This window comes from Cucurbita maxima, unplaced genomic scaffold (genome assembly GCF_002738345.1).
Source record: "Cucurbita maxima cultivar Rimu unplaced genomic scaffold, Cmax_1.0 Cma_Scf00073, whole genome shotgun sequence".
NCBI lineage: Eukaryota > Viridiplantae > Streptophyta > Magnoliopsida > Cucurbitales > Cucurbitaceae > Cucurbita > Cucurbita maxima.
The window spans coordinates 383,528-455,616 of NW_019272089.1; the positions used below are offsets into that span (position 1 = coordinate 383,528).

The 72,089-nt window shown below is 37.4% G+C and overlaps 1 non-coding gene and 2 pseudogenes across 1 annotated transcript; all 3 read left to right on the forward strand.

Annotated features, from left to right (window-relative positions):
* Positions 1-3,516: 3,516 nt before the first annotated feature.
* Positions 3,517-12,613, forward strand: LOC111472454 (annotated as a pseudogene).
* Positions 12,614-41,878: 29,265 nt separating this feature from the next.
* On the forward strand, positions 41,879-41,950 carry TRNAM-CAU. Its single transcript has one exon. It is a non-coding gene; the product is annotated as a tRNA-Met (tRNA).
* An 18,474-nt stretch (positions 41,951-60,424) lies between these two features.
* The window catches only part of LOC111472455, a 12,864-nt pseudogene continuing 1,199 nt past the window's right edge, over positions 60,425-72,089 (forward strand).

Genomic DNA, 72,089 nt, shown 5'->3' on the forward strand with positions numbered 1-72,089 from the left:
AGCAACAGTTAAATATATTAATCTGCCAACCAACCATCTGTATTTACTTGGATCATTCAACTTTTCTCCTTTTGTTGAAGAAAGTTTCAGATTTTGCTCCATAGGAAATTTTTCTGGACATGCTCATGTAAGACTTGTGTCTTGAAGAATGTCTATAGCTTACTTTCTTTGAGAGATAAAGATTCCTTTTCTAGACCTAGAAAATTCAATACCTAGAAAATATTTCAAATTCCCTAAATCTTGGATAAGGAATTTCTTGAGTAAACTAGTCTTAAGATGTTGAATTTCTTTAAGATCATTGCCTGTCAACAAAATATCATCAACATAGATAAGAGCTGTAGTGAAAAAAGTACCTTTACTCTTGGTAAATAAAGAGTAATCTTCTTTGGACTGAGTGTAGCCTGCATTTTGTACAGTGGTAGAGAATATGGAGAACCAATTGCAAGAAGCCTGTTTTAAACCATAAAGAGATTTATGGAGCCAACATACTGTATTCTCCCCTTGTCGGCGAATACCTGGTGGTAAAGACATATAGACTTCCTTGATTAGATTACCATGGAGAAAGACATTTTGAACATCTAATTGATGAGTGAACCATTTTCGAGCAGCGGCAATAGTGAGTAAGCAACAAAATGTAGTAAGTTTCGCTGTAGGAGAAAATGTCTCTGTGTAATCAACACCTTCAACCTGAGTGTATCCCTTTGCTACCAGTCGAGCTTTATAACGTTCAACAGAACCATCAGAGTTGTGTTTCATCATTCATAGCCTATTACAATAATGGGTTGCTAGCTTCCATAATGGGTTGCCAACGGCCTCATCATAGGTTTTAGGTTTTGTCTAGGCTGTAATAAGAGCTAGAAAAGCACGTTGTATAGGAGAAAAACCAGAAAATGAAAGGTAATGATGAAGCGGATACCTGGTGCCAGTGTTGGGACTTTAGCTAGAGGTTAAATGATTGGCTCCAGAAGACATCTCATAATCATTATAATAAGCTGGAGGTTGTTTGGTATGGGTAGAACGTCGGAGTGAAACTGATGTATCAGGTGGTATAAGATTAGATTTAGTGGGTGAATCTAGTGAATCTGGAACTAATGAAATTGGAGAAGGAATAGAAGGCGGAGGAGACAACAAGGGAATAGAAGGATCATAATGGATGTTTGAGTAGGGTGGATCATGAAATGGTAAAATGTGAGTTGAAGAAGCTAATGTCAAAGTCTGTGAAGCTTATGAAAAAGGAAAATCATCTTCACAAAATTTAACATCATGACTGATAAATAATTGTTTAGATTGCATGTCATGCAACTCGTAACCTTTGTGACCACAAGGATATCCTATGAAAACACAAGGAATTGCCCGAGATTCAAATTTTTGCTTAGGATATACTACAGTTGCATAACACTTGCAACAAAAAACTTTAAGATAGTGAAAGGTAGGTGGTCGTTTGAAGAGTGCTTCAAAGGGTGTCTTGTTAGATAACAATGGTGATGGTGTTCTATTTATAAGATAAACAGTAGTTAAAATGCATTCTCCCCAAAAATTAAGTGGAACCTGTGACTAAAAATGAAGAGACCTAACTACATTTAGGCTATGACGATGCTTACGTTCTACGACTTCATTTTGTTGTGAAGTATAGGCACAAGTGCACTGAAATTCAATGCCACAAGAAGTAAAAAATAGTTGCAAAGATAGAAACTCAGTCCCATTGTCTGATTTAACTATCTTAATACGTAGTATGAAATTGAGTTGGAACTAATTTAACAAAGTTTACTAACCAGTACAACAAAGTTTACTAACGAATGGTGTATTTCTTATGTAACGGCCCAATAAATAAATAAATAAATAAACAAATAAAAAAATATTATAAACAAAAATTATTATTATGTAAAAAATAATAATAATAATAATAATAAATTAATAAATAAGTAAATAAAAACAATTATTCCCTCGTTCCTCTCCACTAACTATAGTCACTTTCCCAATAATCTCTCTTCAGACCTCTCAGTTTTTGTAGAATGAAACAGAAATGAAAAATGACAGATTTTGAGAAAACAGAAATGCCTCACATCAAATTGATAGGAGATGAGTTTATAGAGATGATCAAGATTTACATGGGAGAGATTTGAGGTTTATCGGTAAGTTATATCTCAGATCTCCTTTTCTTTCCTCCAATTATTTATTTTTTTAGCAATTTACCTGTTAGAATGATAGTCATGATCTAAGGAAAAAAATTAGAATCGATTAATTCACATAAGGAGGGAGATCATGCCTACTAACCTTACAACTCACATATCTTGTCAAGGCGAGGTGAACTTAAGTCAAGCTGCAGGCTGTCACGGTCATGCTTGTCCAAGGCGTGTTGCCTACAGTTGCATGTCAGATGTCCCAATCATGCTTGTTCAGGACGTGTTGTCCACAGTCGCATGCCCGTTCCAAACCCCTTTACTTACTTTCAAGTTAGATAGGCATTTACTACTATTGTTGGGTTAGTACAGGGGGTGTATGACTTGTCAACAAAATCATGTCTACACTCGTCAGAGCTAAAATGCCTCAAAATGTACCCATTTCTTTGCTCACGATGTCTAAAACACTTTCTTCCAAACATGGCCAAGACTCGATCAAACGTCCTAACTATATATGACTTATGATTTTCATAGAGATGAGTTGTTCACTGGGTTAGAATAAGTGTCGCCCAAGTGCTATCCCACCGCCACAATAGTGCAATTGTGATAAGTGGTATCAAAGCCAAGTTGGCTCCTTGAATCATAGGACACAAACATGTCTGCTGCAAAAGAACTGGGCAAGTCTCAGACTAATCAATTGGTAGAGATCGAAAATTAGTTACTCTACCTAAGTGCTGATGAAATGGGGCTTTTAAAATCTCACATGAATTTTATTTTCGCTAAAGCCCATAGGATCAACGAGCTGGCAGGTCGCCTTGAGAAACTAATGTCCATGTATTAATGGTTAGGGTCAAGGCCCCAAAAGACGATGCCACAACTTCTAGTGCCTCAAGCGTGGGGATAACTCGACGGGCTTTGTTACTTGGATGGAAGAACATATCGAAGCGATCATTCAGATTGTCTAAAAAATATCTAAAATTTTGAGAGTAGCCTTTGGAGTGATTAGGGATGAAGTGGCCGATTTGAGCGCTAGACAAGTCCTCACCATGAGAGAAGTAGAGAATCAAATCCAAGTTTAAGTTGTAGTCCAATTCAACTAGATAGAGGTTCCGGAGCCGAAGCCTTTTTATGGGGTTCGAGATGCCAAGGCTCTAGAGAATTTTATCTTTGACCTCGAACAATACTTTCAAGCCAAAAATGTCATAGTGTAAGAAGTGAACGTCACATTGGCAAGAATTCATTTAGCCGATGATGCAAAGTTTTGGTGGAGATCCAAGTACATCACATTATGTACTGTGGACACTTGGGAGAGTTTAATACAAGAACTCTCTCTTAGTTCTTCCTAGAGAGTGTTGAGATAATCACAAAATAAAGTTTGATTTGATTACCTTGCAGAATGGATCCATCCTATGGGTGGACATTGATCTTTTGGGTAGTTAGTGAAGCAAGCACGTACACCACAACCTTAGGTGACTACGTGGCCTATGGGATGGATTCGTCAGGTACCTTACATGGATGATGAGCAGACTAGCAATCACCATGTTGTCCCCACCTATTAGAGAGAGTTCTTTAAGTTAGCACCTCAACATCGGACACTGGTTATCACTACGTATGCTCTTAAGTCTGTGAACAACAAGAGCCTTCCACCTAGAGCCTAGAGTAAAACCTGTGGCCATGTGTGTAAGGATTGGGACTCAATGACTTTAAAAAGATGAGCAAAATATTCACAAAATAAAACAAACATAATTTAAAATATACTATACGGCATAACTTATTAAGATACAACTTAACAATTAAAATACAAAATAAGGAACGAACACAAAACATTTAAAACAAGAAGGTGTGGAGGACGACAAGTGAAGCTTATGTATGGCACCTGCTCCAAAGTCCACTCTCAACCTTGACCAGCTCCTTGTTTAATCGTATCCATAGGATGCCACACTCCTTTTCTTGCTCTGAACGACACGCGGGCCCATTCTCGATGGCATGACCAAGCGAGTTATGATGGCCGAAAACATCCCAAGACTTGGGATGGCGTCAAGACATATGGACCCTGTTGATGGAGATCGAGATGGCTAGATGAGATGCAACGTTGTATTGAGAGACCTTGGCCCGAGCAGAGCCCAGGTCGAGCTGAATGTCTTGGCCTAGCGTAGAGGCAAGTCGGATGTGTCGCAGACGATTGAACATGCACGCGCAGGCGGCATGCGTGGTTGAAAAAGCTTGAATTCCGCACAAGAGATGTTTGATTAGCGAAGACAAACCTCGCCTAAGGTCCGACGAAGCTACAAAGTCTGGGCAAAAAATAGATATGGGGTTTAATTCCCCTCAAGGCTAGTTGTGAGCGTGTCGGGATCACGACACCGTACGGTAAAAAATGTAGGACCGTGACAGTTGATATCAAAGTCACACTTTGTGCGTCTAGTTGGGCAAGACATTCAAGAGAAATGAACCTAAGAGTTGATCGAAGACCTTGCAAGTGTGTTAAGAGTGCCAAAGTGGACAGGACAGTTGTCGATTAGAATTATAATAAGTTAGGGGTTTAAGCCAAGACTACCCGAAGTTCTGTCGTGTGTCGACACCTCAATATGGGGAGATCTACCCGTCAAGCAAAACTAAGCTCACTTGACGAGAGCTTGTAGTTCCTAAGTGGACAAGACAGATAAAACAGAAAGCGTCATGACAGTGCCTTCCAAAGAACCATTCACATCAGAGGAATAATGTCAGTGGTTGCAAGAAAAGAAGCCGAGAGTCGAGAAAAGACAAGCGTCAGTCAAGTGCAAAAGTTGTATACAATGTAAGTCCTTATGGGGGGATGACCTTGCTGCAAAGAGGCAGCCGAGTTCAAGCGGGGGAGAGCAACATCAATAAGTCTCTCACCCCGTAAAAGTGCTAGGACATACGAGCACACGTGTATTTCTTGAGCCACCACCTCAAGGTGGATGACTCCACAAAAGATGTCAAGACCAATATCCGCTCGAAAAGTAAGCATCAAGCTAGAAGTTCAAGTACAACAATAGCCACACGAAGGTGGCAAAGTACAAAGAGTTGGCCGAAAGACAGCGCCAACAACTGAAGAGACTGTCAAAAAGTTTTGACTTTGCTCAATAGAAGAAGTGGTTGCGACAAAAGAGTGTTTCGGCAAGGCTTGCGAGCCCCACCCCGAGGGGTGCACTAGTTTGTGTAATTTCGAGGACACATACATTGAGGCCAAGGTGGCCACAATAGGCCAAAGTGCCCCTTTTAAGTCCATAGCCGTCTTGTGAGTGTCTGCAGAGAGGGTCAGCCTCACCCACAGCTGTGGCAAACATTGAATAGCCACGTCTACGTTGTGAGTCTCGGTGGCCGAGTCGAAGATGGGCGAACAACAGAAATAGGTCCGAAGGGGGATAGTCGTAGATAGTGGTACCAAGTCAAAGTTGAGGCAAGTTCACCCAACAACTGACCAACTCAAGAGTCATTATGTGGTGCAACACGACAAAAGAGAAGTCAGAAGCATCGACTCGAACTTGTCCCCAAGTTGGCGGAAGATGTTAGCAAGAATTTCACAATTTTATACTTTTTGGAAACACAACCAATTCCAGTGAGTCGAGTAGTCAATAGTCAGAGAGTTCGGATCGTCATTGGGACGATGCCGAGATTGAGTGGGGGAGAATTTCACAATCAGCAGAGCGAATGTGCCTCGAGAAATTCATCGAGGACTATGACTAAATTAAGTAGTAGAGAATGTCACAATCCGCAATATCTTTTAGCGTTCGATTCCTTCATATTCGAGGAATACGTGTCGCGTAAGTAGGCGGTTTGTGCATTTGGACGAGGAATGAACATGTGTCATATGGTGAGAGGGTCGCGTATCAGCCAACCAATGAGGTTACGCATTCTAGGTAGTCTAACTCGCATTTGACTCTAGTCCGCATCCAACTTAGCAACCCGCATGCGACCTAGTCTAAGACCTGTAACCCGAGCCAATAGTTATGCCAAACCGGTTTAGTCGCGTCACTTCTGGAGCACCATGTGTCGAGCGATAGGCACAATTATGCTATCTAGACGCATGTTGCTAGTCATGCGTATAGGCGTGTGTATTCTACACCATTGCCTGCATGAAGGTGCGTGAGTTCCTCCTTTTTGGCTCGTTTGTCTATTTTTTCGTTTTGATTTCAATACTTACCTTAATTTTACTTGTATTCGGACCTACCAAAGAAATTTATGAAATTTTGGAGCTCCTAACACACAAAAAAAAAACTAGCTTAGGAAGTCACATGGTAGTCATGTAAGTAACCACATGAATTTTAGAAAGTAATACTTGTAGGAATTGTTTGGTAACACATGCTTGTTAGAAAAACAAAACCTAGGTGGATAAATTCAGGACGATTGGATAAGCATGAGATTAGTCACCCTTGTTACTGACATAACTTAAACAATCTTTGCATGATGCAATGGACTCTTCTTCTATTATTGATACATAGGTGAAGCAAAAGATGAGAATTTGTATCTATGGCCTTTTGGTTCTCGATGGATACTATCACCCCGTAGAACATATGTGGGCCATATGCATGATTTACCATACAATAACTCAAGGTGATTGAATGGGTGATTCTCCATGTAGAGTATAAGTAGAAGAAACAGAATAAGATGTTGTGAGCGTCAGTTTTCGTACACAATGACCTAGGATGGAATGCCTCTAGTAGTCTGAGCACATTAGAATCGTTAGAGTCGATCAAAGAGTGTAGCCCTAATGCTCCCGACCGAACCAGACTCAAAGAGATGGAACCGAGTTTCCCAGGTACCTCTCATGGGTGATGAGCATGCTAGCACTCACCATGTTGTCCCCACCTATTAGAGAGAGTTCTGTGAGGTATCACCTAAACATTGGACACCGGTTACCGCTGTGTATTCTCCCAAGTTTATGAACAACAAGAGATCTCCACCTAGAGCCTAGAGTAAAACTCATGATTACAAACTAGGTCGAGGATGCGATGAGAGCCTACAAATAGGTTGCTTACTGGTTATATTTATTTACTCACCCCTTTCCCCTCTTATTTTGTAGGTGTTCCCAAGCTATTGTTCTATTTTTCTAGTCTTTGTATTACATTTTATAATTATATCCCAAATCCATGTCCCCATTTGTAATAAATTTAAACAAGGTTGTCTTTTAGTTGTATTTAATTTTATAATTTTATTGTGGTATTGTTGGACTAATTTTAATTTTAGTTTTACTTCATTTTATTATTTTATTTTATTTTTATTTATTTTCGCTTTTATTTTTTAGTCTTGATTTGGGTTTCGATGACTCAAAATTCAAGTTGTGACACCTTGAAATTTTCATGCCGTGGAGAATATTAAATTATAAATAAAATAATTGTTAAATAATTAATTACAAGACTTTAGGACATAAACCCTAATGAAGGGAGTAGACTTGAAGCTAGAGGATGTGACTATGAATCCTCCCAAAGAGAGGTAGATATCCATGACAAAAACTTCATAACCAAAAAAAACTACAAACATGGGCCCTAGTTTGCTTCATATGCAAGGTGCCCTATTTAGAATCTGAATACCCACAAAGGCTGGCTCCACATGCCTTCCAAGCCAAAGCGTCAAAAACCCATGCAATGAGGACCTTGAAGTACTATTTGCTTTGCGAAAGAGAGTGGGAGAGACAAAAGAGCCAATAGAATGAGGTTTTATGTACATTGAGGTCTTGGTTAACCATAGATCGACCAAGAGGAGAATGATCAATTCTAGAGTAATCCACAACTTCATGATAGAGACCAAAGAAAAACGCTTGAACACTCTCTAGCATGAAGACACTGGAACGATGAAACTGTCAATTTCGTAATTTTGTAGCCTTATCTATCTCAAAAGTTGCAAAGAGAATTTCAATCAAGATGAATGATTTCAATGCCGTGTTAGGGATAGATATTTTTTCTTAAAGGCAAGGTCATTTCCATGCCACAAACAAAATGCTTAGTGGTTATGAGGTCAAACAACACGATCATTCAGATCCATGCCTGATAACCAAAAGGGTGAAGATGATATTGATGTTATAATTGAGACTCAATCTTACCCATGATAAATCCACATTCATCATCATTCCCATTATTGAAGAGGAGGCCTCGAGTGAGTAAATTCAAATAGAAACCTTGTAGTCACTAAAGGAAAACATCACAACATAAGGCTTCCCCACCTAGAGTGATAGATTTAAAATTGATTTAGTATTAGAAATGAGATTGTCTATTACAAATATGTGTCATATGTCTCAACTGGAGCTAGCTAAAATTCATAAATAGTTAAATGACTTGTTGAATGTCGAATTTGTTAGTGATCACTCGAATACTGGGGAGAAGTCCAAGCGAATACCTCCACCAAAAGGTGGAGACAAATCTCCAAAGGAACTAGTGTCTAATTAAAAAAAAAAAAAAAAAAACATCCAAACGAATGAAGAAAATAACGAGTCGGAAACACAAGTTTCAAAAAGTTTGGAAGTGAAGACAAAGTTCTAATCATGCTGAGATACGATCAACTTCGATTCCAAAGCAATAAGAATAAGTAGTTGATGCGAAAAGACCAGTCAAAGTCATGTAGAAGGTATGGAAGGCATCATGTAGGAACCGATTGCTCCCATGGATGAGAACTAGTTATGTTATCCACGTCATAAACTTGAAACATATCCCAATCAAGAAAACACCAAAAACAATGCGGCAACACGACCTCCTACCATGATGAAGAATCTCATTACAAAGAAAGTAGAAGAGAGTATGGTTGAATGATACGACACATTAACCGATCAAGAAAAGACTTATAAAATTTCTTATATCACAATGCTGAGATCGGTTGGAAACGCTTCGAGAGAGCTAAAGTCAGCCTCATTCTACATTGCTTAGTTCGTGAAGAGTTAGTTGATAAAGACGTCAACCAATTGATTGGAGGAGAATATCACAAGCATGCTTGTCAAAGGTCTATTACCTATAGTCGCATTCTAGATGTCACTGTCATGTTTGTCCAAGGCGTGTTGTCTGTGGTCTCATGCTCGTTCCAAACCCCTTTTACTTGTTTTCACAGAGTTAGGTCTTTATCATTTCTATTATGTCAATTCGAAGGTGTATGACCGTTCACCAAAATCATATTTATACCTACCAGGATCAAAATGCCTCAAAATGTACTATAGGGGGATGTGACAAGTTTTCAATTCTTCCTATCCAGGCTATATGTAAGTCCTAATAGTTGCTTAAGACGCCCAATCTTTCTATTCATAAGATATCTCTCTCTCAACCCTCACTTATTTTACATTTTCATCGATCTCTCTCTCCCTCCATCCCTGGTAGATTTGCGGGCTCTACACCAATTAGATTTTAGTTCATTAATTTAAAAGGATCTAAGTCTAGTTTACAAACTTTCAACTACTTCTAGTGTGGTTCAATGATTTTTACAAAAATAAAAGTGATAAAAGGAAAGAACCTATCATAGTGATAATTGGGTTCAATTTAATCAAAGGAGAAAAGAGATGTCTATCATAGTGATACAAATCTATCATTAAGCGAGCATTAAAAAAAAAAAGTCTATAAATGATAAAAAAGAATTGTTGATAGATATAAAAACAACATATTATTTATAGACTTTAAGACTTCCAAAAATGTAACATTTGTAAATTATTTCTTTGTGTGATGCATTTGTAAATTTATTGGATAGTTACAAATACGACAAATAATTCTGTCTCTCATTATTTGTGACATCTTTGCAAATAAAAAGTCACCAACATTCTATTACATCACTAACAATGACATGATAAAAAAGACTGAAAAATAAATAATAGCGTTTTGTCGATTCTATCTCTTTATTATTTTTATTATAATATAGAATCCGTATCTAAAAATATGAACACCTAAAAGTATTAGGAACTTTTATTATTATAGTAGGACGTTGAGAAGCCAATGAAACACATAATGTTACATTGCATAATTCTTCAGGTGACCCAAACAATTAATTAAACATCCATAATCAGTTGGAAAAATTAGGGTTTTTTTTAGTTAAAATCTTCCTATCCCTTTTCAAGTTAAAACAAAAATTATATTGACAAATAAACTTTTTTTTTATTTAATAATTTTAAAAATGAGAGATCAATCATTAAAATGACAATTAGTGTCTTATCTTATATAATAGATTTAAATTTAAAAATTAAATTTACATACATAACATGTCTAATTAAAAATGGTTAAACCATATAAAAACAATAATGGTTAAACATAACAATAATAAAATAGTACACGAGACAGATAAGTTAAAATTAGAGTTAGAAGGGTAAGCATTAACCTATAAATATCACTTCACACCTCTTCTATTATCCTATCACTTGCTTCCTTTTTCTCTCTCTCATGCTTATCATGAACACTTGTATCATTAAGTTTTCTTTGTCTCTTCTTCTAATCTTACATGTTTTTCTTTCCCTTCTACTTTTGTTTTTTAACCATGCCTCAGCTGCTAAATTAACATTCAATATTGTTACTTTCGGAGCTAAGCGCGATGAAAAGACCGATGCCTCGCCTGTGCTTCAAATGGCATGAGCTAAGGCCTGTGACTCATCTGAACCAGCCACTATTTACGTTCCCGGGAGTATATTCTTCGTTCGAAGTGTGAGATTTAATGGGCCTAGTAAGAACAATGCTATTACTGTTCTCATTGATGGAACTCTTGTGGCTTCCTCAAACATTCAAGTTTTAGCTAATTCTAGTTCTTGGATTTTGTTTAATCACATAAATGGGTTTTCCATTACTGGCGGTATTATTGATGGGCAAGGAACTCTCTTGTGGAATTGTAAACACTCAGGGAAGAATTGCCCCATTGGAGCTCGGGTATGCAGAATTTGAGTTGGCTCCATATAAAAAAATTTGAAATTTTTTCTTTAACTCAAAGTTGAATGAAATGACCAGATTAATTACAATATTATTTTAAATTTTTACTAATTCTGGCTTTTGATTGTTTTGAATTGATAGGGTCTTCAAATAAATGATGGAAAGAATGTGAACATCAATGGATTATCTTCAATTAACAGCCAATTGTTCAGCATTGTAATGAATCGGTGCCAAAACGTGCATATGACAAGAGTGAATGTCTTGGCTGCATGCGATAGTCCAAACACTGATGGCATCCATGTGCGACAATCATCAGATGTGACCATCCTCAACTCAAACATTAGAAACGGTGACGACTGCATCTCCATCGGTCCAGGCACATCCAACATGTGGATCGAAAGTATTACATGTGGACCTGGACATGGAATCATGTAACTAGAGATAGATTAGGATGAACATGTTTAGAAATGTTTTTTAAAGGGTTTAAATAAATTTGTCACATTAATATTGAGAAGATAATCTAATCCTTAAATTAAATTTGAATGGTTAAAATATATTCTAAAGTTATTTTGAACCTGAGAAAAATGATTTAAATTATTTTAAAATTATTTTGGATAAAAATAGTTATATCATATATTAGGTTAGAGTGAGGAAATTAAAGGTTAGAAAACATTTGATATTTTGTTGAATGTGTTTGTAGCATTGGGAGCTTAGGGATGGAGGCTGAGGAGGATGGAGTGCATAACGTTACAGTGAAATCATCTACATTCACAAGGACTCGGAATGGAGTAAGGATTAAGTCTTGGGGAAGACCAAGCAATGGATTCGCTACCAACGTTCATTTTCAACACATTATTATGGATAATGTGAAAAACCCAATCATAATTGATCAAAATTATTGTCCACATCTCAAAGACTGTCCTGGTCAAGTATATTTCCTCATTAATCTCATACATTGTTAATTTTTTTCTAATTATATTTAAACTTAAATTTGATGAATACAATTTAAATTTTAAATTTTATAAATAATTGATTTATTTTATCTTTAATGGTTTGAAATTTGTTTGTGTTTAAGATGGGTGTTAAATTATTAGTATTATTTTTTGGTACATTAAATTACTTTTATAGGTAATAATTTAGGGATGCTATTACTTTTGATGTCTTAAAGTGGTATGAAGCTTTTATGATTTTATTTTTTAATTTATCCAAAATATCTAATATCATTGGAGATAATTGCTCTAACTTATAATATACTATCTAGAAAATCTAAGACTATGCTTGATTTATATCTTATTATTTAATTCCTAATTTATATTTGGTTTTAGAATATAGTTTCATTGTTCTTCTTTATTTTAATAGGATTCTGAAGTTAAAGTTAGCGAAGTAACATACAAAGACATCAAGGGAACTTCAGCCACTGAAATAGCTATTGATTGTAGTCCAACAAATCATTGCACTAGATTAAGCTTGATAGACATAAAGCTAACTTACGAGAATCACATCACTAAAGCTTCATGTAAAAATGCTGAAGGAACTACCTTTGGTGTGGTTGAACCTTCTAGTTGTTTAGCATCGGCAAACTTTTATCCATATACTATAGATAATCTTAAACATGATCCTCTTGTATGTCAATCACATGTGGGATAATATTAAACTTTAAATAAAATAATCAAAGTTATTATTAAAATTAAACAATTAATTACGAGGCTTTAGGGCATAAATCTTAACACTCTCGACCACCTAGATATTCTGACATTTTCTCCATTGTTTATGTTACCCTAGTTTATTTGAGATGCCTAGATCATAAAATTGTAGCATCATGGTATCTACTTATTCCAACACTTTTTCTTAGCATGCCTTTCCTTATAAGGAAGTTGAGCAGAGTCGGTCTCAGTCAAGGCTCTACCTGCTCTACCATTTCGTATAGTACCACTTCAGGTTTTAGGATCCATAATCTATCATCCTGCAATAGACTCCAAGTTATTAGGTATTGTAACCAATTGTATCCTAATTAGTTTAAAAGACGGTAATTGACATATGCATATAATTTACATAAGGAGTGAGATCACGCCTACTAACCTTACAACTTACATACCTTGTCAAGCCGAGGTGAGCTTAAGTCAAGCTGCAGGCAGTCACGGTCATGCTTGTCCAAGGCGTATTGCCTACGGTCGCGTGTCAGATGTCCCAATCATGCTTGTTCATGACGTGTCTGTCCACAACCGCATGCCCATTCCAAACTCCTTTACTTACTTTCAAGTTAGATAGGCATTTACTGTTATTGTTGTGTTAGTACCGGGGTGTATGACCTGTCAACAAAATCATGTCTACACCCGTCAGGGCTAAAATGCCTCAAAATGTACTATAAGATATGTGACTAGTCATCAATTCTTACTATTCAGGTTATATGCTATCAAAGTTGTGGTTGTTGCTTATTTTCTTTTAGCCTATACTATTGTTTTTTTTTAAAAAAAAAAGATAAAAAAAAAGATCAATGCATTTCCTTCCTCACGATTTCTAAAACACTTTCTTTCAAACATGGCCAAGGTTCAATCAAACGTCTGAATTGTATTTGACTTGTGATTTTCATATGAATGACTTGTTCACCGGGTTACAATAAGTGTTGCATAATCGCTATCCCGCTGCCACAATAGTGCGATTGTGATAAGTAGTATCAAAGCGAAGTTGGCTCCTTAAATCGTAGGACACAAATATGTCAGCTGCAAAAGAACTGGGCAAGTCCCAGACTAATCAATTGGTAGAGATGAAAAATTAGTTACTCTACCTAACTGAAATTCCGGATGAATTGGGGCTTTTAAAAGTTCGCATAAATTTTATTTTCACTAAAGCTGGTAGGTTGCCTTGAGAAACTAATGTCCATGTATTAATGGTTAGGGTCAAGGCCCCAAAAGTCAATGCCACAAGTGCTAGTGGCTCAAGTGGGGATAGCTCGATGGGCTCTATTGCTTGGATGGAAGAACATATCAAGGGCTTAGACAATACTCAACAAGCGATCGTTCAGATTGTCTAAAAATATCTAAAATTTTGAGAGTAGCTTTTGAAGTGGTTAGAGATGAAGTGGCGGATTTGTGCACTAGACAAGTCCTCACCATGAGAGAAGTGGAGAATCAAACCCCAGTTTAAGTTGTAGTCCAATTCAACTAGATAAAGGTTCCGTACCCAAGCCTTTTTATGGGGTTCGAGATGTCAAGGCTCTAGAGAACTTTATCTTTGACCTCAAATAGAACTTTCAAGCCAAAAATGTCGTAGCATAAGAAGTGAAAATTACATTGGCAAAAATTCATCTAGTCGATGATGCAAAGTTTTGGTGGAGATCCAAGTACATCAACATTCAAGATGGTTGATGTATTGTGGACACTTGGGAGAGCTTAATGCAAGAACTCTTCTCTTAGTTCTTCCTAGAGAGTATCGAGATAATCACAAGAAGAAAGTTTGATTTGATTACCCTGCACAATGGATCCATCCTATGGGTGGGCATTGATCTTTGGGGTAGTCAGTGAAGCAAGCACGTACAGCACAACCTTAGGTGACTACGTGACCTGTGGGACGGGCCCACCTAAGAGAGAGTTCTTTGAGGTAGCACCTCAACATCGGACATTGGTTATCGCTACGTATGCTCCCAAGTCTGTGAACAACAAGAGCCTTCCACCTAGAACTTAGAATAAGACCTTTGGTCACGTGTATAAGGATTGAGACTTGATAACTCTAAACAGACAAGCAAAATATTCACGAAATAAAACAAACAGAATTTAAAACATATTAGACGACATGTTTATATTATTTCAAAATAAAAAGTTCATACATAACTTATTAAGATACAAGCATGACTGTGACATCCTCCTATGACATCCTCCCCCCAATTTAATTAGTTGAAGTCCCTTTCTTCGAACTCTACAAATCTGAGGTGCGACTATCTTCAAGTCGTCAGCACATTCCCGACTGATTTCTTCGTGCAACCTCCAAGATTTTGGTCCACCGAACTTGTGTGAGAAACCGCCATCTCCCTCCTTATCACCCTCATCTCGACGAAAAATCGACGTTCCAAGCAACAAAGTCCGAATATTACACTCAAGGCTTCTTACGTTTCCAAGCATGACTGTGACATCCTCCCCCAACATAATTAGTTGAAGTCCCTGTCAACCATCTTATTTCTTCAAACTCTATAATCTGAGTTGTCTTCAAGTCGTCAACACATTCCCGACTGATTAATACATGCCCCCTCCAAGATTTTGGTCCACAGAACTTGTGTGAGAAATCTGTTGGGTTTTATGTTCTAAAACTCATAGTTTGTAAACAAAGACATATTCTAGTTTCAATAAAGTTATTATTGATGTTTATTCAGTAAAGATTGTTATTGAATAAAGTGAACCTTACGATTATTAATCTAAATTCAATAAACTAAGAACACTCTGGCTATAGTATGATTACTTGAACTATATGTAGAGACATAAAAGTGGATCAAGTTAAAGTATATAGTCAAAATGATCTATAGTATAAGGATAAGGCTGAGTACCTTATTTTGGGAACACTATGGATGTGGCCCACTTTTGTATATGATATAAATAATGTGATCACTAAATTGTACATGTGGAGACATGTGAGTGGGGGCGTCCTATGCAATGAGTATTGCATAAGATCGGACCATGAAGAAAATCACTCTCTCTTTATAATGTCGTTTACTATTGAGACTGATTTTCTTTTCATTCGATGACCTAGGTAACTCGATCTTAATCCTGAGCTAACCATGAACTTCTGTTCATGTCGGGACAGGACTGGTAGAGGTTCTAGTAGTTCCGCAATTTTGTTTCGTTCAACCTTGTCTTGTTGGCAGATAAGACCGGTCTTTGTGAACTATATTACATTGTTGTGGAGGTTCGACCAATAGTACCCCTTTTTGGAGGGTATAGGTTCTCTTCCATTCGTTGTGGCCCGCCCATGTGTGTTGTGGCATTCTTTTAGTAGGAGTCTCCTCAAGTTCCCCGAACAGGGGACGTAGAGACAATTTCCTTTGGTGAAGAGTAAATTGTCTTCGACCCAAAACTGGCGAGTCTTCCCCTCTCTGGATAACTGCATGATGGCCTGAGTGGCCGGGCCTTTGGCTAGATGTTCCTCGATACTTTCCCGTATTGTTCCACTCAACTTACTTGCTTGTAGATGAGCTAACATGCACAGAGCCGCATGCTCGCTCTTTCGACTTAGAGCGTCCGCAGCTTGGTTTGCTTCACCTTGCCTGTGTTCGAACTGGAAGTCAAATTCGGTCACACATTCCTGCCAATGCGCTTTCTTTGACGATAACTTGAGTTGATTAAAGAAGTGACATATGAAGCTGTTGTCAGTCTTGACTACAAATTTGACTCTGACATATGGAGCTGTTGTCTGTCTTGACTACAAATTTGACTCCGAGGAGGTATTGTGTAATAGCCTAAAAATAAATAAACAAATAAACAAATAATTAAAGATATATTCGTGACAACGACTTAAGCTAGCCAGGTAAGTGACCTTACTATCGGCATGGTTATATTTGATGTTGACACGTGCCCCGTGGTTCTGCACGTGTCAAATATATTGATATGTGTGAATTGTTTGTGGATCGATATGCTTCTTATATGTTATGTATATGTTATAATATGTGAATTATATGATAATAATTATGGTACGATGTGTTCAAGAATATGTTTGAGATAGGATACGAGAAGGATGCACAAAACGAAATGTAACGATAGGAGTAAAATACATTCATGAAACGTTAAGGTTAGGTTACATACCGGAGTGATATGGATAAGAGAGATTGATGGAAGAATACGGTTAGGTTACGGGTAGAAAGGGATAGGTTTGTGATAGGTTGATAGAACGATAGCGTTAGGTTACGTTCTTGTGATGATATGTCTGTGATAGGTATAAGAACGTTAAGGCTATGATAATTTAGAAGACGATATGACTACGAAGTGTTTACGTTATGACTTGTTTATGATATGATACATTGTGATGCAATATGTCATGGTATTATGTATATATGATGAAATGTTATGTTAAAAGAATAGAACGTTATGTTAGGCCTCTTAAATGGTGTGTATACAGCATGATATGGATGACATGAAATTACGATAAATGGCATGAAATATAACCCCGTTAGAATTATGTATTATTTCAGAACTGAAGAATGAGAAACGATATGATATGAATGATGAATCATATCTGAAACGATATGAAAAATGATATGAATGATGAATCATATCTGAAACGATATGAAAAATGATATGATATGTACATAATGTGTAACACCCAAACCCCGGACGAGAAACTTAAAACCTAAATTTTTCCCTTTTTTGATCTTCCGAGATTTTATTGGGGATCTTAGAGAACGAATTTTGAGATGAGGTAGAAGAAAAAAATGTTTAAAAATATCACAGAAACTCAAGAAAAATATAAAAAAAAAAAATGGTCAAAGTCAACCGAGAGGGGTAGTTTAGTCATTCTGCCATCTTCCTCCTTCACCACCTGAAAGGGAGGTTAGTAAAAGATTAATAGAATAGAAATAAAAATGAAAAGGGAGGAGAGAAAAAGAAAAGAAAAAGAAAAGAAAAAAGAAAATAGGGAGAGAAAGACAAAGGAAGAGTTAGGGTTTTTAAGAAGGGGAAAAAGGAGGGAGAAACGCCCAAACCCGAACTGAAGCACCCTCAATCTTAGATCTCCTACTACAGTTAATCAGAGTATCAAGAGGAGTGGTCTGAGCGTTGGATCGTTCGTTTCCGGCAAGAAACGGGCAAGAACGCGAGGTAAGTCTGCGACCTCTCTTGTTTCATGATTTCAACATAGATCCGAGAGTTTTAGATGATTTAAAACCTTAATAAAATCTAGTTTCAAACACTTTAGGTGAGGAGTCTTTCAAGTTTTTAGAGGAAACGCGGCCAAAAAAATCGCATCCGATAACAAAATAGAGAAACTGTCCTACTTCGGTAAGAAACTAAATTTTTCTTTGTTTTCAACCTCATTTATTAAGTGATATGAGTACCAAAAAAATACAATAAAAATATATCTAGATTGGTGGACTTGAGATCTTGAATTCTGGTGAAGAAATCAATTTAATTCGAGTTATGGTTTGGAAGAAAGAAAAATCCAAAATAAATAGGTCGATATAGAATTTGACCGGAATCTGGATATTGGATGAACTTAGGCTATCGGCGATGGACACGCGGCCGCCGAAACGGGAGGACACGCTTCGAGCAACTGGTGGAGAGACGCGTCTGGCGTCTCTGCTGACACGCGTTCGACGGTTGACCCAAAAACCCGACTCGTGCTCGCTGAAGCAACCCGACGACCCGGGTTCCAACTCGAAAGCTACCGCCAGTCCCTGTACGACACGTGTCACAGCCCAAAAAATTTGAGGGGTAAGTCTACGTCGGCTAGGGTTCGAAATGCGCCTATGCCTGCGTTGAATGCGCGTACGCCCTGCGCGTGGAGCCCGCGTGTGGGTAAGTGTGAAGGCGCGTGGGAGTCCCCCTGTAAGCGCGTGTTGGCGCGTAAGTGTCCTATTTTCACCCTTTTTTTCCCGATTCCAGTACTAATCCTATTTTACTGTGAACTAGGTGTCTGAATAGATAATTTGTAATTTTGGACTCCGTTACGATTGTAATCAAGCTCGGGAAGGCCCACGACTTACTTTTTAGTAACTACATGGATTTAAGAAGTAATACTTGTAGGGTGCGCTCGATTTTTCATGCATGCTAGAGCAAATTATCCCTGGGTGGCTAGATCTAATAATCCCTTGTACTTATGGAATTAAAAATGTATCTGTTGGACTTACTGCCTTAATGAGATTTCGCACCCGATGTCGGTATGTTTGCTGGTCTATCTTACTACTGCTTTTATTTGTTCATACTATGTTGTCGGACGAGAGAGTTTCTGTATCTGCGCTCCAGGTGTTGATGGATGTTACCACCCCGCTGAGCTTGTACGATTGTATGCATTGTTAATCATACATATACTTCTGTTGAATAATTTGTGTATCTGCGCTCCGGGTATTGAGAGATGTTACCGCCCCGTTGAGCTTGTATGATTGTATGCATTGTTAATTATACATGAACTTCCTTGAATAATTTGTGTATCTGAGCTCTAGGTGTCGATGGATGTTACTGCCCCGTTGAGCTTGTATGATCAAATGCATTGTTAATCATACATAAACTCCTGTTGAATCATTGTGTGAACTTATGATATGATTGATAAGTTGTAGTGTTGCGCTACGCATATGGTGAACTCTTGTAGGGATTGAGTTGGGTTTAGTTAGGGGACCCTCCTGATGTTACAGTCCATGGTGTTGTGAGAGACGCTTTGAGGGAGAGACCCTTTAACCCTCGATTGTTATGGACTTGGAAGTCTTGATTGAGTGAATCTGGAAGCTAGGACCCCTAACTCAATAGTTTTAACTACCCTTGAGATATAGAGAACCACATTAGGACCTCGAGGTGTAAAGATATGACCTCTTAGCCGATAATATCTATTTAGCGTTCGAGTATTCCCCACTTCCCTTCCTACTCCAGTGTGGTACTATTGAGCTAGGCAAGACGCCAGTTAGGGAGATGTTACCCTCCCCTTCCTACTCCGGTGTGGTACCGTTAAGCTAGGCGAGATGCCAGTTAGGGAGATGTTACTCTTCCCTTCCTACTTCAGTATGGTACCGTTGAGTTGGGCGAGACGCCTATTAGGGAGGTGTTACTCTTTTCTTCCTACTCCAGTGTGGTACTGTTGAACTTGGCGAGACGCCTGTTAGGGAAGTGTTACTCAGTGGTAGATCGACTACTCTACATGGGGATCCATCTTATGGTAAGATGTTGATCACGCGAGTGGGTCAAGGTCGCCTGCATGATGGGTCCGTCCTGTGGAAGGACGTTGACCATGCAGTGACTAGTTCTAGCTGGGTTGTACGAGGGGTACATGTAGTTATGAGGGAGCACCTCATCCTCAAACACTGAAATACCGCTTCAAAGGTTAAGTTCTTCCTCCCCGATCTGTGTACTGAGAGTATTGAAACTCTAGGGTCTAGAGTATAGTTGGTGGTTCTCTTCTAAACTTGGATGCGATTAAGAGCCTACAAGTAGGTTGCTTACTGAGTATATTTTTATACTCACCCTATTTTTCCTTCTTTTTTTCAGGTACCGGTCGAAGTGGGGAGGAAAGTGGACCAGCGGTGTGCGAACTAGCTAGTGAACCCACACTCGAACTTATGGGTTGTGTGTAGAGTATATGATACACGTTCAAAATTACCCGTTAGGACAACACTGTAGGGAAAACGGAATGAAAGATAGGTCTCATCTTCTCATTGCATGTGATTGTTGCATTTAACCCCAATAGTGGGGTCACTTACTAAGTATTTCTTTAAATACTCAAGCCATGTGCTACTACATTTTTTCGGTTAAGGCCCATTCCTGTACGGCTGACGACGGCATCCCAACTCGAGACCATGGCACATGCATAGGATAGTGGTATTTATTTTCTTAGACTTAGGCTAGAATAGAATGTTTTTAACATAAACTTTTATTCATTTTATTTAGTCTTTTATTGTGTCGTTTTAAAGATGTTTTCGAAACACATAAGTCCATAACTGTGTTTTAAGATAAAGGTTATGTTTTATGGAATTTAAATGAAGTCTTTTGCATTCAATTTTTATGGTACATATACAGTAGCGACCTTAAATTAAGTAGAAAATTTTGGGTCATTACATATTGTCTCCAAGATCGTAAACGGTGGACCACTGCCAGCATGTCTTTCTTGAATGCTGCGTACCTTCTTTCTGCATTGTTTAGCTTCTGGCTCTCGTATGCAATGGGGTGTCCCTCCTATAGTAGGACACCCCTAGGGCGAAGTATGAGACATCCTTCTCGACTTCGAAAGGTTTCGTCACATCGGCAATCCCTAAAACTAGCCCTTCCATCATGGCGTTTTTAAGGTCGTCAAACGCTTCTTGACACTTTGAAGTCCATCTCCACTTATTTTCCTTCTTTAGTAGTTCGGTCAAGGGCTCTGCACGCTTTGAGAATCCTTCCACGAATCGCCAATAGTAATTTGCCAACCCAAGGAAAGAGCGCACTTTTGTCACTAAGGAGGGGGTCTTCCACTCCTTGATGACTTTGACTTTCTCCTCTTCCATACCTACCTTGCCTGCTTCTATTATGTGTCCAAGGAAGTTGAATCGTTGTTGTTTAAACGCGCATTTTTTCTCTCTTCACATATAGTTGGTGTTCTCTCAGCTTTTTGAAAACTAACCGTAGGTGGTGTTCATGCTCTTCCACGGTGGAGTTGTAGACCACTATGTCATCCAAATAGACTACCACGAACTTATTGAGATACTCATGGAAGACTTGGTTCATCAAGATGCAGAATGTGGCCAAGGCATTAGTCAACCCAAAAGGCATCACTAGGAATTCAAAGGACCCATATCTAGTGACGCAAGTCGTTTTGGGACATCTGTCCTCAACAATCCTAACTTGATAATACCCTAACCTTAGGTTGAGTTTCAAGAAATACTTTTCATCATGTAGTCGATCGAACAAGTCGGTAATGATGAAGAGAGGGTATTTATTCATGACAGTGATTTTGTTTAGGGCACGATAGTCCATTCTAGGCGAAGACTCCCATCCTTCTTCTTCTAAAATAACATTAGGGCTCCATGTAGAAAATAAATTTTCTCTCATACCAACTAGTAGAAATTAAAAGCTGCTCTGATACTAACTTGTAGAAAATGAACGCTCGCTCTGAAACTAACTCGTTTAGATAACTCTCACGAAAACTTTGAAGGGAGTGTCGAGAGGGGAGAGACATGGAGACAAAGAATTCTCAAAAGCCTTTTTCTATTACATTTTGTGCACTGCTTTTTTTTTTTCTTATTGCTCCCTGATTCTTGCTCTACTTGTTCTTCTATTACAATTGCTCCATGATTCTCGCTCTACTTGCTCTCCTATTAAAATTAGAAATAAGGCCTATTTATAAGTTTTACTAATGCACCCATAAGCTCTCCCTTCCTAAAATACATTTCGCTTTTGAATGAATTTGAAAACCAAAATTAATAATAACTGCTTTTTCTCTCTCTCATTTAAGTTTACATTCTTTCTTTTTTATTTCCTCTCTCATTTAAGTTTATTTTCAACACTCCGTAGGGGGCTTTCGCAGGTCTAATGAATCCGGTAGTGAGTAGTTCATTCAGATACTTTCGTATCTCTGCTAACTCGGGTGGAGCCATTCTATAAGCATTCTTTACCGTGGGTTTCGTCCCCAGTATCAGTTCAATCTCGTGGTCTATGCCTCGACGAGGTGGTAAGGTTTTTGGTAGACTCTCTAGCATTACTTTGTAGTACTCTTCTAGTACACGTTATATTTCTAAAGGAACAATGTCAACCGTTCTTTCAGTTTCCACCATTGGAATGGCTATAAATGTTGGTTCATTACGTGCAAGACCACGTTTAAGTTGGAGAACCGAAATCATCTTGATTCCATCAAACTGTTTGATTCTTGTCTAAACAACAGTTGGAGTTGACCCTGTTATGATTAGGCAATTGGCCAAGGGTACCGGAATCACCTTATGTTCCAAAAGGAATTCCATCCCGAGTACCACATCAAATTCATCCATTTTGACGATTACAAAGTCCACTAAGCTACTCCATGTTCCCAACCAACTTAAGTGTCGTCTTCCTTGCTATTCCAAGAATCGATAAGGCCACAGAGTTGATGGCCTTCATCTTTCCTCAGTCTCGATGCCATTTGATGTTCAACCAATTTGCTTCCGTCTCGGTCATGAAGTTGTGGGTGGCTCCTGAATCGACCATCGTATTCTAGGCCAACTTGTGATTCACCCACGCTTCCACATACATGAGATCTTTTTCAATCAGCTCTCTTTGTTCCCTTGTCTTCTTTTGAAGTGCGGATAGGAACTTCAGGGCTCCCATCTAGGGTGTTTCTAGTTCAGCACTTTCTCGGCTTCTTTGCCCTTGGATTCAACCGCGTCTGTGTCTAATGTGGCTTGAATCGCTTGTAGTGACGCCCTCTTTGGACATTCATACACCCTATGGTTCCCTTTACATAGGAAACAACAAAGAGGTGATCGATTGATTGTGAGGCCCTTTGCCTAAGACGCCAGTCCCTTGTTAGGGTTGTCTTGTCTCAACTCCTCCGATCCTCGGTTTGTCTCCTCCTCCCATTCTGAAGGGATTAGAGGTGTGGTTGTTATTACCTCCACTTGAGGAGGCTTAGTTTCGCCTTGTCTCTTGGGACTGTTCGTTGTTCAAGTTGAATAGTCGCTCGGCCATAGCATAGGCCGTGGAGAGATCTTCTATGTCATGTTCATATAGTTTAGACTTCGCTCATGGCTTCAGTCCTTCTGTGAACTAGAAGATCTTATCTAGCTTAGACATCTGTCGAATGTTTAACATGAGTAACGAGAACTGTTTTACCTATTCTCAAATGCTACTCGTGTGTTTAAGGTCACGTAATTTCTTTTTGGCCATGATCTCAACATTTTTTGGGAAGAATTTAGACCAAAGCTCCTGTTTTAGTCTTTCCCAAGTGTCTATTGTGCATCGGCCCTCTTTGATGTCCACATACTTCAACCGCCACCACAATTTCGCATCTTCAGCTAGATGCATGGTGGCCACAGTAATCTTTTTTTCCTATGTCTTAGTGTCCGTTGCTTTAAAGTACTACTCAAGGTCAAAGATGTAGTTCTCTAAGACCTTGACATCCCGAGCCCTAGAGAAGCGCTTGGGTTCAGGAAGTTTGACCCTGTTGGGTCGCGTTGTCCCCTGGGTAGGGGTTTGGTTCTCCACTGCCCTTACGACAACGTTTACTTTAGCACTTATGTCCGCCATTTCTACCCTGACTACGTCGAAGGCTGCCTTCACATCTTCAGATAGTTCGGTGACCATTTGAAACATTGCTTTTTGGGAGCTATCTAGTCTATGGACTCTCTCTTCAATCAGGCCAGCAGAGCCTGTCGAGCTGTCTCCTCACTCGAAACCACCATTCTTTGTTATTTTTTTTCTAGGTTTTACATTCGATACATTATTTCTTGAATGGGTAACCCATTCAGCTGACCCTTTATAGCGTCAATGGCGAGGGTAATGTCAGCAAGTTCTTTCACTCGCTCATCTAGAGATCAAATACTGTCAGGAACTTCCTGCAAGTATTGCATTTGTTCTTCTATTTCGACTCATCTGTCAACGTGGGACTTGTTCAACTGTTTAGTCGAAGACATGTCTACCTGTCACTTTGGAGTCAACTAAGCTCTGATACCAACTGTCACAATCGCGGTTTCTAGGCAGAGGATTTGGCGATTATGCGGCACTCACTCTCAACACTGAGTGGGTCAAGCCTACTTTGAGTTACGTTGTCTGCAGTCGAACAATGTGAATATAAACCTCGAGTCTCGATTTCAAGAGAAGATTTTAGAAAGTGGGGAAGAGAGGTTTTGGAAAAAGAGTTTTGAAAGCAAGAGAGAGAGAGAGAGAAGTTGACAACTAGCCTATCCCCCTATAGTAAGCAAAAAGGCAACAACAATGGCTTACTGCATATAACTATCGAGTAGGGAGAAGTTGACAACTAGTCATATCCCCTCTATAGTACATTTTGAGGCATTTCATGTCTACCAGGCGTAGCCATGACATCGCCGAAAAGTCATACTCTTAAAGAAAACAAGAAAGAAATAATATAACATGAAAGTAGTAAAAGAAAGCAATAAAGAAAGCAATAAAGTAGTACAAGCCAAAAGGTTCCGGCGTGCCACAGGTGTCACGGTCATGCTCATCCAAGGCAGCCCATGGCCGCATGTCCATGACAAGTCCAACCCTTTATGTCTTTTCATATTCTAGTGTTTTACTTTTATATTTCTAGGAAGTATGACGTTTCGAAATATCATGTCTAGGCCTGTCAGACATGAAATGCCTCAGAATGTACTATTGGGGGATACAACTAGTTGTCAATTTCTCCCTACCCAAGATTATATACTGTAAGCCATTGTTATTTCTCTCTTGCTTGCTTATATAACGTCTCTTTCAAAAATCTCTCTTTCGAAAATCTCTCTCTGCCCCCGCTTCCTAAAACCTTCTCTTAAAATCGAGGCCAAAGGCTCGAGCATACGTCGCTTGGCCATAGGCGACGTAAGAACGAATTGGCTTAGCTCACTTGTCGTTGGAAAATGAGTGTTGCAGAATCGCAAGTCCGCTGCCATTAAAAGTGCGATTGTGACAAGTGGTATCAGAGCTTTGTAAGCTCCGTGAAATAGCAAAGATCGAGAACATGTCAATGACAAAGTCGACACCTAAAGCACAAGCTGACCGACTTACTTTAATAGAGGAGGAAATGTTGTTCCTCAAAGAAGTCCCTGACACCATCCGCTTCCTGGAAGCACGGGTGAAGGAATTGAGTGGAAAAGTCGTATAAATCGACGCAATGGGTAACCGCCTGGATGGGTTTCCAATCGCAGAACTGATGTTTCAAGTGACCTCACTCGAAGAAAAGGTTGCTCCTACGAGCAGCCCAAGACCGTTTGGTAGCCTCGATAGCTCTGTCGCACACAAGGAGGGACGTGGCGAAGAGTTCGACGTGCTACAAACTACAATGATGAGTTTGTTCAATGGATTAGCTGACGAATTCAGAACAACGATCGATGACATGCAAGAAAAGATGTCCACCATGAGCACCCGAATCGAGGTGACCATGAAAGCCGTGGAGAACGTCTCGGCTGGGCAAACTAATATAGGATCCAACAAACTGAAGTTTTTTGAACCTAGACCTTTCAAAGGGAACCGGGATGCCAAAGAGTTGGAGAACTTCATCTTTGATGCCGAACTGTACTTCAAGCCACACCAGCTTATACCGACGACATGAAGGTGATAGTAGCCTCAATGTATCTCATAGACGACGCCAAACTTTGGTGGCGTTTGAAGGTACAAGACATCGAGAATGGATTGTACACCATAGACTTGTGGGAAGACCTCAAGAGAGAGTTGAGGGACCAATTCCTCCCTGAAAACGTAGACCATCTAGCAATGGAAAAACTAATAGCCCTAAAGCAAACTGGAAGAATAAGGGACTATGTCAGACAATTTTCGACCCTGATGCTAGATATTAGGGGCACATCAGAGAAGGACAAGGTGTTCTTTATAAATGGGTTACAACCGTAGGCCAAAACAAAAATACACGAGAAAAAGGTCCAAGACCCAGCTACCGCAATTGTCAGCGCCGAGGGACTCCTAGACTATGGAAACGAGGCGAGTTACCAAAGAAAAACAACACAGGCCCCAAAAACTGAGGGCAAAACATATAAGCCGCTAGGTCACCGAAACGGAAGTCCCAATAGGCCAATCGGAGGTAAGACAGACCAAGCGGGTGGACAGCTAGACCTCCTCAGAAAAACCAAACGGGGACATCTCGAGGACCCTACCCTCAAAGGAACCACCCGACAACACCTTTACAATGCATATTGTGTAAAGTCCCCCACAAAGTGTCCTACTGTCCTCATCGGGCCTCTCTCACTGCACTCCAAGTGTTAATCCAAGAGAGCAACGACACAAGAGTCGAGACTATGCTAGACAAGAAGGAAGATCAAGACAACCCCCGAATGGGCGCGCTCAAATTCCGGTCAGCCCTTCAACAAAAGGTCGAACCGAAGGAGATAGTAGAGAAAGGGCTCATGTTTATAGATGCGACAATAAACTCTCGACCGAGCAAGAGCACTTTGATAGACTCAGGAGCGACTCACAAATTTATCGCCGATCAAGAAGCCCGAAGATTTGGACTCACCATAGGAAAGGACCTTGAAAAAATGAAAGCTGTCAACTCTGAGGCCTTGCCTATTGTGGGAGTTTCCAAAAGAGTCCCCTTCAAATTAGGGACTTGGACAGGAGAGTTGGACCTTGTCGTAGTTTGCATGGACGACTTTGACGTGGTACTTGGGATGGAGTTCCTCCTAGAACACAACGTTATCCCAATGCCACTGGCGAAATGCTTGGTGATCACCGATCGCAATCTCACAGTAATACCTGCAAGCATCAAGCATCAAGCAGCTAGGTAATCTTAGAATGATCTCGGCCATACAATTGAAAAGAGGGCTCGCACAAGAGGAACCTACATCTATGACTATACCACTGATGGAAGAAGTGACTACTGAGGAAACTATCCCAGACGAAATCAAGGAGGTACTAGACAGTTACGCTGACATAATGCCAGAGAGCCTACCACAAACATTGCTACCACGTCGAGGCATTGATCACAAAATTGAACTTCTTCCCGAGGTTAAACCCCCAACGAAGAACGCATATTGGATGGCTCCCCCTGAGCTAGCCGAATTGAGGAAACAACTAGATGAATTGTTGACGGCAGGATTCATCCACTAGGCAAAAGCACCTTATGGAGCCCCCGTACTATTTCAGAAAAAGAAGGATGGGACGTTGCGTCTGTGCATAGATTAGTTCGTTCCACGGGGGTACGAACTGCCTAGGGATTCACGCTCGTACGTGTGGGTCGTGTGTAGGGAAGTACTGCACATCCAATTCAGTTTGGACTGGAGGCCACCCTTACGATGTTTTAATGATAGGTCCCTAGAGCATTATTGCATGTGTTTACATCTTTACATGGCCCCTATAGTTGACATACGCAGGCCATGTACTACATCATTTTTCAGGCAAAGGCAAAGCACTCCTGTATGGTTGATGGCGACATCGCAAATCAGAGACCATGACACATGCATAGGCTAGTAGCATATTTAATTTCCTAGACATAGGATAGAATAAGTTGTTATGCATTTCATGTTTTCAATTAATTTCATTATCGTTTTTAATTCCATTTCTGAATTATGTTTTCAACATGTAAGACTATGACAGTGTTTTCAATGATGAAGTTATGTTTATTCTAAAGTTATGATTTTAACGATAATTTTTTAAGAGTTATATTCCACATATGAACTTAGATTAAGATGACAGTAACGACCTTAGGTAGCTGAAATCTAAGATCGTTATAGTTGGTATCAGAACTCTAGGTTAGAGATCTTGTAGACTAGTCTACGATGTAATCTTGAAATAGTAAGTGGTTGTAATATGAGATGATAATGTTTATGTAATAATCCAAAGGGTCTATAGTATATGGATAACGCAGAGTGCATTATCTTAGTAACATTATTGATACAACCCACATTGCAATTATTACGAATGGTTTGATTCAAATAGTTCATGTGTAGACATGCAAGTAGGGGTATTTTATATAATAAGTTTATACAATATTAGATCACTAAAAATTTAATCTTTATTTATAAATTCGTAAATTGACTTCTAAACTCTTGTCTGTGAAGGTTGTACTTAACATGGATGATAATGACTTTCGTAGACAATTTAATATGTTTACCATTTTAGAGGCTCAACCAAATAAAGAAATGAGAACCTAACCTTGACGATGAGTAGATCCTTTAAAAGCTAATTTGGTACATGAACAATGGGGCACCACCATCTCACTAGCTCGATATGGATTTGATTATTCGTTGGAAGTTCAATGGTACTTAAGATGAAAGATGACACAGCTATAATTACAAACAACTCCTGAATGGTTAACTTGCCTATAATGATTATGTCTATGATTAAACTTGTCATCTACTGTATAAGAGTGCAACTCTAGGTCGATAATGGAGTGACGTGCAATAAATGAATGAAAATTAATTAATTAAAAAGTTTAATTAATCAATTTTATATATTTATGTTGAAAATTATGTAAATGAAACCATCCTTTAAAAAAAAATTAATATAAAAATAAAGAAAATAAATTAACTAGTAATAATAATAATAATAAAGGATAACTGTTGTAACGATACAAAAAAGAAGAAAAAAACTCACCAGAAATCCCGAGAATTCTGGCGAGTCGTCGGAATTTTTGGGCAACTCCATAGGAACACGCTCCATGCAACCACGAAGCTACATCTTCGACACCCCTCGCTATAACGACCCTAGATTTATGATAATCTAAAGTCGATATTGTATACATAACATACTTATTTGTGCGGAAATAATAATTTGAAACTTAAACATATACCACAAACTTCATCTTAAAACACTCCCATGGACTTATGTGTTCGAAAACATTTTAAAACAACATAAAAAAATAATAAATAAAACAATTAAAAAGTATAAATGCTCTATACTATCCTAAGTCTAAGAAAATAAAATACTACTATTTTATACACCTGTCATGCTTTTGCCTTTGCCTTTACCTGAAATAAAAGTAGCATACAGTTTGAGTATTTTAAGAAATACTTAGTAAGTGACCCACTATTGGGGTGTCATGCGAGGCATGATGATGATCATCATCATCATAATATACGTGTCCGACTACTTTCAAACCTTGCGATGTGGGTGGCGGCGGAGTTCAGATCTTCGGCGCATTCCCAGCTGGTTTCCTCTGTAGGGAGATTCTTTCATTTGACAAGGAATTCACGAATCGTCTGTACAGGTCTTCCTATCTTTCTAATCCTGTCGGCTAGGATCTCCTCTACTTCTTTGGTTTCTTTTTGTTTCAGACCGATGCTCGGTCTTGTGATTGAATTTCGTTGGTCGTCGTCGGGGTCAAGGTGGTAGGGCTTCAAGTTGCTCACATGAATTACTGGGTGGATTTTCATCCATGCAGGTAGTGCAACTCGGTAGGAGGTAGCCCCGATCTTTTTAAGGACTTCAACCAGGCCTTCATATTTTCGAACTAGTCTCTGGTTCTTTCGGCTGCAAAATCTGATCTGTTCTGGTTTCAGCTTGATGAAAACTTGATCTTCTGTTCGGAATTGAAGGGGGCGACGCTTCTTGTCTGCCCACTTTTTCATATGCCTGGGAGCCTTCTCTAAATATGCCCAGGCTATATCTGTTGCCTGCTTCCATTCTCTTGTGAAGTTTTGAGCTTGAGGGTTTTTTCCTGCATAAGGATGATCAATAATATGGGGTAAGGCCGGTTGTCGTTCACTTACAATTTCGAAGAGACTTTTTCCCATAGATGAGCTTGTTTGACAATTGAAGCAAAATTGGTCGACATCTAATAGTTGTATCCAGTTCTTTTGGCAAGCGTCGACAAAGTGATGTAAGTATTCTTCGAGCAATCAATTGAACCCTTCTGTCTGTCCATCGGTTTGAGGGTGATAACTCGAGGAGATGTTTAAGGTTGTTCCCAAGAAGGCGAATAACTCAGTCCAGAATGTCCCAATGAATCTACCATCCCTATCACTGATGATGCTCGACGGAACGCCCCATAACTTTACAATGTGTTTGAAAAATAGTTGGGCTGTGAGTTCAGCCAAGCATAATTTGGGAGTGGGGACGAACGTCACATATTTTGAGAATCGGTCTACGATAACCAAGATGGCGTCATATTCCCCGACTTTTGGGAGGTGTGTTATGAAGTCCAGAGACACACTTTCCCAGGGTCTTGTTGACATAGGCAGAGGTTCCAAGAGTCCTGAGACTTTGGCTTTCTCGACTTTGTCCTGTTGACAGATGAGGCATGTCTTGGTGTATTGCATGATGTCGTCTCGCATGTTTGGCTAGAAGTACCCCTTTCTTATTAGGGCGTATGTTCTTTGCCACCCAGGGTGTTCGACCCATAAGTTATCATGACATTTCTGAATGAGCTTCTTCCTCAATTCTCCCGTTCTTGGGACATACAATTTGTTTTCTTTTGTCATCAGAAGGTCTCCCTCAACCCAAAGCTGTCGTGTTTTCCCAGCTTTAGCTAGTTCGACGACGGCTTTGGCCGATGGGTCTTTATGTAAATGTTCTTTGATGATGTCGCGCATCGATCCATCGATCTTACTTGAGTGAATATGGGCTAACATGCACAGGGCCGCATGTTCGCCCTTCTGACTCAGTGCGTTGGCTGCTTGATTACTCTTTCTTGCTTTGTGCTCGAACTTGAAGTCGAATTCGGCCAACGACTCCTACCATCGGGCTTGTTTTACCGTCAATTTTGGTTGATCGAAGAAGTGGTAAATGGCGCTGTTATCCGTCTTCACTACAAACTGCGATCCCAAGAGATACTATCTCCAGACTCGTAGGCAATGGACTACAACCAACATTTCTTTCTCGGAGACTGTGTATCTTCGTTCGACATCGTTAAGCTTTCGACTTTCGTAAGCGATGGGGTGATCTTCCTGAATAAGGACCCCACCTAGGGCAAAGTTGGAAGCATCTGTTTCTATTTCAAATGGCTTTGTAACATCTACCAACCCGAGGACAGGACCCCTCGTCATGGTTGTTTTCAGATCTTCAAAGGTCATTGGCAATTATTTGACCACGACCAAGTGTGGTCTTTCTTCAATAGCTCTGTCAATGGGCGGCTCGTCATGAAAACCCTTCGACGAACCTTCTATAGTAGTTGGCTAATCCGAAGAAGGACCGCACATCGGATACGGAAGTAGGAACTTTCCATTCTTCGATAGCTTTGATCTTATCACTATCCATACTAATCTGTCCACATTTGACGACATGTCCAAGGAAGTTAATGCATGTTTGTGCGAAGGCACATTTTTCTTACTTAACATACAGTTGGTTCTGCCGCAGCTTGTCAAACACCAGCTTCAAGTGTACTTTGTGTTCCTCTAGGGTTGTGCTGTAAACAACTATGTCATCGAGGTATACTATGATGAACTGATCCAAGTATTCGTAGAAAACTTGGTTCATCAACGTGCAGAAAGTAGTTGGGGCGTTTGTCAAGCCAAAGGGCATTACTAGGAATTCGAAGGCCCCATATCTTGTTACACACGTCGTCTTGGGCTCGTCCCCCTCGGCAATACGTACTTGGTAATACCCTGATCGTAAGTCCAACTTTGTGAAGTATTTGGTCCCGTGAATTTGTTCGAACAAGTCGGATATTATTGGCAGTGGATATTTGTTGCGTACCGTCACCTTGTTTAAGGTTCTATAGTCTATGCACAGATGCAACGTCCCATCCTTCTTCTTCTGGAACAGTATGGGGGCTTCGTAAGGTGCCTTCGCCGGGCGAATGAATCCCACCGTCAACAACTCATCCAGTTGTTTCCTCAATTCGGCTAGCTCGGGCGGAGCCATCCGGTATGCGTTCTTCGCTGGCGGCTTAACCCCGGAGAGGAGTTCGATTTCATGATCAATGCCTCGACGAGGTGGTAATGTTTGGGGTAAGCTCTCTAGCATTATGTCGGCATAGTTGTTTAGTATCTCTTTGATTTCATTTGGGACAGTTTCTTCAATGGTCGCTTCTTCCATCAATGGTATGGCCATAAATGTAGGTTCCTCTCGTGCGAGTCCTTTTTTCAATTGTATGGCCGAGATCATTCGAAGATTACCTGGTTGTTTGATGCTTGCAGGTATTATTGTGGGGTTACGGTCGGTGATCACCAAGCATTTCGCCAGTGGCATTGGGATAACTTTGTGTTCCAGGAGGAACTCCATCCCAAGTACCACGTCAAAGTCATCCATGCGAACTACGATAAGGTCTAGCTCTCCTGTCCAATCCCCTATTTTGAAGAGGACTCTTTTGGAAACTCCCACAATAGGCAAGGCCTCGGAGATGATAGCTTTCATTTTCCCAGGGTTCTTTCCTACGGTGAGTCTGGGCTTCTTGATCGGCGATGAAGTTGTGGGTCGCTCCTGAATCTATTAGAGTGCTCTTGCTCGGTCGAGAATTTATTGTCGCATCTATGAACATGAGCCCTTTCTCTATTATCTCCTTTGGTTCGACCTTTCGTTGGAGGGCTGACAAGAATTTGAGCGCGCCCATTCGAGGGTTGTCTTGATCTTCCTTCTTGTCTAACATAGTCTAGATCCTTACATCATTGCTCTCTTGAATGGACACTTGGAGCGCAGTGAGAGAGGCCTGATGAGGATAGTATGATACTTTGTGGGGACCTTTACACAGTATGCAATGTAGAGGCATCGTCGGGTGGTTCCTTAGATGGTAAGGTCCTCGAGATGTCCTTGCTTGGTTGTTATGAGGAGGTCTATTCGTCCATCCGCTTGGTCTGTCGCTACCTCTGTTCGGTCTGTTGGGGCTTCCATTTCGATGACCTGGTGGCTTGTATGTTTTGCCCCTATTGTTTGGGGCCGGTGTCGTTCTTCTTTGAGATCCCGCTTCGTTCCCTTAGTCTAGGAGTCTCTCGGTGCAGTCCATTGCGGTAGCTAGGGTTTGGACATTGTTTTCATGTAGCTTTGTTTTGGCCCACGACTGTAGCCCATTTATAAAGAAGAACACCTTGTCCTTCTTTGATGTGCCCCTGATATCTAGCATTAGGGTTGAGAACTGTCTGACATAGTCCCGTATGCCTCTAGTATGTTTCAAGGCTACTAGTTTCTCCATCGCCATATGTCCTGCGTTTTCGGGGAGGAATTGGTCCCTCAACTCTTTCTTGAGGTCTTCCCACGAGTCGATGGTGCACAATCCATCCTCGATGTCTTGCACCTTCGTACTCCACCAAAGTTTGGCGTCGTCTATGAGATACATTGAGGCTACGGCCACCTTCTTCGTCGGTACAAGCCGTTGTGGCTTTGAAGTACTGTTCGACATCAAAGATGAAGTTTTCCAACTCCTTGGCGTCCCGATTCCCTTTGAAGGCTCTAGGGTCTGGGAATCTCAGTTTGTTGGATCCTGCATTAGTTTGCCCAGCCGTGACATTCTCCACAGCTTTCATGGTCACTTCAATTCGAGTGCTCATGGTGGCCATCCTTTCTTGGATGTCATTGATTGTTGTTCTGAATTCATCAGCTAATCCATTGAACAAGCTCATCATTGTATTTTGTAGCACGTCGAACTCTTCGCCACGTCCTTATTTGTGTGCGACAGAGTTATCTAGACTACCAGACTATTTTGGGTTGCTCGTAGGAGCAACTCTATTTTCGAGCGAGGTCACTCGAAACATCAGTTCTGGGATTGACAACCCATCCAGGCGGTTGCCCATTGTGTCGATTTCTACGACTTTCTCACTCAATTCGGACACCCGGGCTTCCAGGAAGTGGAAGGGTGTCAGGGACTTCTTTGAGGAACAGCATTTCCTCCTCTATTAGCGTAAGCCGGTTGGCTTGTGCTTTGGGTGTTGACTTTATCGCCGACATTTTTTCGGTCTTTACTATGTCACGGAGCTAACGCTTGTGCTTTGGGTGTTGACTTTATCGCCGACATTTTTTCGGTCTTTACTATGTCACGGAGCTAACAAAGCTCTGATACCACTTGACACAATCTCACTTTTGAAGGCAGCGGACTAGCGATTGTGTGACACTCACTTTCCAACGACAAGTGAGCTAAGCCAATTTGTTCTTGCGTCGCCTACGACCAAGCAACGTATGATCAAGCCTCTAGCCTCAGTTTTAAAAGAAGGTTTTAGAAAACGAGAGCAGAGAGAGATTTTAGAAAGATAGATTTTTGAAAGAGACATATAAGCAAGCAAGAGAGAGATAACGACTTACAATATATAACCTTGGGTAGGGAGAAGTTGACAACTAGTCATATCCCCTATAGTACATTTTGAGGCATTTCATGTCTGGCAGGCCTAGACATGATATTTTTAAGGCGTCATACGCCCTAGAACTACAAAAGTAAAAACACTAGAATGAAAAGACATGACAAGGGTTTGGCTTGTCATGAGCATGCGGCCATGGAAAAGTAAAAACACTAGAATGAAAAGACATGACAAGGGTTTGGCTTGTCATGAGCATGCGGCCATGGACAACACGCCCTGGACGAGCATGACCGTGACACACATCATCTTAATATGGAACAACGTCATATTAAACCATTTCATCATCATACAACTTACGTCATCATATTATCATACACCATCTTCATCATCATATAACGTCATCTTATAACATCATCGTATAACATCATATAACTTCATCATATAGGATAAAACGTAAATAACACATGCAAGGGCCACTGGGCACATGTCATCATATATAAGGCAAGTCTTCCGACTGAGCCGATAGTAAAACTATTTACTTGGTTGGCCTAGGCCGAAGCTACAATGACCCTTTGATGCTAGCTTAATGCTGCTCTCTGAAATTTAATTCTGCTTAAGGAGTCTAACATCATAAATTAGAATTTTACTATGGGAATTGACTCACAAAGTTTTGCCTAAAATAATTTAAACTTACTCTTAATAATTTAAACTTACTCTTAATAATTTAAACCACCTAAATCTAATTTGACATAAAATAATTTAAACTAGTTAAGTCTAATTATGCATAACATACTTTAAACTTGACTCAAAAAATTTCTAGCTAAAAGGTAGTCGTACTAACCTTAATCGCTTCCAAATAATTTAAACTAGGAGAAAATGGTCCGAACGTACCAGACCCAAGTCGAATTTAACCTCAAGTATATTCTCCGATTGGCTTTAAACCGTTTAAGAGTAATGCTAAAATGAATTGAGGGACCTCCCTTTGATATTAGAAGCCAACTTCCTATTTCTTAACTTAAGGAATGTGGGAGAAAAGTTTCCTTTTTTTTTTTTTTACGACGAGCGAAACACGATGGATGATAAACTACCTAAGACCCCGAACATACTCATGGTAAACTACTCCTTCACAAAGAACCTTTACTTATTTCCTTGTCATTGTTGGACCTCGGGAATCCGTGCAACCCATATCTCCACCGATCTATGTGTATAGGCATATACAAAGGCTGATTATGTAATGGGAAGGAAAGGCCAAGCAAGAGGTCACAGTAGATGAAGACTATGGAGTAGAACATCGGAAAACTGTTCTAGAAGGAGAGAAAATGTCGTCGAAGATCGCGTGAAATCGAGTAAGGAATACGAAGTCCATCGAGTCAGATCCAGGGTCAGGTTTCTGCCTGCAGCCAAGTTGAGGAATTGGTCCAGCAGAAACGGGGCACAATCCTCGCCCCACCTACAACAGCTAGTAGTTAGGCTCAATAGCAGTATAACTTGTGGCCCGATGGCGTACACGACCCAAACTTGCACTGAACAAACGTGATCGGTGCCCGAGAGAGAGATTTGACGACCCGCACCTCGACCTGATTGTGACCTGCACACACGTCGCCTTCTCTATTTACCTCGTGTCGCGCCTGCATCTAATGACTCCTTCGGCTCACACAGCTCAGTCAGCTCGGCTCAACTTTGGTGGCTCCAACGACATAGACTTTGGCTTCTCGGCTCGATAAATGATATTTTTCACCAGTTCCACATTCCGACCCTTTCGAAGTAGAAACTGACCTTGTTTAAGACAATTAAGGTCAGTATAAGGTCCAATTTTTTGAATTAAGTTAATTTGAGCTAAGGAAATTTAAGTTATTAACGAAACAAGATGGATGTTCTAATAGGAAACAACTATCGGCGATACTTTGGGCAACTTCGAGGGACGAAATTAAAATGTACTCGAAATTGGTAGAATGCTGGCTAAGGTAAACAAAGTAAGTGGTCTTACTATCAGTTTGGATAAAAGTTGATGTTTGTATGAAGACACGTGCCTCGTTGTTCCGCAAGTGTTGTATTCTTGATATGTGTGATATGTTAAGGAAACGATATGACTATGGTATGTTTATGAAATGATATGACTATGATATGTTTATGAAATGATATGGCAAGGATATGTTTATGAAACGATATGGCTAGGATAGATTTATGAAATGATGTGACCATGGTATGTTTATGAAATGATATGACTATAATATATTTATGAAACGATATGAATATTATATATTTATGAAACGATATGAATATGATATGTTTATGAAAGAATATGACTATGATATCTATATAAAACTATATGACTATAAGTCCATGATACGTCCGTGATACGATGTGACTATGAGATGATATAAGAATGTTATGACACGTGTTATGATCTGATGTATTGATAATATGATAAATTTTATGGTGTAACACGTCTAGCGATATAGTTCATGTTGTTATATGATAGGTTGATGATATATATAATATATATGATATGACATGATGCATAATATGAATGATATATGACAAAATGTGTCGACATGATGCAAAACCCCGAAATTTGCATGAAAAGTTATAATAATGATATGATGTGAAGGATAACGGAAGGGGGTTGTTTTAGATGATAGTGAATGAAAATGTTGGGACGTACGGAAGCATACACTATGAGGCAGAAAAACGATCATTATGTTTATCATAATATTGTGATGGTTGCTATGCCTAATGGGTGTCTGACATCAACAACTCCAGAGAATGCTCACCCAACCATGAAAGGGGCCTAGGAGGTGTGCAAATCGACTTGTGGGTCGATACTCACACGTGCAGACCGTGTGTAGAATAGTAAATACACATCCAATTAACACATACAGAATATCCGCTTAAGAAAATGTAGCTGATATCATTGTATGTGCTTCCATCTAATCCCAAAAGTGGGGTCACTTGCTATATATTTCATAATATACTCTACCCACGTGCTACTTCTATTTCAGGTAAAAGCAAGACACCTCTCTATAGCTGATAACATCATTGAATTCGAGACCATGACACATACAAAGGGTAGTTATAGTTATTTTGTTAGACTTAGGTTAGAATTAGGTGTTTTTAATTTTAACATTTATTTATTTCATTTAGTATTTTGTTGTGTCATTTTAAAGATGTTTTCGAACACGTAAGTCCATGACATTGTTTTAAGATGAAATTTATGTTTTATGTTGAAGCTTAAACGATTCCGTCAGGACAATAGTAGCCGTCTATGTAAGTAGAAATTTAGGGTAGTTACAACTCATCTCATCTCTCCGTTCATCTCTCACAACTCCTTCCCTACTATACCTCAACGAATCCTTTCTTAAACACCATCTGTGTCCTGCAAGAAGGACTTCAAGTTTAAGCAAATTTACTCCGAGAGAGAAAAAAAAAAAGGTTGAAACATAATATTTAATATAGTTTATATTTAAAATATGTTTAATTTGACGCAATCAAATTAATATTTAATATATTAGATTTTTTAAATATATAAAAAATATTTTAATCGATCAAAACATCTTTATTATATTTCAAACCTTCAATAATATTAGAAATATTGATAAAAATATATATTTAAAATTTGATTGAGTTTCGCATTGATGAAATGAATATCGTATGATATTGAAATATGATTTAAATATATATTTTTTAATATACATTTCTCGTCACATTTCTAAATTCAAAATTAGAAAGCTTATCAGAAGTCAACTAATGATTCTATACGTTCTAGCCACTTTCAACCTTTGATTCTTAGACCGAGGTAATTCTTCACATTTCTAAATTCAGAATTAGAAAGCTTATCAAAAGTCAACCAATGATTCTACTACTTATTAAACAAAGTGACGTAGTTGAAGCGTGGTGGACCCATAACCCATAGGTCCCAGGATTGAAACCTGGCTTTGATACAAGAGAAAGGCTTCTAATTTTGAGAAACCCCATGTACTTAGCAGGTACACGCCTTAACCACTCGGATAAAGTGACTTTATTTAAATAGTTATTATTTTTGAAATATCTGAGTTGAGATTTTTTATTTGTGGAAAATATTATAAGTATCTGGGAAAAGATGTATTGTCCACGTCATAAGGGGATGCTCGATTATGAAAAATCAATTGAATGAGGAGCCATAAACTACTGCAAAAAAAAAGAGTGTTCTTTTCCATTCAAACGACGTGGTTAATAATCTTCTCTCCACATCAATCACTCATCCAACATCTCCTAGTTTCCAATTGCTATAAGAACTCTTCATGAACTGGAGTAGTCGATATGTCACTATCTATAAAATAACCCCTTACGTATTACACAGATCTAATATACGAAGAAGAATTTTGTGAAACTAGCTTAGACTCGAGCATGACTCAAAATCCAAACTTATGTCTGAACTTTAGCCTCAACAGCCAAATCATTCGAAACTTGCCCTACTCGAATGCCCAATGTTACAATCATACTTTTTTAACCATACACAGTGTCATGAGTTTGACACGCTCATGACATGTCTGAAGAGAACTCAAACCTCAATCACATTTTTCACAGGACTTTATGGCTTTATTGGACCTTAGGGGAGAGTTGCCTTCGACAACCAAACAAAACTCACACAATATTTAAGTTTGTTAGGCCACACATGCCGCCCGTGTCGCTAATGAGAATTAATTTTCTCGATTTCTTCATTTAAGATAAACTCTTGGGATTTTATTGAGAGTCTTAGAGGTGGAATTTGAGGATATGGTAGAAAAGAAAAAAAAATGTTCCCAACTATAAGAAAAAATCTAGAAAAAGTATAAAAATAAAATAGTAAAAAAATCAGATAAATGCAGGTCCGAGTCAAATGAAGGGCAAAATGGTCATTTTCCTTTTATACTATTATAATTATTTTTTTTTTTTTGGGTCTCAAGAGGCCCTTAACAAAACACATGAAAAATGAAACTCTGAATAAGCTGAAGAGATTTATTCTTGGCACTTTATTCGTTCGATTTTGTCAAGAAACGAGGAAGAAAGAAAGGTTGTTTTTGGGTTTTAGATCGTGGGTTTTCAACAAAATTCTTAAGTTTTTTTTTATGGAATTTGATATGGAAATGAACCCAAGGAAAAGTATGGAACAAATTATCTTGATGATCAAGATTAAAAGTAAAGAAAACTCGTTTCTAATGATTCAAATCACTACACAATATAATTTGAAAAGAAAAACTTACTCTCACGAAAGCTAAAAATAGAAATTCTATTCTTAATTCCAAAATATGATGTGAAGGTTTCCTATGTTATACGTAACTCCTAAATTAAATAGGCTAGTAAATGAAAAATACTTTACCCTTCCTATTAAAATGGTTAGTTAAGGAGGTAATCGAGGTGGATTACAATATAACTTTAACTTCTATATTTAAAACTAGTTAAATATGACAAACAAATATTTAAATTATAATTAAATAGTGCGGAATGAAATGTGCTTATTAGTCATTGTTAAGGATATTTAGTAATAAATTATAGTTTACCATATATATTATATTTGATATTTTATTATAAGGCAAATATCTAATATTTGTCTTATTATCATAGGTATCTTTCCATTTAATGTTATTTCCATTTATTACTATTTTCATATCCTTGTAATTTATTTGATTATAAATAAGATAACTTTCACACCATTTAGATGTGGTGGATTATGCAAACATTCACATGGTATCAGAGCCCTCTCGGTTTAACAACCCAATCCTTTCTTTTCAATGGCTTTTGAATCCTTTAATCTTCTTCTCCACCACCCCTGCTGGCTTTGACGCTGCAGGGGCAGTCTTCATGGCTGCTGCAGGCGGAGCCAATTGACTACTCTTAGGCTCCACCCTATTGACCTCCAAATCACCTTTCGTCATACTGTACATACAACCTCACCTTTTCCAACCAAATTGGTTTTCCCCTTGGCCAATATAGTCTCTCTCATTTTCTTCCCAATCAACCTTCATCCTTCACATAAACCCTAACCTAAACCTATCAACCTTTTGCAGAGATTTACCTTCGGAATCTGGGTGCCGCATTGGCCTATTCGCCAACCAAGCTGCCATCGCCCTTCCTGCCAAAATTGGCTTCTTCGCCCAATGAGGCGACTCTTCCGACTGCCCTTCTTGCCAAAATTGGCTTCTTCGCCCAATGTGGCGACTCTTCCAGCTTCAACATTGTCTTTGTCCCTTGCTCTAGGTTTCCCCTTCTACTTCTTGGGGTTAGAAATATTCTCACCAGAGCCAAGGTAGCATCGTCGCTAAGCGACAATCCCTCTTCATGGGTTAGACATATTCTCGCCGAAGCCAAGGCAGCATCGCCGCTGAGCAGCAATTCCTCTGCAATTTTTGATGGCCAAGAACTGGGTTGTTAGCATCTCATGAAAAGTGTTTCTCAACCTCTTTGAATTTTTCAGATTCAAGCTTCACGTTCGTTTAAATCCGACGCTTAGCTTGCGGTGGGGTGTTTAGGATATTTAGTAATAAATTATAGTTTACCATATATATTATGACGCTTAGCTTGCGGTGGGGTGTTTAGGATATTTAGTAATAAATTATAGTTTACCATATATATTATATTTGATATTTTATTATAAGGCAAATATCTAATATTTGCCTTATTATCATAGGTATATTTCCATTTATTATTATTTCCATTTATTATTATTTCCATATCCTTGTAATTTATTTGATTATAAATAAGATAACTTTCACACCATTTAGGTGTGGTGGATTATGCAAACATTCACAGTCATCCTTGAACTAGTTTCATAAATTCAACTGAGTTCATTAAATACTACTTAAAGTGCATTTAATTCATCTTTTTCTTGAAGCTCAACTTTGCACAACATATAAGTATGGTCTCCAACGTCTTTTAGAATTTTCTTTGATGAGCTCACTGTAGTTTGAATATAAGTGTATAAGGTTTGTTATAGCTTCTTGGCTCTCGTCCTTTTAATTAGATCTTGAGGTATGAAAATTTCTTGATCGTGGTTCATATCAGAATTAGTCTATATAATTTTAGTATGTGGATCTTGAAGTATTTTCACACATTTCTCGTGAAGGAATCCAGAGTCAAACTGCACCAGAGGTAGGAGTTCTGAAAAGCCTAGAAGAATCGTAAGAAAGTTGATTTTTTTTTTTTTTTTTTTTGCCAACATTGGACTTGAATAACTTTGCATATAGTTACTAAAAATTCTAAGAAAAATACCTTGTGTCTCAAAGAAATTAACCCGAACTTGCCTATCCACGCTCGCCTGATCTGTGAATTGTGCCTGAATAGGACAACCTGAACTGAGTGAAAACTCGAGGGATCCGCATGGTGCTAGATTTGAACGTGTGTTGTTTGACTTGGGTCCATCAATCAACCACCGAAACACGGAAAACCAAATAATATATTTAAAATAAATTTAATACTTTTAATTTTTAACATATGTACAATAAATCAGAGTGGCGCAGCGGAAGCGTGGTGGGCCCATAACCCACAGGTCCCAGGATCGAAACCTGGCTCTGATAAGAGAAAGGCTTCAGATTTGTTTTTTTAATTTTTTATTATTACACCCAATGTCGTCAGGTTCTAATCTTTTTTTGGGCATTAAACGAATTGGGCCCGATTCAGAGGGTGTTGGGCCCATTGGATTTATCCGTTGGGCTTCGGTAATCTCCGCCTTCGACCATACCAAAGAAAAAAATATATATATATATGTGACGCAATAAATTTATAATAAATTGGGTGCTAACCTTCTTTACAAAAAAAAAAAAAAAAAAAAAAAATTTGCCATTTCTACTCCCCAAAGTTGCTATTATATTATATACATGATGTAATCTCTTAAGCAGAAATATTCATTTAAAACATATTCATAGAACAATGTCATTCACTAACATTAAAAAATGACGACCTACATTAGTCTAAAAATTTAAATAGAGTGATCCTTTGTATGTGTCATGGTCTTTACTTATAATGTCGTCATCAGTCGTACACGAGTGCCTTGCCTTTACCTAAAAAAATAGAAGTTGCATACGACTTGAGTATTTTAAAAAATACTCAATAAAAAGTATTTAGTAAGTGACCTACTATTGGGTATCAGGGAATGTAAACACACGCAACTTTATGATTAGGGACCCTATCATTCAAAACCATCATAGAGGTGCCCTCCAATCTAGATAAATTGGATGTGTAGTACTTGCCTACACATGCCCCACAAGTGCGAGTGTGAGCCCACCAGGCGGTTCATACACCCCCTAGGCCCATCATAGTCGGGTTAGTTGGTTGTAGCCAGACGTTCGAAGGTATAACAAACCCTCGAGTATCATACAAAGCATGATGATGATCATCATCATTATAATGTATGCATCTACAGTTATCATCATAAAAAGGGGAAGTAACTTGACGTAAATAAGCATACAATATGCGTGAGGTCACGATAATTTTCATCTTAAATCATTTCTATGACACAACCCTATACATCCTTCACATATTACTTCTAAGTAACATGCATGCATAAACCTTTATACATTCATCATCGATAACATCATTTAAGTTGTGTGTTAGGAAACTCTTCATCATAATGTAACATGGCATCTCATACATGCATATCATCATAATATGAGATATCATCATTATACATCTTATATCATCATGTCATAATGCATCATCATCATAACATCGTAACATCATCATAATACATCAATTCACATCATCATATCATCATATCATTATCATAATACATCATCATATCATATAAATTCACATCATAACGTCATAACATCATCATATCATTTAAAGTCACACCATCATCATATTATATATGCCTACATGACATGTGCAAGGGCCACTAGGCACGTGCCATCATACATAAGGCAAGTCTTCCAACCGAGCGGATAGAAAGATCACTTACTTGGTTGGCTTTAGTTGACGTTCTCTCTAAACTTGAATACTTGATTTCGTCCTTCGAACTTATTCCAAGTATCATCGAGGTGTTTCACCCTATTAGAATATTCACCTAATTTTTTTTAGCAATTAGTATTTCCTAACTTAATTCAACTTGAATTGGGAAATTGGACATTATACTAACCTTGATTTCTTCAAATAAGGTCAATATAGCTCTGAGAGGGTCCAAAACGTAGGGAACGATGTCAAAAACGCTAAATCGAGTCGGATAAGTTGTATTTGAGCTGAGAAGCCACCAAGCCGTGCCAATGGAGCCTGATGATTGAGGACAGGACACATGTTGGTAGGGGGAGCTAACGCGCGCATGGGTAACTAATCGGGTTCATGCGCGGGTCTCGAGTCACTCTCAAGGTTACCTTTTTGGATTGTTTGCATTTGGGCCGTGAGTTTGCAAACACGCTTAATGGCTAATGGGCTTGAGTTGCGGGTTGTTGTAGGTCGATTGGGCTTAATCTGTAGACGGTCGTCGCTAGATGCAAGGGCTACTAGGGTGGGTGTTTGACCCAGATTCGGATCCGATGGACTCCTTCTTCACCCGATAATCACGCGAATGTTCTCCGACGTCGTTCTTCCGTTCGAATTTCGAATGACATAGCCTTCTGCTTGCTTTTTCTTCCACTGTCACGACATCACAAGTCCTCGTAAATACCTACAAATACAGATCCATGGATATCTATGTCTTCAAAATGCGAGTAGCTTACCTTCTGTGTACACGGGGTTGTCGGTTGTTACTCTTGTAGCGTGGGTCGTCCGTCTCAGGTGTTGGATCGACTATCTTGGTCTCCCCTACATTGTACTCCAATGTAACCTAAAACCATTTGTTGTCTTCCTCCCTCTCTATATTTTACTCTTTCAACTTGTAAGTGAGTTCTGGAGGATGGACAGCCGTGTGGAAGCATTTTATAGGAGTTGTGGAAGTTGGTTTTGTCAGATCTCCGACACCTCGCTAGAAATCTTGGGATCTCTACGTCTAGATATATATGTGTGTATATATATATATTTCATCTGTTACAAAACTTGATGTCACAACCAGAATTTCAAGGCTTCCAAAACAAGGTCGAAATTAACCAACTATGTATGATTGAAATAATAAAAATTACAATAAAATTTCACATGATTTAAAATACAAACACTATATATTAAAAACATTGTAAAACAAAAAAAGTACATGATATATGAAACTCTATCAAATGTAGATACAATAGACGCACCAAGTTGACACCTGTTTGTGGCGGTAGAGTGTCATGTTCATGGTCATGGTTGTCCAAGACGTGTTGACTATGGACACATTCCCGTTCTAAATCCATTTTATATGCTTTCATCCTAGACAAACCTTTACTATTTCATGTTGTGCCAATACGAGGAGTATGACTAGTCACCAAAATCATGTCTACATCTGCCACGAATATACTATAGGGAGATGCGATTAGTTGTCAATTCTTTCTCCCCTTAATTATATGCTATTTAAGTCGTGATGTTTCTTCCTTTGCTTATAGCCATATCACGTTGCTTTCTTCAATTCTTTCAATTTTTTTCAAATTTATTTCCTCGTTCACATTTTCTATAATATTTCTCGCAAACATGACCAGAGGCTCGAGCATATGCTGATGTTGTCCGCAAAGTCTAAATTTTTTACAACTAACTTGTTCGGCAGGTTAGAACAAGTGTCGAACAATCGCTTTCCTGTTGCCGCATGAGTGCGATTGTGTCAAGTAGTATTAGAGCCGAGTCGACATCTTGAAAAGTAGTACACAATCATGTCTATTGCAAAACAATTGGATAAGTCCCAGGCCGACCGATTAGCTGAAATCGAAGAACAGTTACTCTGCATGAGTGAAGTTCCCAATGGAATAAGGCTTTTGGAACCTCACATGAATGAGATTGCGGCTAAAGTCGACAGGATCAATGAGATGGCAGGCCACCTTGAGGCAATACTTGTCCATGAATTAATGACTAGGGTCGAGCCCCTAGAAGAACACATCAAGCGCTTAGAAAATTCCCAACAAGCGATCGTTTAAATGGTCTCATATTTTTATGAAGATGTGAGAGTAGCCGTTCGACTGGTAGTATTGAAGTGGGGGATCAAATCGCCAGATTAAACCTCACATGAGAGTGGTGGGGAACCAAACCCCAACTAGGGGTGTAGTACAATTTAATAAGATAAAGGTCCTAGAGCCCAAGCCCTTCTATGGGGTTCAAGATGCCAAGGCTCTAAAAAACGTTGTCTTCGACCTCGAACAGTACTTTCGAGCCACAAATATCGTGGTAGAAGAAGTGAAGGTCACGTAGGCAATAATGCATCTAGCCACGATGCAAAGTTGTGCTTGAGGTCAAAGTACATGGACATTCAAGATGGTCGATGTACTATGGACACTCAGGATAGCTTGACACAAGAACTCTACTCTCAGTTCTTCCTAGAGAATGCCGAGATAATTGCAAGAAGGATGTTAAGAGAGTTGTGGCATACTGGTAGTATCCAAGACTACGTTAAGTAGTTTTCTGACTTATGTTAGATATTCGTGATATGTCCGAGACAAACATGGTCTTCAGTTTTGTTGAGGGCCTGAAGCCATGGCCAAAAATCAAACTCTACGAACAAAGAGTCAAGACCTTTTCACGGCCTATGCTACCTTTGAATGACCATTTGATTTGAGTATCGAACAACCCTAATAAATAAGACGAAACTAGACGTATGCAAGTGATTGAAATGAGAATTACCAACCCAACTCCCCCAAAAGTGGGAGAAATGATAGACTCGATGGAAGAGAAGAGGAATACAAGTCCTCCCAACAAAGAGGTAGGACTTTGTGGTGGAAACCTCAAAGCCAGAACAGTCCTAGTTAAAAGCCTAGGTTTTTCGTCTTGTTTCACATGTAAAGAAAAATTAGAAACAAAAGAGTTGAACACCCTAACTTGAGATACTAAATTACTCGTCTACTCACTAAAAGAAAATGGAAAAGACATAAGAGCAAATGGAACACGGTCTAATGTATGTTGATGTTTGGGTTAATCATATAGTGGCCAGAAAAAATATTGTCGACTCTTGAGCCGCTCACAAATTCATGACGGAGACTGAAGAAAAGTATATGATTATCCTTTGACATCGAGACACAAGAAAGATGAAGGTCGTCAATTCAGCAGCTTTACCTGATAGTCTCCGATTAAGCTGGAGACTTGGACTGGACGAACTAACTTTGTGAAGTCAATATGGACGACTTCAACATCGTCTTAGGGATGGATTTCCTGCTAGAACACAAAGTTTTTCCCATGCCCCTAGAAAAATGCTTAGTAGCAATGAGGTCCAACCCGACGATTATCTAGGCAAACGCCCATTAGCTAGGAGGGGTGAAAAGGATATTGACACTATAGTTGAGAAAGGATCTTAGCCTTGATGAACCTATGCTCGTTGTCTGTACTATATTTGAAGAGGAAAGCTCGAGTGAGCCAACCAAAACAAAAGCCTCGCGTTCGATACATAAATACTGCGACGTGAGACAAGAAAATCAGACAAAGTATTTATCTTCACCTGGACATATAAGTCATGAGATTAATGTTATAATGGGAGCGAGATCGCCTACCACAATTGAATGTCATACGACTATGCTTGAGCTAGCTAACTTTTACAAGTAGCTAAATGACTTGCTAACAGTCGGGTCCATTAGACCCCAAAGACCGCTGTTAGTGATCACTCAAGTGTTGGGGAGAAACACCAAGCCAACACCTCCGCCGAAGGAGGGAGACACATGTTCATGTAGAAATATCATCCAAGTGTATGATGTAAAGAGCCGGCCAAAAGAGTCGACCACGAGAATTTCAAGACAGAGATAAAGTTTTAATCAAATTGAGGACAAATCAACTCCAAGTTCAAAACTAGAATCAAAGGCTGGTGCAAAAATACTATGGAAAAGTCGAAGTTATCCACAAGGTCGAGAAGACATCATATAGGATCTAATTGTTCTCATGGATGCGGACTAGCCCTTTTATCCACATTAGTAACTTGAAACGTTTCTATCTCGACCAAGAAGACGTCAAGGAGAAAGAAGCGACACGAACTCACGAAAAGAAGATGAATTTTCAAGCGAAAAAAGTAGGAGAGACTTGGACAAAGAAGATACCATGAGTCAACAAATCGAGAAGTAGTTTTCAATAGTTCCTTGCAGATTAAACGAGACTCCTCAGTGCTGAGATCAGCTGAAAGCACGTCGAGAGACCTGAAGTCAACCTTAACCTATATCACTGAGTTCACGAAGAGTCGGTTGACAGAGACGTCAACTAATTGAGTGGGGAAGGATGTCACGGCCATTCTTGTGCAAGGCAAAAGTGGTGAGTATAAAAATACTCACCACTCCCTTTGTTATCACATAACTCTTGAATGACCCTAATTATATACAGTAGATGCATAAAAAAAATAAAAAAAAAAGGAAAAAAGAAAAGCTCATACGGGGGGCTGGACTAGTTTCGGAGGTGCTACACTAACTTGTAATAAGACCAAAATCAAACCGATCTAGATTGAACGATTGCTCCTACCTATTTATTATTATTATCTTTTATTTTACTCTAAATTTGAACCCCATAAATAGGTCTTTTAAGACACTCAATACCATTAACTGAATTCCATTAATAACAAAAACACGGAACCTTCCTGTTTATAATTCATAAATCCACAGGAAAAAAAATATGCTCCGGTTTCACACACTATTTAAGAGATAGAGAATAACATAAGCTTTCGCATTTCAATTTGAAATGCATTATTATAAGAAAATAAGAAAGAACAATCATATTCTATCTATAGAACAATGGAATCATTCTCTCATTAGCTAGAGAGGGATTTGGTTTATGATTAGATCATAAGCAATTTGTTCATTAGAGAACGAGTGAACTTAAAGGTAAGGTGAAACATGTAATTACAATGGTAAAATGGACTTTTGACCGAGTTGTAATTATGAACAATTTTGTGGATCCATAAAATCCATATCCCATAAAATCCATAAAAAATGGAGTTTATAATTTATGGGTCTATAAGATTGTACTTTTTCATAGTAATACTTAAAGTTCCATTAAATTGAAATAAAAATTTGAACCATTAAAATTAATATTTAATATATTAGATTCATTACGGAGTGCTCAAATTAATATTTAATATATTAAATAAATAGAAAAAAATATATTTAATTTAAAAGGTTTAAATTAACATTTAATATATTATTTAGGTTAAATATAAATATATATATATATAATAATGTGAAGGATTCAAATTAATATTTAATATCTTAAATATATTAAAAGAGAAAAATATTATATTTGATACGTGAATAAAAATATATTTGAAGTTTGAATAAGAAGGCTTAGATGCAGGTGTCACACTACACCACTTGAAAAGTATAAAGTCTTGGGTGTGGTGTTCAGACTATGCAGCTTAAACAAAAAGTCTTAGGCGCCATAGGTTTTCAGAATATATCGTAGGGAGCGCATGAAGCCCTTCAGACTATATCGCTTAGAACGCATGAAGAATTGGATATAGGTTGTCAGGTTCATGTCTTGTACCGTAAATCCTATAGGGAGTGTCTTTGGGAACCGAACAAGAATAGAACAAAGCTAAAGTTAAGAGCCAAAAATAAGAACTAAGTACATGAACGAAGATCCAAGTTCTCAACCCAGAACTTAAAACTTCAAAGCTAAGACTCTTCTGACATAAATAAGTTAAAAACGCAAAACCCAATACAATCGTCTTTGGACAAGACCATGATAAGAACTCAAAACTCAAGAGCCTAAGTTCTCAGGTTAAGTACAAGAACATGACAAGAAAGAGTGTGGTACCTATCAAACCCTAAAGACACGGTTAAGAGCCTACAAATAGTCTATCCGATCTCCCAATTTAATTTTTTTTGCATTACTCCCCCTTCCCCTCTCTTTTTCCATTTCATCTCTCATTATTGAATAGTGGAAGTAATTTTAAAAGAGAAAGTAATAATCACTTGACTATTTCACACATGGAAACAATGAAGTAATAACCATTTAGTTTTTCAAAGAAGGTAAGAAAACAAGAAAGTCTTCAAAATTAAATAATCATCCAAACCGTGGCATACGAATAAGAAAGAACAAATTAGATTTAAGCTTAAAGCTCCGTATTCAATACAATTATAAATTGTTTGTCACAATTTTAATTTAATTTAAATGAAGTTATTCAATCCATTCATTGATTTTGGACCTAACATAAATGAATGCTAATAACCTCCTCCTAATATATATAATATGTATATATACACACACAGATGAACACAACTCTAGGTGAGAAATACTTGCACTCTTTATTAACACAAATCGAAAAGAGATTATAAGTCACTCCTAGAGTGCACTCTATGCTTTGTATTTCTTGGGATGAAAACCTAAGTAGGATGAAGAGGAATTTACAGAGAGGCTACAAAATTTATTCCTCAAATTTCTCAAACCCATTTTCCTAAAATATTTAAATATTTTTTCTAAAATATTTAGATTCTTAAAATACGTGAATCATTTTACTAAAATAAATATAGTGCTTGTACAATTATTGAGCTTGACCATATTGGGTTAGTGATGAGGTAGTCTGAAGGCATTCATACAGAGGTAGTCTCAAGGCTTTTAGCAATGTGAGGGCATTGTAGGACTTAGGTCGATTAGGGTAGTGCGTGCCCATACATGGTCAAGGGTTTCCTAAACAAGATCACTTGAATGTAATCCTGTTGTTAAGAGGGGAGAGCGAGACCGCATAGATTAACCCTATAGCAATTACGGGGTCGCTTTCCCCCAATCTTAGGTGTTACTTTCCCTCAACCTTAGGTGACTTTATGTTCTTATGAGAGGATGGTTAGGAAATCTTCCATGGATGATTTTTTGATATAGTAGACAACACGTTGTCCTAGTAGCATTTTAAGAGGCAGCGCCTCCATCCAAGATGTTAGACTCCCATTGCGTAGGTAAGAAAGCTATCCAAGTCAAGAATATAAAGGTCGCAAAGATGCTCAGATAGCATAAGAGACTGCTCGGAATTCCTAGAGTCAAAGTAAAGCTCATGGTTACCTACTAAGTTATAGATTCGATGAGAACCTACAAGTAAACTACTTACTAATACTCACCCATTTTTCATATCTTTTTCAGGTATTTGCGGGCTACTTGTCGACGTGGGGGAGCATTCAGAAGCAGCATGGTCATATAGAGGGTTGTTTTAGAGTGTCAGTTCGTGTAACGACCCTAGATTTCTACTAACCTAAAGCCACTACCATTATCATAACCTATGCTCTTATGTGAAATTAAACATTTAAAACTTTATCATAAAACACTCATTGATTTATATGTTCAAAAGAACTTTAAAACAACATAAGGAAATATCGAATAAAACAACTACAACATTAAAAGTAAAAACACCCTATAGTAATCTAAGTCTAAAAAAATGAAATACCACTATATTATGCACATGTTATGGTCTTTACTTGTGATACGGTCATCAACCGTATATGGGTGTCTTGCCTTTACCTGAAATAGAAGTAGCACACGACTGAGTATTTTAAGAAACACTCAGTAAGTGACCCTAGTATTGGGGTCTGGGAATGCAAGCACATACAACTCATGATTAGGGACCTATAGTTAAAACCATCATAGGGGTGGCCTCCAGTCTAGACAAAATTGTAGGTCTAGGTATGTATGACTATCCATTCAATTTTGTCTAGACTGGAGGCCACCCTTATGATGGTTTTAACTATAGGTCCCTAATCATGATCCACCTGTGCGAGCATGGTTCCTTAGGCAGTTCGCACCCCTTTTGACCCATCATAGTCGAGCTAGTTGTCTGTTACGACATCTGAAGGTCAGTAGACTCCCGAGTCATGCGAGGCATGATGATGATCTTCATCATAGTGTACATGTCTATACTCATCATCATAAATGGAGAAGTAACCCGATGTTTATGTACACACAAAATGCATTAGGTCCCTATAGTTTTCATTTTTAAATGATCTTTGTGTCACAACCCTATACATCGTTCACACATTACCCTAGGTAACATGCATGCATTGGCTTTCATATGCTCATCATCATTAACATTAATTAGGGTTGTGTCTTAGAAAGCAATTCATTGTCATAATGCATCATGACATTTAATACCTGCACATCATCTTAATATGAAATAGTATCATATTAAATCATCTCATCATCAGACATCTACATTGTCATGTTATCATACATCATTGCCATCATGTCATCATCATATAACATCATCGTATAATATCATACAACATCACAATACATCATCGTATAATATAGTTTCATCATCATATAACATAGTCACATCATCATATAATATAAAGCATAAATGACAAAGGGCCACAGGGCACGTTTCGTCGTATACAAGGCAAGTTTTTCGATCAAGCCGATAGTAAGACCATTTACTTGGTTAACTTTCGCCAGCATTTTTCCTAAACTCGAGTACGTTTGAATACCATCCCCAAAAGTTACTCAAAATATCATTGAGTTATTTCCTATTAGAACATCCATCCCATTTAAGATTATGACACATGTATAAAGTAGTTGCATTTATTTTCTTAGACTTAGGATAGGATGTTTTAAATTTTAATGTTTATTTATTTCATTTATTATTTCGATGAGTCGTATTAAAGATGTTTTCGAACACGTAAGTCCATGAAAGTGTTTTAAGATAAAGTTTATGTTTTATGACGAAGTTTAAACGCTTATTTCCACACAAAAAGATTACATTATAATGATGGTAACGACTTTAGATAAGTAGAAATTTAGAGACGTTATACAAATTAGATGATGTATCAGCAGACCTCGAAGATCAAGCAAATTAGATTTAAACTTAAAGTTTGTAATAAATAATTATTATAAATAGTTCGTCATAATTTCAATTTAGTTGAAATTTAAATGAAGTTACTCAGCCAGTTCCTCTATTTTGAACCAAACATAAATTAATGCTAAGAAAGTTGCTCATAATTTCCATAAACTAAATTATTAAATTGGGATAGTAATTTAATTAAAGATAATCTAACAAACCACTAATAATCCCGTTTTCTAAAAACTTAAATTTATATATAAGTTTCATCCTTCGTCTATATATTTATGTTTATAATTATATAAATTTTTATAATTAAATTTTATGTTTAATATAACCATAAATTTCTATTTTTTTTTTTTTGAATAAATAAGAGACACATAGGATATAAAGTTGAAATTTTAAGAATTTATTAGACAAAAAATTGAGAATAAAGACTATATTATAGAATTTCATAGGCGAAATGTAACAATCAAGTCTACGGCTAGGTTGAGGTAAATAATGTTTCGTTCCCCTCTCCTAGCATCCTTGGTGGCACTCATTTCTCTCTCCAATCGATGTGAGATTTCTCACGATCCACCTCCTTTATGGTCCAACGTCTTCGATGGCACATTGTCCGATGTTCACCCCCCTTCGAGGCCCAACATCTGATGGCATATTGCCTGGTTGCCACTCCCTTTTGGGGCTTAGCATCCTCACTGGCATACCGCTGTCTCGCTTTGATACCAACTGTAACAACCCAAGCACATTACTAGTAGACATTGTACTTTTTGATTATTCACTTTCAAGTTTCTCTCCAAGGTTTTTATAACGAGTCTGGGGATAGATTTTCACACCCTTATAGAAAATACTTCGTTTATCTCTCCAACCGATGTGAGATCTCACAATCCGCCCTTCTTCGTGGTCCAACATCCTCACTGATAGTCATTTCTCTTTCCAATCGATATGAGATCTCTCACACGAAACTTCTAACCTTATATAAATTCATGTCCTCTTAGCTCTAGGTCGGACTTTGATTAGATGCTGTAGTTTCTCTCTTACATTTATTAGTGTATAGTTGTATTTATTGTGGAACCTCTTGAAAGCTATAAATGAGTTTGATAGCATTGAAAGAGAAGAGAAGAGAACTTTCATATTTAGAGTCATTCGATAATATTCATATTCATGGTTTTTTTCGCTTTTCAATTTTAATTTTTGAGAAATAAAAGCTTTTGGTAATGTTTCAAAGATCATTTACTTACAATTTCATAAACATTTTTTATAGAAAGGTGAAACTTGAACTATGACGATCGAGTCAACGTCTAAAAATAAAAAACGAAAAAATAAAAACATTGATTTGACTCAAGAATGTAATTTTAATTTTTTTTTACAAATGGTGCCAATCTATTCCTTAATATTCTTTGGTAGATTTTGAATGATTTGATGAAAGTTTAATAACATACAAACCTTGAATGGAGGCACGTATTATGGCAGCACGTAATGTTTTGTCTCTACCAAAAAAAGGAGCACGCCTTTTCGTTACAAGATTTCTTAGTTGATACATATCGACCGAATCGTTAACGTGAGCGAACACGATACAATATTCATGTGTTTGTTTTTAATGAGAATTTATATTGCTTATAATAAAGTCAATGACAATATAGTGGAAAATGGAGGAGAAATATTTACCTTTGAGGGAAATATAAGTAAACAACTTCCAAAAGGTTGTTTTAAAAGTTCACGGCCCTCAGTTTTATTGGAAGGTTTTTTAATTATTATTATTTTTTTAATTTTATTAAAAATTTGTTGGAAAAAAAAGATCAAATATAAATAATTTTGGCAGGTTATGAGAGAAGCTGAGGCTTGCAGATGCATATATTAATGGAGATTTTTCATTAATGGATAAAGAAGGTCTTCTTAACCTTATTTTGGTGAGCTTAATTACTTCCTAATTAAGATGGTTAATGATCCCCTTGTTCAATTTAGGTCACGTTGTGTGAGATCCCACATCGGTTGAGGAGAAAAACGAAAGATTTTATATAAAGGTGTGAGAACCTCTCTCTAGCATAAGTGTATTAAAAATCTTGAGGGGAAATCGAGAGGAAAACCCTAAAATCGACCATTTCTATTAGTAGAAGTGTTTTAAAATATATTCTATTGAACAAAGCAGCTTTGGTCACATTGTGTGGGATCCCACATCGATTTTTTATAAGGGTGTGAAAACTTCTCCCTAACAAATGCCTTTTAAAAATCTTCAGGGGAAGCCTCAAAGGGAAAAGCTCCCAACCCAATCTTGAGGGGAAGCTCGAAAAGGAAAGTCTAAAGAGGACAATATCTGCTAGTAGATACCTTTTAAAATATATTCGATTAAACAAAACAGCTTAAGTCACATTGTGTGTGATCCCACATTGGTTGGGGAGAAAAATGAAAAATTTTTATGTGGAGCTGAAAAATTCTCCCTAACCGAAGCGTTTTACAAATTTGGAAGGAAAACCTTTTACAAATGCATTGGATAACAATTTAGTTTTTTTATTTTTTGTTGATCACAAATTGTACCACTTCGGAGTCATTTACATGCATAAATCTCAGGGTTAACCATTAAAGGCATTTTAGTCATTTCCCTTCCGACTTAACTTATATCCCGAACTTTATTTAGGTTTTAAACTTGATCCCAACATCTTAAAATCTTAGGTTACCTTTCTTAGTTAGTGTTTAGGGCCTTCGTCTTGAGCTTTTGGTACCCAAATTGCTCTAAATTTTCTTTTAGAGGACTCTTGATATGCCTAATTTTAGGAACTATAAATAAATGAATGAGAACCCTCTAGAACCGTTCTAATAATAAGTAGAAAACTCAAAATGCAGCTACCTTTTACTTTTATTGTCGAAGTTTGACCATTGACTTTAGGACTTCATCTTCTTCCTTCGGTGACTGAAAATAATTATTTTTCTTACTATCTACATCTAGTTTTTCCCTTGTACAACTCTATCTAGACCTCAAATCAACTCAAATTCTTCATGAAACTTAAATATAGTACTGTAAGGAGGATGTAAGGAGGAAGTAGTGACTGATTTCATATCTTTTCGTGTAGAGTAGCTCAAGATATAAACCTCGAGCATTTGTTAAAAAACACAATTTTAAACATAGAAAACCCCATAATTTTTTTTTTATTACTGGTTTGGACGATTCAAGTAAGTAATTTCTCATAAATTATGTTTTTCACAAATGTTCGTCTAACCGTTCATACATAAATGATTTACTCAAGAATTGAGGTGATACTTCAAATTATCTATATTTCTTTAATAAAATTGTTTTGACATTTTCGTATTGAATGGTATTATTATTCAATAGTTTTTCATTATTATGATTATAATATTATAAGTTATACATAGAAGAGTGTGAAGCTATTTCTTCATAGGGATGGTTGAAAGTTGCAACATTTCCCGCCCTGGAAAACACAATCTGCAATAAAGCTTATAAATCTTAGTTTATAAATCTTAATTTAAATATTGACTTCAATTATATATTTAGTCTGTTATATAACACTTGCATACGGCAGCTGTATTTAAATTTTTAGACATTAAGATACTATATGGCATTGTCGTTTTTAATATCTACTTTCTTTTATCTAATATTTCTAAGTTTATGACATTATTTTATGAAAATGTTTGTAAATATTTATACCTAAAAAGTTACATCATGCGTACAGTAGCGACTTTAGATCTCGAGAAAACTAGTGTTGTTACAATTCTTAACATTGCATAAAATTATGATTACCTGATAATCTTTAAGGGTTCGTGATTTAAACCCAGCAGCGCAGTAATCACAATAGTATTCCCAAGTTCGTATGAAACCTTGATCGAACCCGAGTTGAAGTATTTTGCTGAAACAAAATATAAATTACATTTTGATTCGAAATCATTTATTATAATAATGGTTTCTTACCTTTGATTGTTCAAAATCATTTATTATAATAATGGTTTCTTACCTTTGATGGTTCAAAAAATTATTTCTCCAACACCTCAATGTTTGATAGTAATGAATTCCAATATTTGTCTAAGTGCTCCATGCGGTACCAGATATGATTTACTCAACGTTAAATTTCGCATGTTTATGAGAAATTCAATATTTTTTGAAAGTCTAAAAAGTAAATCAATCAAATAGGGTCTATTTCTAGGGTTTGCATGTTATTGGTAAATTCAATGAACTCTAACACATTCATTATTTTTCGAAAGTATAAGAAGCAAACCAATGTTTAAAGTTTTGCTAGTATAATATTTCTCGAAATTCATTATTTTCAAGATTTCGTTAGTATAATATTTTCTCTTATTTTTCGGATTATTGATCAAGTTATGTTATGATACTATGACTATGTAATGTTCTATGAGATACTTGAGGAACCATATATTTTAAGAATTAATGATATTCCATTTACATATATGTATGATTTATTGGAAAGTTAATGTCATGAAAAGTATGTAAGAATGATGTGCATCCTAACCATGTATAATGATTTAAAATGCGAGACTTTATGGTATATCATGAGTATGAGATACTTCTCCAATATATTTTTGTATAGACACGTACACCATGATATGATATCCACTTCTTTCTTCCATTAGTTTTCATTAGTGCAAGCGTAAACTAGCTCGTAATGAAGCCTAGGGGAGTACATATAGAGCCCGTCTAGTGGGTTTATGTGTGCATGTAGTAACCTTGTGTAGAGAAGTACCGTGTAACCAACCCGACCCAAAAAAAGAAAGTAGAGTCAAAAGAATAGTTACGAAAAGTGAGTCCCACCATGTAACGCTTAAAACAAATCGGTCAAAGTCAATAGAGGGGCAAAGGGGCATTTTGCCCCTTAGCCCTTAACAGGGGTCTCGGGAGGCCATGAAAGATTACCTGCAACAAAGAAAAAAACAAAGAGAGAGTGCAAGAGGGAATGGAACAAAGAACAAAAAATGTCCTCACACATAGCCTAGGACCCGTTGGAAGTAAACTTAAATGAGAGAGAGAAAAAAAAAGAGAATAGTTATGAATTTTGGTTTTTAAATTGAGTCTAAAGTCATAGGTAATTTAAGAAAGAATGGCTTATAGGTGAGAAAAATCATGGGGTAGTTATGCCAATTTTACCGATAGAAAAACTTACAAAAAGGCTTTACTTATCGTTGTAGAAGAGCACAAGCAAAAGAAGAAAAACAGAAAACTTGTTTGAGTTAAAGTGCAGTGCGTAATAGAAAAAGGCTTTTGAGAATAATTTATTTCCTTGTCTCTCCTCTCTCGACACCCCCTTTAAAGTTTCGTGAGAGTTATCTATGATGGTGTTAATATAACATATGTGGAAGCAATTTGGATCTTAGGCACTTTTAGAACATTAATTATAGTAAATAACTAGCATATTCATAAGTATTAAAACTTAATGAATTTGAATACTAACTTTTTGTAGTTCAAATTCATTTTTCCTCACGAACCGGTTTCGAAGCACCACTAGTGTCTTCTCCACTATCATCCGACCTTAGAACGGGATTGTGGAATCCGGTGAGTGACTAAACTTGGAAGGGATTTAGTATATATGAAGAGAGAGTTTGTGAGAATTTTTTCAAGGTCTTTTTCAAGGAAGAGACCTTCCATGTACCATGATCACTCTATTTAAAGAGTCATGTTTGCATGTTCATGCAAATTTGAGATCACCAAATTTTGACACTCAAAATTCCACTCAAATGTTTGGGATTATGGGGCAAGCATGCATGCTTGAGTTAACCAAATTTTGACACTCAAAATTTCACTCAAACTTGTGGAGTTTATTTGGCAAGCATGCAAGTTTGGTTAAACCAAATTTTGACACCTTAAAATTCTACTAACATGGATTTTTCCATTAAATGAAGTCAACCGTTTGACTTTCTTCATTTTAATTCGACAATTAATTTGAATAATTAATTTCAAATTAAAGTAACATTAAATGATTAATTAAACTATTTAATTATTGTTTAATATTAATTCAAATGTCAATCTCAATCAATACCGACACATAATTGATTAAGATATTTAAATCTTATTTAAATATCTCAAATTCTCTCTTTATGTTTAATTCGTAAATAAAACAAAAATGCAGTTAAATATATCGTATATATGTAGCGCATATTCCCTAATTTGAATTCGAACACTTCGAACCCACTCGTCACACTGTTCTATGGTTTAGTTCGATATGAGCTAGCAGAGGGACCTAATGGACCTATAGATCATGGGCTCCAACGATCCAAGATTAACTGGTTAAACTCATTAACCTTGTTAACCAACATTCGTTAACTACTAGAACACTCCACTATAGCCTAGTAGTTGCACTCCCATCACTATAGATATATTTCTGTCCATTTGATATAACCATGATCAGTAAGTCGATCCTTCACAGATTGTTTGTAACTAGAGCTGGGCCAATTAGCCGTTTTACCCCTGAAGTTACTTCTTGTTCCTTATGTCCCACTGATCCTCTTATAAACAATTGGTTTGTGGTCCAACTAGTAAACCGAATCCCTCTCAGGCCAATGAGTGGGTGGGGCCCCTTGTTCAAGACCTGAAGTCAGTACTTATGGGAACTACCTCTCTTTTATCCCTAAAAGTGGGTAGGAGCGAATTCCATCTTGCACCCCACGTCCCCAGCTATTCACCCAGTCTTACCCCTAAAATGGGAGGCCTATTGAGTCGGCGAACTCGAGCCACTCTCACCTATAAAAATCTAAGGATAATTCCGAATGAACAGAAGTTCATGGTTAGCTCAGGATTAAAATCGAGTTACCTAGGTCATCGAATGAAAAGAAAATCAGTCTCAACACTAAACGACATTATAAAGAGAGAGTGATTCTCTTCATGGTCCGATCTTATGCAATACTCATTGCATAGGACATCCCCACTCACATGTCTCCACATGTACAATTTAGTGATCACATTGTTTATATCATATAAAAAAGTGGGCTGCATCCATAGTGTCCCTAGAATAAGGTACTCAGCCTTATCCTTATACTATAGATCATTTTGACTATATACTTGAACTTGATCCACTTTTATGTCTCTACATATAGTTCAAGTAATCATGAGTGTTCTTAGTTTATTGGATTTAGATTAATGATCGTAAAGTTCACTTTATTCAATAACAATCTTTACTAAATAAACATCAATAATAACTTTATTGAAAATAGAATATGTCTTTGTTTACAAACTATGAGTTTTAGGACATAAAACCCAACAATCTAAATGAGTTAGTTTCAGAGCGAGCGTCTATTTTCTACAAGTTGGTATCGGAGCGCTTTTTAATTTACAAATTGGTATCAGAGCAGGTGGCGAACATGATGGGACAAATGCTGCTACCATGATTGACGAAGATGAACTACGAGAATTGAAGCATCCAAATGAAAGCTCTTCTCGGTTCGCAAGACGCATGGGAGGTGGTCGAAGAAGGTTTCGAAGAACCGAAGGAAATCACGGTTTATACGGCGGCGCAAAACAAGGTGCTAAAAGAATTACGGTCAAAGGATAAGACAGCTTTATACATGTTGTTCCGGGTTGTTGATGAGTCGGGCTTTGAGAAGATTGCAAGGGCAACTACTTCAAAAGAAGCGTGGGACACTCTAGAAAAGGTGTTCAAAGGAACTGACCGAGTCAAGCAGATGGGTCTCCAGACTCTGCGTGGCGAGTTGGAGAGCATGAAGATGAAAGAGTCAGACAATGTATTTGACTATATTACACGTGTGGAAACTGTGGCGTATCAGATAAATAGAAACAGAGAAATGTTACCCGAGACGCGGGTTGTTGAGAAAATCTTGAGGTCATTAACCGACAACTTCGAGAATGTCGTATGTGCCATAGAAGAGTCGAAGGACCTGACGAAGTCCACAGTCGATGAACTTGATGGTTCTCTCGAGGCACACGAGTAATGCAAGAAAAAGAAAGAAGAGTCACTCGATCAAGCGCTTTAGACTAAAGCATCAATAAGGGATGGAAAAGTACTCTATTCACAAAATTTTCGATGTAGAGGTCGTGGAAGTCACGAGAATGGTCGGGGTGGTCAAGGAAACACTTACCAAGAAAACTACCATGAGAAGAGACTATCGAGCTAAGAAAATTGGCGTGGAAGAGGAAGCAGTCGAGGAAAAGGTGGGCCGATCAAGCATTCAATGCTATAAATGTAAAAAATATGGTCATTACGCGAACGATTGTAACTCGAAAATATGTTACAATTGCGGCAGAATGAGGCACATTGCAAAAGCATGTCGAGCCGGAAAAAGAGTGGAAGGAACAACCAACCTAGTCGTGGAAGACGAAATAGATGAAGGTCTTCTTTTGATGGCTCAAGATGAAGAGAACGTCAACAATGACACTCTGTGTTACCTCGACTCAAGGGCAAGCAACCATATGTGCGGTCACGAGCACCTATTCAAAGAAATGCAAAAGATTGAAGATGGTCATGTGTCATTTGGAGATGCGTTGAAGGTTGAGGTAAAAGGTCGAGGTACGATCCACTTCTTGCAAAAGGATGGTGCGATGGGGTCAATCCAAGATGTCTATTATGTACCAGACCTTAAGACCAACATATTGAGTATGGGGTAATTCACAAAGAAAGGTTACTCGATATTCCTAAAGGATCGCCTGCTACACCTGAAGGATAAGAAAGAGCGTTTGGTTACTCGAGTGGAGATAGAAAGAAATCGAATGTACAAATTGAACTTAAGAAGCGTACAAGAAAAGTGTTTGAGAGTTAACGTAGAAGACAAGGCATCACTCTGGCATCTCCGTTTTGGTCACCTATATCATGGCTGCCTAAAGGAGTTAGCGAAGAAGAATATGGTACATTGGATACCAAACATGGAGTTTGAAGGAAAATTTTGTGAAGAATGTGTTTATTAAATAAAAGCTATGGTACTTACATTTAGTTAAGTTTTTTTTTACCTTTTAAATTTCTGAATTCACGCATGCTAAAGAGCCTAAATTTGGCCGGCCATTTTTGGCTAACTTTGGGCTAAGTTTTCCCCCACTCTTTCTATTTTTGTAATTAGGTTTGTTATTTAGAGAATTCAACTGAATGAGAAATAAACATCGAGTCTTCAGCAAATTCTCTCCCTCTCTCTTTTTACTTTCCGCTATTATTTCTTCGAAGAAACTTTATTCGGCCGTTTGTTTTTCATCGACGTTTTGTCAGAAGTCAACAAGTGGTATCAGAACCAGGTTGAAGCGATCAGTGGTATATATTACAGAAGAGTCAATCTTGTCCAACAGACAAGTTGAATAGCTCATGGGGTTAGAACATCAACCTAAAAACACACAGGTCTTAGGTTCGAGTAGAAGAAATGTAAAGCGTGAAAATACACACATCGTGAGGTCCATCTCGGGGCAGGCTCACTCACTCTTCCATTTGGCAAACATGTGAAATCAAAATAACATAAATACCTCATGGACTCCACTCTTTGAGCTTGACCTATGAATCAATTGGTGATTTCTTCTCCTACTTGACATCAATTTATCTCACCAAATTTGAGCAATGCATAATAGTACCTTCTTTTCATCACTAAAATTATGACAGTTGAACACCGACTCCACCATTTTCTCCCATTGAAGGTACTCCTCTGGATCGGTTTTGCCATAAAACTTTCTATCATCATAAGGAACTCGTTGTTGTAAATTATGATACCATCTTCCATGATCTCTCCCTCGCATCAAGCCATGACCAACCACATGTGGATTATCCTCGTGGTGATCAGAATTGTCGCCCTCATATGTATCGGTTGAGGGCGTAGGTAGTGGAATCCTCTGTCGAGCTTGATTTTGAATCTCCAATCTACCTATTTGATCAATCAACTCTTCTATTCCTCGAATTAGTCTTTTCATGGTTCGTTGTTGGGCTTCTCTCAATCGTGCATCAGTAATGTCAGAATTGTTGTCTGGATTTTCCATGCTACAAAAGAAAGGTAAAAGAAAGAAAGAAAGAAAAAAAAAAAACCATTGAAAGAAAGAAAGAATATTGATGTTAAATGTCTTTCTTTTTTTTCTCATGATTATTATATGTAACTCTCATATGTTACTACGTCTAAATTAGTCCTTAATCATTTTCTTTCTTTAATTCGTTTCTTTGTCGTTATTCAGATTGCTTTTTCAATACCCTTGTGTATGTGTTGAGTGTGTTGTCTATTCACTTTGAATTGCACTTAGCTCTATAACATAGCTTGTCTCACATCCCAATTTATTTTTTGGAGTGTGATTTGTGTGTGCTCAATTGTGAGGGTGAGTTTGTAAGGGAGTGACACATTGATTGGAGATTTGAGTGCTAAACACGAGTGAACTACATTTACGAGTGAATACACGTGAGGGAGCGCTTGTGAGGTCCTATTTATGTATGTGTATAATTCATGCTGAAAGGAGAATGAGAGTTGATGAATGTTATCGCCCCATTGACTAGTCACTAAGTATAGACCTAATGTTTCCCCTACGAGTCTAACAGACCACCACGACATACGAACCACCTTAGGAGTATCCTTAGGCTGCTAGTTGGGCGAACGATGTCTATAGCTTTGTGGGGGAATAGGGGTTTCTCATCAAAGTCCAGCTAAACCTTGTCGTTTCACATGGGGAACATGATACCAAAGTCATACAACCCATTAGTTGCAAGGGATAAGGGAGGGGTCATGCCCCCCAATGAGGAGAACTATTATGAACCTGGGAGGAACTCTTAGGGTTTAAATGAAAAAACAAAGAACCATAATAGCCTTGAGTGGTTAAGATTAGAACTAGACATCCTAGAGCCAATAATAAGTCTGTGAGAATCTGTTATACCTAGAATAAGATTAGAGCCTATAAATAAGTGTCTTACTAAGTATAATTTTTATACTCATCCTTGTTACATTTTTCTTTTCAGGTTCATGAAGCATCGAGTCAAGAGAGGGTGTGTTTGTGAGATGTAGGTTGTCATAGAGGAAAGTATGTCCCAGGACGTCAGTCTAGTCTCCTTTTTGTAAACAAACTTTCATATCTTTCGTTGTCAAAATCGGTCACTTTTTGAATCATTGTATTGAAATTTTCTTTAGAAATAAATAGATTTGGTTTGATGAATACTTTTCTTGCATTTACACTGTCGTTTTGAGTCACGACTCGTAGTAAAATATTGGGTCATGCCAAACCATGAATCATGTTGCATGTGATTGCATTTTTTACTCAACAATGGGGTTACTTAATAAGTATTTTTAAATACTCAACCCATGTTAAACATTTCTTCAGGTAAAGACAAAGGTCGTATGCATAGATCATGACATCACTTGAGGAGGTCACGTGTAACGACACTATTTTCTATTAAAAACAAAGTTTCCATTGCATGCATGACATACCTGTTGAGTGCGAAAAAAATCATTTAAATATTTCATAAACGATGTCATAGATTTCTCTTTTCATAAAATCTATTTCAATTAAAAGTATACATCAATAGAAATAGTGGAAAAATAAATATTATTAGAATATACTTTATATAGTTGTAATATTTTTTCCCTTATTTTCAGATTTGGTCAATAATATATTTGATATATTTTATTTTTCGGATTTGGTTGGTAGAATATTTTCTATTATTTTTAGGATTTAGTTTATAGTTTGTATTATATTTAAACGTTGTGAATATTAATAAAAATTGACTTTCGATCCCACCTATATTTATTTGATTTTCAATTACACTTTTGTTTCTCATACTTAACATGGTATCAAAATTTTTCATTCTTAATATGGTATTAGAGCGATGAATATAATAAGGATGAGAATAGTCACACTTGGTAATGACAACTAAATTACTCGTACATGATATAATAGACTGTTTACTATTGCTTGTGCATAATCGTGTTTATACGGAGGATGAGAATTTATGTATCTATGCTCCTCGAGCTTGATGGATGTTACTGTCCCGTTGAGCATGAGTGATTGTATGCATGATTGACACATTAGCTCCCTTGAGAAAATAAGTAGTAGAAACAATTTAAGTCTAGAATGACTGGGACTTAGGATGGAACACTTCCAGTAGACCGAGCATAATAGAATCATGAGAGACAATCCGAGGGTGAGTCCTATAATACTCAAGATTGCCAAAATAACCTAGTGCTCTGCTGACTTCCAGTATAATCATTGCCTTCCATAGGTCGGATCCTTTACACAGGGTAGCCCAACTAAACTCTCTTGCTCAGGTTACACAAAACCTAAACGACCTGTCACCTACCTCAACGGTACCAAACTAGAGCGGAAAAGGGGTGTGGAGACTCCTCGACGTCGCACTCACTGCTACCAACATATGTGGTACCTTTATTATTTTTGGGGTTTCCATGATGATCATCTAGATCTCTAGGGCAGTTTGACAATCTTAATGAAGTTTCACATCTCCGGGTAATGCGATTCTGATGTCCAAGTCTGGATCAGTCTAGAGCATGACTTCTCATGCTCTGTTCATCTCTCACGAATCCATAGCGCTCGTCCTTTAGAGGCATTCCATCTTGGGTCATAGTTTAGTCAAACTATCCCATACACCCTAATCTAATTTCATTCTACTCTTAATCCACTATAGGGAGAATCACACATTCAAACACCTGGAGCTAATGTATATTCAATCATGCAAGCATACAAACAAATACTTAACAGGGTGATAACATCAATCAAGCCTCCGGATTCTAGATTTCACAAAGTCTCATCCTCCAACACACCATGGTATTTGTACTAGTAGTGTAAAATGACACTAAGACAAAAACGATCTAACGCATCCATTTTCGCATACAAAAGCATATAATTGCGCATTTATTCCACATTCCTACGTAAAAGACATACTACACTATTTGCTAGGGTCGAGTTTTCTAGCATGCATGAAAATCTAAGTGATTCCTACAAACATGGTAAGATTAATTATTAAAAATAGAAGAAAAAAAATTATAAAATTTAAAACAAATACAAAAAAAAAAAAAAAAACTTAATTATCAATAAATTAGAAAAGTGTAACCATAGGTCCCAAAATCAAAATTTGGTGGGATATAAGAAAAAGGCTTCTAATTTGTTTTCTTTTTATTGATAATCTTTTTTATTCTTTAAAATCAATAAATAAATTTATAATGATTTAGTAAGGTTCATTTGTGACCTAATAAATTTAAAAGTTAGGACCATTATTTATTCTCTCAACCTTTCTCTCTCATTCCAAATCTTTCTTTTTTTTAACTAACCTTGTTCTAAAAAGTTATATTTATACCAATTGGGTACCGAAAATAATGACCTCAATTTTTCACTAACCTAAAGTTGTTACCATATACATGACGTAATCTCTTATTCAAAAATATTAATTTAAAATATTTTCATAAAACAATGTCATGGACAATGTTTAGAAAAAATCATTAAAGAAACACAAAAGAAAAATTAAATAAAACAAAGAAAATATTAAAAAATGACAACACCCTATGCTAACCTAAGGTCTAAGGATTTAAATACAACTATCATGTACATGTGTCATGCTCTTTATTTGCAAAGCTGTCATTAGCCGTACAGGGGTATCTTTGCCTTTACCTAAAAAATAAAAGTAGCACACTACTTTAGTGAGTATTTTAAGAAATTCTCCGTAAGTGACTCCACTATTGGGGTAAGAGAATGCAAACACGTGCAACTCATGATTGCGGACCTATCATTCAAAATCATTATAGAGGTAGCCTCTAGTCCATACAAATTAGATGTGCAGTACTTCCCTATACACGGCTCACAAGTGTGAGTGTGGCGGTTCATACGCCCCCTAAGCCCATCATAGTCAGGCTAGTTGGTTGTAGTTGGACATCCGAAGGTACAACAAACCCTCGAGTATCATATAAGACATGATCCTCATCATCATCATGATCATAATAGTGTATGCATCCGTACTCATCATCATAAAAATGGGAAGTAAACTGATGTGAATTAACATACAATATGCATGAGGTCCCTATCATTTTCATCTTAAATCATTCCTATGACACAACCCTATACATTCTTCACATATTATGTAATGACCCTAAATTATATTAAAGCAATAATATAATAATAATAAAAATGAGTGACCAACAAAATTTTAAAATATAATAATATAATAATGTAATATAGTAATAATAAAAGTCGATGTAACGGTTAGATTCAAATTTAACTTTGTATAAATAATTTTATTTAAAAATATAATAATAAGAAAAACTCCACCATTTGTCATTTTTTCAAAATTATAAGTCTTTAATTTGTCCATCATTTTGATTGTTTTAGCTCTGATTTGAGTGATTGAAAGTAGTTGAAATCATTATTCTCAGCCCTATACTCTAAACCGTTCAAAATACTGAAAATTGTTAATAATTAAAAGTAGATTTGTTATCATAAAAAATATCAATTAAATGATTAAAATTAATTAAAATAAAATTATAATATTAGCATATCAAATCAAGAATATAATGGAGTGACTGACATTGAAAAGTAATTAGAAGACTTGAATTTGGTAGTTGAACTACCAATTAAGACAATGTATGAATGCCTTATTTTCTTCAATTTGTATTTAATAGCATTTATTAATAGTTTGTATGAATGCCTTATTTTCTTCCATTTGTATTTAATAGCATTTATTAGTTAGAATGACTATTTTAGTCGATTCAATATGCCAAATCATTTTGGGACTTGTCCAAATAGGTAGTTGGAAACATAATATCATGAGATGAAATTCATTTATTTCCATATAAGAATAGTAGATGAGTTGTTCTCTTAAGTATTGATTTCGGAACTTGAGCAATGGCGCCCTACCCTCTCATTGGTCCGAGAGGGACTTGGTTTGTGATTGGATCTTAAACAAATTGATCATTAGAGAACCGATGGTACTTAAGGTGAAAGATGTACTTACAGGGGTAAAACGGACTTTTGATCTAGTCGGAATTATAAACGACTCGTGAAAGATCAAGTTGCTTGTAATAATTATATCAATGGACATAACTTATCCTACAGTGCATAAGAGTGTAACCCTAAATTCATAGTGAAGTGACCTATAGTTAATGGACAGAAATTTTTTAATTAAAGAGTTTAATTAATTAATTTTATATCATTGAAGCTCATAATCTGTAGGTCATAAATACCCTTCATTAGTTCATAGTAACGCTAAAAGGTTCAATTTAGTTGAAAAAATAATGAAAAAGTTAAAATTAATATTTAATATATTATATATATTAAGCATTAGGAAATAGATTTACTTTGAAATGTTCCAATTAAATGGGTAGAGTTTCATACTCTCTTTGTTTTAGTTATAAATAAAAATCAAAACGGTTCCAATACTTGCCTTTTAGTTCATCTCAAGAGCCTTTTGATTTTTATTTTGATTTACCACTTCGTTAGACAAATGTATACCCTTATAGGTTTGGTCGAGGTGCGGACTTTGGGTCAACCAATACGGGCGTGCGGGTACAATGTTGGGCCATGCTATCAGGCCGAACTTGTTTGTGTGATTGGGTCGGGTGTTGGACTCCCTTTCTAGTTTATGTAGTTTTGTTGAACTGTCATTGGGTTACAGACGGGTACCCGAGATTGGATTAGACCTGATGAAACCTTTTTTTTCGCTCGTTTCATGTTGTCTCGATGATAGTTCTCTCTCTTTTACCAGAATTCGCCGACATTGTTTCATGTCATTTTTAAAAGAGAAAAGTGGCGACGGCGAGCGGAGAAATATGAACGAATTGAAATGTTTTATGACTAGAATGGGAAAGCTCATGGAATACGTGACGACAAGAAGAAAAAGGCGAGTAGCAACTAGTTAGAGAGACCCCAGTATACCCAGGAAAAAATTCGTCCATTCATTGGAGTCATTATGTATTTTCATAGCCATATAACCACGGGTGTTGGTGTGCCTATACCTCCACAGATCTGTATGTACATGTGCATACGAAGGTGTATTACGTCGTAGGGGGAGGGGGTGGAGAATTGACGAGACGGAGTCCCCATGGTTGGTAGAGCAAAGGGGAAGGCGTTCGAAAAGTCTAGAGGTTTTCAGGCGGAGAAGAAGGGTCCACCGGGTCTAGGTTTGGAACACCAAAACAAGAACCGAATCCACGATCTTTAACCCAAATGCGCGACCTCTACAACAGTCGCAACTCAGTTGAGAGCTCGGTCTAGCAGACACAGAATAGACAACGTTCGACCCATGACTAGCGCGAAGCCTAGTAACCACAAACCATGCCCTGAAGCCCATATGCAACCTTTTGGCCCAACCGAGTCCAGTACCTTCGGCCACAACTCGCGCGCCGCAGGAACAACTCGAGAGAGCGACCCAAACTCCACACCTTGACCCAGTTCACAACTTGTGCACGCTCTCCATACCTTAGTGACACTGTGTCACGCATGCAAATGTTAACTCCTTCGGCTCACACAACTCGATGGCTCGGCTTGGCTCCGACTTTTTCTCGGTGGCTCTGACGGCACAAAAACAAGTTATTCGGCTCATATTACACTATTTCATACGGATTCCTATGTTTATGACCCCCCGGGGCTGAATGGACGTTGATTAAGGATGTCCTATTTCTAAGTGGTAGTTGATTAAGGCTAGAAATGTGAGTTATTAACGAAAACGAGATGGGCGTTCGAATATGAAACAACTACCAACGGTACTTGGAGCAACTTCAGGGAACAAAATCCAAACATACTCTAGTTTAGGGAGAATGACAGCTACGACCAACCAAGTAAATGACTTTACTATCGATTTGGTTAAAAGTTGATTTTTATATGATGACACATGCTCTGTGGTTCTGCAGAAGCTATATGCTTGATATTTGTGATATGTTATGAAACAATATGATTAGGATATGTTTATGAAACGACTATCTATGATATGATATGACTAGGACATGCTTATGAAATGATATGACTATGAGATGTTTATGAAATAATATGACTATGAGATGTTTGTGAAATGATATGACTATGACATGTTTGTTAAACGATGTGACTATGATATGTTTATGAAACGATATGGCTAGGATACGTTTATGAAATGATAGGACTATGATATGTTTGTGAAACGATATGACTATGAAATGTATATGAAACGATATGGTTATGATATGTTTATGAAATGATAAGTCCATGATATGTCCATAATACAATATAGCTATGAGATGATACGTGAATGTTATGACATGTGTTATGATGTGAGGTACCAATGATATGACAAATGTTATGGTGTAACACGTTTGGTGATATAGTACATGTTGTTATATGTTATGTTCATGATATGATATATATATATGATATGGCATGAGATGACACGATACATGACATGAATGATGCACGATAAAAGGTGTCGACATGTTAATGCTAGGAATGTTAATCATAAGAACTTAAAATCAAGCATGCTTAGGTTTGAGCAATCTATTTTGTGTCACCTTCTGTAAATTTTTCTAGAAACCATGTGAGCGAGAATAAAACAGCCTAAACGAACCCATATTAATTTGTAGGAATAGTATTCCGTTAGGTTGATAACTTAGTCATGTTGTAGGAGATGCAAGTGAAAGTAGAGACCATTAAATATCAGGTGTTGAATCTTGGTACGAATCCTATACGTTCAATATCAAATTATTCTCTTGTTTCGTAAAAACTTTGAAATTCTTATTGAATAATTTATTTGGTTGTATAGAGCAATGAACTTTTTTCTCTCTTCTTGGATGATACAATGGTATACTCATGTGCCATCTTTAAGGTTCGTATAACTAATTTTTATTTATTAAAAATTTGATAATCTATATGATGATGTTTTGTTTTTGCATTGTTTTTTTAGCAAAGAGGGAAGAGGGAGATTTGAGGATTGCATAATTGAGGAAAATCTATGCTCTTATTAAGAAGGTGATTATTATTATTATTACTACCCAACTAAACATATTTTATTAAACTAATCTCACTTAGTTTCTCCTAACATTAATAGGTAAGAATCAACAAAAAAAAAAAAAATAATAATAATAATAATAATAATAAATAAAAAAAAATAATAAAAGCATAAGGTTTTGGATATTGGGTGCAGTTGGGGAACTTTAACTATTGAATTAGTTAAGCAAACTGGATGTCACTGTACCGGCATTACTTTGTCCAAATAACAATTGAAATATGCCCAAAAAAGGGTTCAAGATCTTGGTCTTCCGGTAATATCCCTTTCTTATGGGCCTATTTTACTTCTTTCGATTGTTGTTTGAGTTAGGGTAGTTTCTTTGTTGCTTAACAATCAAGAGTTAAAGCTTATCCTAAAGTAGCATTCTTATTACTTAATAATCAAGTGCTAAATTAGAGTAGCCTCTGTTTCACTTAAAAACTAAGGGCTAACCTAAACATTGCCTGAAGCTTAAAGCTTATGACACACCTTGATCATAATACTTGGTAACATTCACTTTCCTAAAGTGAGCTTAAGTCATATAAAACATCTCGGCCTCCATAAATCTTGGTTAACCATTAGAGGCACTTTAGTCATTTCTCTTAAGCCTTAACTTATACCCTAACTTATTTAGATTCTAAACTTGATCCAAACATCTTGAAGTATTAATAACTCTTCATGTCCTTGTATATAGGCCTTACTTAAAATATTGGATCATTAGGAGGGTATTTGGACCTTGAAATATTTTAAAGGAACGTTAGGGATATTTTGGTCATTTTACTACCTTAAACTTAGTTCGAACCCCAACCGTGATCAATAGTTCTAAAACTTTTATTCTTTCACATTGTAAAATAAGGCTTCATATAAAGTTTCATGATATTAGATCCGTTGGGTAATAAATAAAAGGTAAGTTATTTTAGGGGTATTATAGTCATTTTACACCATTACTTGGTTTCATTACTAATCATTTTGATCCAACCTTCTTGTAGGATCAAATTGAGTTCCTTCTTTGCACTATCGAAATTGGCAAGTACTACTAAATATGATAGGATCCTATCTTTGTGAGTTTTCGAATGAAATAAAGTTATTAATAATAATATGTATATATTATTTGATTAAATTATAGATTTAGTATCTAAACGTGCTGTATAAATTATTTGTTCAATGTCATCGAAACTTTCATACTAAACTTTTAGTTATAATTTATTAGACATAAAAATTAAAAAATTAAACTAAATTTGTAATTTAACATTGGCAGCGAGATGATAGAAGTAGTTGGCCACGAATTCATGGAAGATTTCTTTGGTTCATGTGAATCAGTGTTAGAGGAAAATGGTCTTGTTGTTCTACCGGTTCAATTATTTTTTTTTAAAAACTTTTTGGTGATAATTAATTTTTTTAATTACTCTTTATTTATATTATTATTATTATTTTGCATTAGTTCATATCAATACCACTGTTAGACGAACACGACTCTCCACAATGATATGATATTGTCCATATTGAGCATAAGCTCTCATGACTTTGTTTTGGGCTTCCCCAAAAGATCTCAGAACAATGGAGTTAGTATTCCTCATGATGTGGGACTTTCATCATCGAACACCTCCCCTCGAACAAAGCACGTCTCCCCTTAATCGAGGCTCGACTTCTTTGGAGTTGTTTTGGGCTTCCCCAAAAGATCTCAGAACAATGGAGTTAGTATTCCTCATGATGTGGGACTTTCATCATCGAACACCTCCCCTCGAACAAAGCACGTCTCCCCTTAATCGAGGCTCGACTTCTTTGGAGTTGTTTTGGGCTTCCCCAAAAGATCTCAGAACAATGGAGTTAGTATTCCTCATGATGTGGGACTTTCATCATCGAACACCTCCCCTCGAACAAAGCACGTCTCCCCTTAATCGAGGCTCGACTTCTTGACTTTCATCATCGAACACCTCCCCTCGAACAAAGCACGTCTCCCCTTAATCGAGGCTCGACTTCTTTGGAGTCATCATCGAACACCTCCCCTCGAAC